The sequence below is a fragment of the Somniosus microcephalus genome, chromosome 20 (assembly GCF_052327205.1).
Source record: "Somniosus microcephalus isolate GS21.2 chromosome 20, FLI_Smic_1.0, whole genome shotgun sequence".
NCBI classification, from domain to species: Eukaryota; Metazoa; Chordata; class Chondrichthyes; order Squaliformes; family Somniosidae; genus Somniosus; species Somniosus microcephalus.
This window is the reverse complement of record NC_141006.1, coordinates 9,194,962-9,266,587: the sequence shown is the minus strand read 5'-3', so window position 1 is coordinate 9,266,587 and position 71,626 is coordinate 9,194,962. Positions and strand designations below refer to the sequence as shown.

The following is a 71,626-nucleotide window of genomic DNA, read 5'->3' as shown; positions in this document are numbered from 1 at the left end:
TGTCCTGGGTCAGTTCAAGCCTTGTCTTTTGTATTATGTTTATATTATGTGTGTGTATATATATATATGAGCTTATTGGAGCAGTATGTAGCAAAGGCCCTGTCCAAACATCTGTAAGGGGCAAATGCTGGTCACAAGTTTTGCTGTTTGTTTGAAATAGATTTTACTGCCAGTGATGATGCTTGCCAAACTATCAGCGGATCTGATTGGTCTCATTCCATGACTGGTGTCCCTGCAGTGCACAGCTTGTTTATCATTCCATGTGTAGGAAAGATTGCAGCAGGGTGGCACTCTGATCCTGCATTCTTGACACATCTCGTGGCTCTTGGGACTGTGTTCTTGTCTGATATTGGCTGTAAAACTGAAGATTTGCAATACAGCCGCCAACGTTTCTTAACCAATGCTATATTGTATATTGTTCTGTCTTAATACATATCTTTGGAGTTGCCTAATTAAATTGTCAGACAACCACCTGCTACAATGGAAACCTGTGCTGCTTTCCCAGTACTAGTTTTGGTTTTACTGGAGTCCGTATGTACAATACTTTATGTACCTACATTTGATTGAGCTGATTTCACAACACAACAGTATGAATGGCTTATGTTTGTTAAAATAAAATAAATCTTGGATATGTGAAGTTCCCCTGGCCGTGCTTTAATAGAGTATTGTTGACCTCAGTTTTTGTTTATTGGCTGATGGGAAGGATGTAGTTGTGGCTGGTAACTTTGATTTGGGGTGAAATACTATGGAATTGTTGCTAGGAAGGTGTGTTTTAAAAGGAAGATCTTCTGCATTACAAACTGCATTGGACAGAATTGGGTTATTCTGCCCTCGGTTGATTATTGCTTTGGGTAGCATTAATTTGGAAGCAGGTCAGTGACTTTACATTATGTGCAGCAGATATGGGTAACAAACTGAGATTAAAATCATTATAACTTAATATCTGATTCTATTGGACGTGCTTAGAAAACTGGGCTGTGCAGTGTCCTGTCTCTGAACCAGTGTACAGTAGCTAACAAATGCAGTAAGAATGAATTGAGACAATCACAGCATGAATAAACATTTGCAGTTTTTAAAATGATGGGTGACCTTGCATGGCATTTTCCTGAGCTTCGATGCAAGTGTGTGCCTCGAATGTTTAAAGCAAATAAATGATCAAAGCTGTAGTATCGAGTATGTAAAAGCAGATCACTGAGAGAATATCTTTTGTTCTCGGCCAAGAAAGTGCATCTTTTTACACAATGGTGAGGTAAAGATCTAGTGCAATATAAAACCCACCACACTGATACTTTTTCTCTGCTGCTTCAGGGCTTGTCATTCATTTTTAACATCACATGCAGCTTTAGTGGAGTGATGAGTTCATGCTCTATTACAGACCTGCGTAGAGAGGAATTCATTCTAACTCAGAGGCTAGTTGTAATCACCCAGCACATTTAGTAATCATAACCCATTTTAATGCTGAGCCCAGGGATCGATCTTGTGGCTGCTCTGGCGTCCATCTTGTCGAGGGCGGGAAGTCTTCTGGCTCATGCACACGAGTTGGCCCAAATCTAACTATATCTTAAACTTCCATCATCAGTGGATGGTGCGATTACATCTCCAGATATGGCGTGACCCACAAGAACCGGGATTTTACTGTAAATAAATTGAACAAAGGCTAATGGAAAAATACCTTGCGAGTGGGGGGGGGGGGGGGGGGGGGCGACTCTAAGGCCTGGTTATTTTCTGTGGTGAGCTCTGTACTGAGTCATGTGCAAAATGTTTTTCTTTTGTTGTCCCCCTAGGGCGTGGGTTATTTTTGTGCTGCTACCTGTCGTACTAAGAGTCAGTCGCTACACTAGTTTGCTGCTTTATTTAAATGTTCTGCCTGGTCGTCTCCATTTAAAGTGGTGCAGTGAATGCTTCCCTGCAAAGCCATGTCAGATTGGTGTGAAGTAATTATTTCACCATGCTTGTCTCCCAGAACTAAGAAAAGGGGCAGCAAGAGTAGCCCTGTTTTGTGATGCAGCAGGGCTGGAACTGTGCATCATTCCCCCCCCCCCCCCCCCCCCCCCCCCCCCCCTCATCCTGAGGATTTGAGTTTTTTCCCTTTTTCCAAAAGACTTTGAAAGAATCTAGCAAATTAATTTTCAAAAGTTTTATTTCAGCGAGGCGATGGAATTTATTAACATGACACCTGTGATCGGCAGCACCAGTTATTGTGGTGGTTTTGACGGGTTTTTGGGATTTTTAAATATTTAAGACTTGGAAATCGCATCAACACGGAACTTTTGAGTGTTCCATGTGGTAAAATGTGTTGGTATTTTTAAATTCAAGTTTATTAAACACATATTAAGTCAGCAAGCTCATCAGTACTGCACTAATGGGTGCATTTTCTGCCTGGGTTTGGGACATTATTGAAAGAGACTGCCTCAATTTGAATCCCACTTTCCGTGGCATTCTTCTCCCACAAGGTTGTCTGGTTCCAGTGACCCTTGATACTACCGGACTCTGGTTCCTGGCGCTATGAAGCACCTTCCCTGTTCGTGTCTCCAGCCTGCACCCTCCCGCTCCTAGATGCTGAGACCCCCATCTCTGTGCTCACATATTGCTAGAGTGCATTCTGGTCAGGTTTGGTTGAATGCAGACTAGAATAAAATGCAACTTAAACATGAAATTAGTTAGAAATTAGATTTTCAGTAGCAGTCCCATGTCCATCTGTGTTCACTTTTCAGTCAGTTATCTGTTCTGACCTAGTAGGAATGTTTCTTCCTAACTGAGTGACTATTGAGACCGCTGTACCATGTGCTTGGTAGAGGAGTTTCTAATTATTTTGCATTTTTATTTTCCAGAAATTGATAAGGTTCAGAAAGGAGAGAAGAAAGAGGATGAAAAGAGATTTCTGGATGTTCTGACGCAGAAAAACATCAAGCTTTCTGAGCGCTGTCTGATACCGATCGCACAATTCCCTAAGGTAAGGACTTGTGCTGCACTGCACGTGTCTTGGTTTAGAGTTAAGACCGTGCTTTGCAATTCTGATGCTTTGTGGACAAAGCTTTAGATCGGGGGAGGAAAATGTATTTCTTTGACTCTTCCTTTAGTTTGTACTGGTTAGTGTGACTGTCGATGCATTTGTGTTGCTTACTGCGGAGGGAAGCAGTGTTGTGCAGTGCGATTGTTCAGCATTGTTTCAGCCCCAGAGAAACAGTGCTGTTCCACAGCATTCTAGTATTGTGGCTGTGGGAACAGATTTCAGCTTCTGTGCTGACTGAGAGCACATGAATTACAGAGGGTGAGCAGTATTCTGGGGTGGGGGAAAGATGAGGTTGTAAAAGCTTTTTGTTAACCTGGGTGTCCTGCAGTTAGTGACCCATGTGGGGGTGGGAGTTGTCTCTGGTTGTCGGTTGTAACTGTACCAGTAAAGTGCTGCATACGTGGCAGCACAGTGTGTTATGTATAGGTATGCCTGTATCATGACATTATGCCATGATTTTTGTAGCACCCATCCTGTATCCATTTCATGCATCATAAGTCACTCGTGTCATGGTGCAATTACATAGCATATGCACTTTCCCTTTGGCAGTGCTCGAGCGGGATGCTGTGTAAATTAAACTTGGCTGTAAATGTGAAGAGACTGCAGGACCTATCTCTGCTCATCATTCATCCAAGAGTAGGTTGGAGACTGCATTTTAGGGGACTTGTTGCATCTGGGATGAAGCTTGGGGAATCTTTCTCCCTTTCCCCACTCCATGCAAAATGTTTCTAGTCAGTCCTTATGTTGTAAAGCAGGTGATATTAAAGTAAAGACAGACTTGGATTTGTATATTGTCTTTCAGGACGTCCCAAAACACTTTACAGCCAATGAAGTACTTTTTCAAGTGTAGTCACTGTTATAATGTAGTTCTGCATTAACTTTTAATGCTTTTGCAGTTCAACTTTGTAGGGAAACTGCTTGGACCAAGAGGAAATTCATTAAAGCGGCTACAGGAAGAAACCGGCACAAAAATGTCCATCCTTGGGAAAGGCTCGATGAGAGACAAGGCCAAGGTAAGAATACTGTGCTGGGAGGGGGCTGTGTAATCAGCAATGAATAATCTGACTGGAACAGCAGGTGGGGTGCAAAGGATGTGTCCCAGGTGAATTGTACTGATCACAGGCCATTTATGCAAGCTTCTGAAGTTCACCTCCATGTCGTCGGATGAATCCATTCCTATAGGATGGCTAATACAGTTTTGCACAAGCTTGTCAGATCTTGGAGGATTTGTATGTTCAGATGGTGTGAGCTGAGTGAGTCGGTGTTGAAATATTATAGGTATGAGAATTAGTGTAATTTATGTCTCGCTGCCTGTATCTGATTCATGGCCATTCACAGAGAATAAAGGACGTCCGGTTTGATCAGTCACTTGACTGAGTTATAATCTCAGTTGAAGTGTTGGCAGGGACATTACAATTGGCTTTTGTAATGTAAGGAAAGGAGGGGGGGGGGGGGGAAATAGACAGGGGTCCAAATACTGATTATTATCCAGTGACTGCTTCTTGAAAAATGCACGTGTTTAGTTCAGATGAGGACAGGCTTGAACTTGGTTGTGTTTCTTTCCATGAGTGAATTACATGCATAAGCTCAAGAACAGTAATCACTTTTGAGATACTGAGGTTGGCCAGCATCAGTGGACCTGTACCCTGGTACGAGCACCCACTTTGGAGGAGCAAAATCCTTGGGCGTATGAAATGGTCTAACGTACCGTTGGCAGGATCATCAACAAATCCTAGGAATTTGGCAGCTGATCGATGCCAGTGCTTGGCTTGTGCGTGGTGCTCGGTATCTGTTGTGTTAATTACTAACGGGTTTTTCTTTCCATCTCATTAGGAAGACGAGCTCCGCAAGGGAGGAGAAGCCAAGTACGCACACTTGAACAGTGATTTGCATGTTCTTGTTGAAGTCTTTGCACCCCCAACCGAGGCCTATTCACGAATGTACCACGCTATGGAGGAGCTTAAAAAATTCCTTATTCCTGTGAGTCCCATTTCTCATCTTGTAAGTGAGATTCAGGCTACAGCAATGATTCCACGTGTGAGTTTCACTTGTCTCCCCCTTTCCCCATTACACTGACGGTGAATGAAATGAGTCGGTCTTGCCTTTCAGCCGATTTGATCATTGCAGATCAAGACTACAATCAACTAAATGCAGAGTATGGTGCACTTCTCAACTGCATCTATTTGAGTTTGATTTTGCGATATAGGATGGCTTGGATTAGCTGAGAATCGGACATGTACAAGTGGGATAAATGCACATCACAAAAACGCTCGTCTGGCTTATGTTGTGCGACTGTATCACAGTCTGTGGCAGGGAGCCAGTGGGACTGTTTTATTTCCTCACTCAATTACATTATCTGTTAAATACACATTTAATAACTTTTCACACCTTGCTATAAGTTCTCATTAACTCGATTCTCACACACAGTAATTAAATTTTGCAAATGCCTATCTTGCTCCGCCGGGATCAATATGCACAGAAGTGAGACCTTTGATTGACGCAGGTCAGCTTAATTTGGATTCCTTGCCAATCGGGTTTTGTCATAATTCCTTTTGGTTGGCATGCTTCTGTGGGGAAACCTACTTTTGAGAGCCAGTTTTACATAATAGCATTTGATTCTTTTAAATTGTGCTTTGAAAGTGAGAATAATCCTATGAAATGGAGCACTTCTCCATTTTGCTCAGTGTAGGACTCCCAGCTCTAGGACAGCGTGGTTAAGGCCAGAGCGAAATTCTGCCTTGACGACTTTATTAACCCAAGAGGAGGGCCCACCCACTGAGACCCTGCAACTTCCTACATCAGCTATCCCTGACGTTGCAGTTTGGTGCACAATTATGGGCAGTACTGGGGTGCGAGCCAGTTCCACCATGGTGGAAACCCAGTTGAGTGCCCAGTCTTGTCTCCTGCATATGTCTCTGCAGCGGTGAGGAGCATTTTATCCCATTAGTCTGGGGAAAACTGCTTTATTTAGATTAAGGTTACGTAAACGGGTGCTTGAAATGGAAGTTTAATTGAAAAGCTTGTTAATCCGTTTGCAAGATTCAGTGTGGCCTGTAGTTCTTGCAGTTGCGTTGCTTTTATGACCGACAAGTCCTTTGCGATCACGAGGGTTGAGCTTTGTGTGTGTTTTCTCTCCTTTGTTTGCTTTGTCCCCACCCCAGCCTCAGACAGCAACGTATGAGAGAGACGGGGGCTTGCTTCCTAGGAGTAAGGCAGATGTCTCTGCAGGTATTGTTAAGAGTTTGTCAATGGCCCCCACCCCCAGCCAAGACCCCAAACACTTAGTGAAGGAGTTAGTGTCATTGGACTGAGCAGAGTCTCGCATTTATTCCACTAGTGCAGTGTATGCATGTTGTCAGCTTGTTGGGGTTAATTATGTTCAGAGAAACAATGTCTGGAACAAAAGCAGTCCTGTATTCTGAAGTGACTGCTCTAATGTACATCCCTGAAACTCCATCCACAGGAAGGGAAAGGTTGGAGATCAATTTACTGCTGTTATAGACAAGCCCATTATTTGTTGGGCTGCCATACTCTAGGGAGAGATTAAAAAAATACATCGAACGAATAATGGAATAGCTGTGCAAGGTACAGTGAGAATGAAAGACTGGGATGTTGTAAACAAATCGTTGCACACCATCTCCCTGCAGAATTCAAGACACCGCGTGCCATCTCCCGCTCTAACCCCCTACAAAGCTGTGTAAACTTGCCTCCCTTAGTTTCCTTTCATCTTGCAATCAGAAGCTTTTAAAACTTCAACTTGGTATCGCCTCGATCACTTCTTCCATCCCTGAAGACCCCCCCCCTTAAAACCCACCTCTTTAATCGGGCTTTTCCTTCGGACTGTTCTTGATCAGGTGTGGGACTAATTGGACAGCTCTTTCAAAAAGCTGGCACAGGCACGACGGGCCGAATGGCCGCCTGTGCTGTAAGATTCTATGATTGGTCTTGTAGTCTTTCCTACCCTATTCACTGTGGTGGTGGTGTGTACTATGTGCCTTAGCCCTTCACTGGAGTTTCTTAATTTAAAAAAAATTAGTCTTTAACTACTGCCCCCTGTCCAGTTGCTTGGTTGTGGGGTTACTGTATATACATTTACTTAGTCTCCAGAGCTACCTATTGGTAAGGTGCTTGTTGTTTACTAACTCCACCACATTGCTGTACCAAATGACCACTAATTCTGATGTACACTGCATGTGCTCTTGTGTTGGGATGGGTGATGCCAAGCTAAATACTGTGGCATAATTGCATTTGGTTAATGCTGGTGCAATTTAAGTATTTTGCCAGCTGAAGTGAGAATTCTTTTTTCTGAAGTAGATGTTAAAGCTGGAATGACAGTAATTCAATATTTTAATGTTAATTTCAGTAATTTTCCGTCAATTAACTTAGAATAAGGATTGTCAAGTGAGTAAGCCCATAGTGTCCGTTACACTGATACCCTTCTGAAACGCTAATGCCCTTGACTGAAGTGTGGGTTGAGCAAGACTATAATCCTATAGGGGAGTGCCAGTGTGGCTTTACAGTTATAATTTTCACTCTTACAGACTTATCAGACTAATTGGACACACACCAGCTGCTCATTGATCATGTTCGAATTAAGCTTGACATACACTATTCGAAGTTTCTACAGCTGATTCTTGCTATGAACCATCTGGTCTGGATGCGCTGTTTGGCCTGAGGCTCCCAGCATTCTGATGGGATGGGAATTTGGTTTCTCTGTCATGAGTTTAAGTTTTAAAATGGAAGTACTGCGTTCAGGAAGTTGTTGAGGATTATGCCAGTTTTGAGCATGTTCTGACTCGTTAAGGAGAAGGAACATGTGAACTGATATTACCAAGGACACGGTGGCATAGTGGTTAGCACTGTTGCCTCACAGCACCAGGGAACCGGGTTCAAATCCGGCCTTGGGCGACTGTCTGTGTGGAGTTTGCACATTCTCCCTGTGTTTGCGTGGGTTTCCTCCGGGTGCTCCGGTTTCCTCCCACAGTCCAAAGATGTGCGGGTTAGGTTGATTGGCTATGATAAATTGACCCTTAGTGTTAGGGGGATTAAATACGTGGGGTTACGGGGATAGGGTGGGATATGTGTTGGTGTAGGGGTTACGGGGATCGGGTGGGATACGTGTCGGTGCAGGCTCGATGGGCCGAAATGGCCTCTATCTGCACTGTGGGGTTTCTGTGATTTCTGTGATAAAGCTGCAGAATGTGCAGGAGCTGTGTCATTGAGACTTGTTGGGGGTGGGGGGGAGGGAGAAAGAGTAAACTGGCCGCCAGATCCAGCCACTGAAACGTACGCGAGAGAGCAAGTGATAAAACACTGCACTAGTTTGGTTAGTGAGAACTGAGATGCAGAAGGAAGTGGCCCAGGATCCAGAATTCTGCCATGTAGGCTGTGGTGTTGAAGGGTTGCTGTACCACTGTTAATTGTTTGTAGTTGATTTATAAATCATTCCTTTAATTGTATTAACAGGACTACAATGATGAAATAAGGCAGGAGCAGCTAACTGAGCTTGCGTACTTGAATGGTGGACAAGAGGCGTCCCGTGGGAGAGGTGTACGTGGCCGCGGAGCTCCACCTGTACCACTTGCAAGGTAAAGGTTCCAAGATGATTGGGCTGAAAGAGGGGTCAATGCTGGGGACCTGAAATACAAATCTGCAGCCCAGCAGACCTCACTGATCAGATGTAAAAATCAAGTGTGTTTTTTCCCCCTCATTCCTTAGTATAGGCATGCTGAGGTAAATTGTACCATCTCGATTGCTGGCCCAGTTCAGATCAGCTAACTCAGCGCAGAGTGGGGATCAGCCTTGGGATGATCTTGGTTTTGGTTTGTCTGCGCTAAGCATTTCAGTTACTGCATTCCCACCTCTGGAAACTCTCACTCTGCATCCTCTCAGAATACTACTTGAAAACTCTTCACTGTACTTCTTGCTTCCTTCCTGCACAGGCACACATATGCAGAGTTTGACTGAGAAAATAAAATTGTGCCTCTTCTAGATAATCAGATTTGTTCCTTTTGAATATCCCTCAACACTTTGCTGCATTGTGTGAGGTGTGTTGTCTGGAGAAGCACAGTTGCTAGTAGATGGAAGCACTATCCCAGAGTTACAGCTGTGGGAGCCAGAGGGAGCTAAGCTCTGTTCTTCTGATTTCCAAATGTTACACCCAGAGGATATTAAGTGTGAACTGAATATTGATGTGTTCAAAGATGCTGAGAGTTAATCTCCTTCATGAGGAGCTTGAGTGGAATCTCTCTTTATCGGTGCAGTATACACCATCATTAAATCTTATTTCGTATCCAGTCACTTAAGTACCTCCAGCAACATTTCTCATTGTTGCAGTAATCTAAATTTCATGAATGTTTACAGGCATTATATGTTTATGTTGCCGCCCTTCTTTGTGTCCTCCTGAGTGTGAGTCAGTTTACTTGCTGTGTCATCTATCTGGGTCTGTTGTGGGATTTGCATGCTACCACATACTAGAAATTCCACTTTTGCATGTGAGTGCTTCTGAACGGTTGGAGGCTTCATTGCCTGACAGCAGCATGAGTCACTAGTTGTATCCGATATTAAGTGTACTCTTCATGGAAATACTTTGTGCGGAGAGCAGTCACCTTTAGAGAGGGTGCAATGGCAGCACTACATGTTAACCTGTAAAGTAGATGTCATTAACTTGCAGGTGGCAGCATTCTAAAGGATTTGTTATAAGTCCCAACAGCTGTTCTCTTGGATTCTGCTGATAAAGCTTTGAAGCGTCTGCTCTGTTTATCTGGACTTGTGGTAAAAGGAGGTTTGCTTCGCACATTGCCACTAACTTGCCGTCTGTTTCTCTGTAATATGTTGCTTTCTAGGGGCCGTGGTGCGGCACCACCACCTCCTTCCCCGCAGTATGGACCACGAGGTGCAATGACACGTGGAGCAGCTGTGAGGGGAGCACCCGGAGGACGCAGGGAAGTGACAAGCGGACGTGGTGCCGCCTCAGCACAAAGGGGTGCCCCAGCGCCTCGTGCTCGGGGCGCACCTGCAGCATACAGGCAGCCGCTGCACCCTCCACCTGCTCAAGAGAGCTACGATGAATATGTAAGCACATGAATATATGCTACAATTAATTTGTGTGGCTAGGACACAGTTCTTGTATAGCGTGAGCTTTGGGGGCTGTTTAGTCCTGTCATAATACTCAAAGGTAGATTGGAGATGCAATCTGTGACGTTGAATTTAAATGCTATTAAAAGCCCTTGTGCGATGCTTTTGTTTTCAAGTGCCACTAGTAACTAGATTATATATTCACCCTGTTCCCCAGTGGTCATGCAGCAGAGTATTACCATGCCAGCGTGGGATGAGTTGCCATACTGTGTTGCATTGGATTGAGAGCCTAAGTAGTACTTAACACGAAAGGTGTAATTCTATAGAAGGGACTGATCTATCCCAGGAATTTGGGAATGCCTATAAAGTCAGATTTTAAATAAAACCAGCAGGCCAGTGTAACTGATACTATGCTTTGTGCTACTGCTCCTCTGACCTAGCACATCCTTTTGTACAAACCTGACTTACCGGGCAGAGATTTGTACCTATAATGACTGACCGCTGGGTATCTGCAAGAGCTGCAATTCTTTAGAATGAATTGAGGTTTATTCTACGGCCTGACATCGATCATATTTGTGTAAAGAATAGTTCAAGGTATTTATAAAGGCAGGAAATCTAGGGCCGGTGTATTAAAGGAATATTCAATAATGGAAATCGATGCCATGTTCCTTGGTTTATGTAGCATTTTGATAAATAGCCATTGCAGAATTTGGTAGTTTGTACTCGAGCTGGTGCTTCAGATGTCACTGGTCCGGAGTAGAACAAGATTAAGATGAATATGGGAAATTTAATTTAGCTTCGGGTATTGCATAGTTTTTAAATCGTTGTGCCTGGGTCTCACGTCCCTTGTGCAATATCGAATAGCTCTGCACAGTAGCATTGCAGATATTTAATTATGAAAGGACCTGTTCTGACCTAGAATTTCTGGCGCAAGTTATTTCTCATGATGAATGTTGTGAGTAACAGAACTTGTTTTTAAACATTGCAGGGCTATGATGATGGATATGCAGAACAGAACTATGATAGTTATGAAAACTATTATGACCAATCCCAGGGGTAAGTGGAGTTGGGGATTTTTGCAGCGGTAATGACCCTCTGCAGTGGAAGCTAAGTGTGGTATCTACAAATTTCATGATTCAGCCCATGAGTGCACTCGCACTCCTCTAATAGGAGTTGCTGCTACTTCAGTCTCAGGCTGCAGGGTTTCTGCGCATGTGCAGTGTTTCCAATGGAAAAGCCTGGGAGCGGCCTGCGCGGTACCTTGCAGATTACTGCACGTGTACAGCTTAGAGGGAGCGTTGGTGGGCTCTTTCCGTTATTGTAATTCATAGCCTGCAACAGGGCCTGTTGGCCTGTAATGGTTACCACACAAGTGAGCGTGGGGTTCATGTGATGTCACCTGGACCATGTTTGTGATGCAGGCTATCCTAAGACTGTGACTCCAGTAGGCAAATATTGCTTCAGTCTCACTCTTGCACCATTGCCTGCTCTTTGAAATACTTTCCTATAGCTCTGAAGGGCATTGAGATCTGGATGTTGCTGCATTGTTCTGAGTCAGTGACCTGGATTCTGGGATGAAGGTGTTGACTCTGCTTGTACCATGGCCCAAGTTGACATGGATCCTACGGCGCAGTTAGCATAAAATCGGAGGTGTAGATATCCCTCGTCGTTGCATTTGTAGAAGGGAGTTGAGGAATGCATCACGTGGTGGGATTGTGATTGTGATGAGATTTGCACGGTTTGCAGAATTCTGATACTCTAGTCATTGAGGAAAGAAGCTACTTAAACACAAGCTGTGAATTTTGTAACGGCGTATTACCCAATTTAATGTGGAACCAAAAACACCAGTAAAAAATAAAATCTCTCTGCATTCAGTGAAGATTCAGAGTTTTTTTTGTATTTTACTTTTTGCAGGGATGCTGAATATTTTGACTATGGACACGGAGAAGTGCAGGAAACCTATGAGGATTACGGTGAGTGAATGGGAGTTGTCTCTTTGGAGCTGGTCCAAAGCTGGATTATTGATGTGTATATGAAAGTGAGATCCATAATTGATTTTTCTGCCTCACTGTTGTAAACTAGCTGTGATTGCCAGGCAGCTGGGGTGAATTAGTACTTTGTTGGAAGAGTTTCAATGTGATCCAGTGCGGTTTTATTACAAGTTGTACCAAGTGTAGCTGCTGTCTAAAATGCAGTAAATTGAATCCTTTGCCAAGTTATCATTCACCAGCAACCCAGGAAGGTGTTGCTTTTGGCCTTTCAGCATTTCGTGCAAGCTGGTACACTGCTCAGTTTCCCTTGGTGCTTTCTTGCTGTGTTTGGCCCGTCATTGCAACTCATCTCCCCCCCCCCCCCCCCCCCCCCCCCCCGAGGAGACGTGGATATGTTCAAAAACCAAGTTTCTTAGCTGTAAATCCACTGGGTTACTGGAAAAAAGGGAGTGGGCTGATAAGATGGCGTTCTATCCTCTCGAGTGGTTGCATAGGAACAGGAGTAGGCCATTCGGCCCTTCCAGCTTGTTCTGCCATTAAAGAAGATCGTGGCTGTTCTGTACCTCAAATCCTTTATATCCAGGAAGAATCGATTGCTCTCCAACTTGAAAATTTCAACTGACTTGGCATCCATGTGTATTTGCTGTGTGGGCTCCGTGCGCTGTGTGGGCTCGGGTATAATACCTCCCTGGTTGCTCCGTTTGCTGTGTGGGGATATGCTTGTTTTCCACACATATGCTCCTCCTCCCCATTTCTGCAGTTGTGCTTGTCCGTGTGGACCTACGCTTTGTTACCTCTCCTCTGCTCTTCCTTTGTTTTAGTTATTATGAGACAGCTGACTGGATTAGCCTGAGGGGTGTGTTCACAGTTGTGATTTGGGTTCTGGTATTCACGTGATATCATTGTTTATTCAAATTTCGCTTGTATTCAGATTAGTTTTGTACTTCAGAGGGTGCTTTGGAGTCAGTGTGGTTGTATGTTGGGAGATGCGGGTCCTAGCTGTGACCATCTTTAGCTGGGTTGGAAATCCAGTGAGTTTATTGGAATGTATAACTCTTAAATTCACTGGTTCTGCATAACAAGTAAAAGTGCAGCCAAATGTCGAATCACTTGAGCACAGGGTGAGAAGAGGTGCTGCTCAATGTGTAGGGGCCTCGCTGATGTTGTCATCTCTCCCGGGGAGGGCTGTAGTAAGAGTATATATATATTGCCAAATTTAGCTACAGTTAAAATTGATTTCCGTAAAGTGTAATGTGGCAGGTTCTGTTTAGCTAATTAACTGAAATTGCTGGTGCTGTACTGTAACAAGTTTTTACTATAATCAAATCTTGAGCCTGAAGTATGTTCAAGTTACAGCAGATTGTTGCAGTGCTGAGGTTTTCTGGACCTGATGCGAGGAGCGACCAACACTGGCCCCTGATGCAGTGGGAATACTTTTATAATGGCTTTAATTTTGATGGCATCAAACCTAACGTGTGAAAATGTTTGCCATGGATTCTTAAATATATTACTCAGCAGCTGTATTGTCTGTTTCTGGTGGACTCTGATTATTTTTACTGTGGTTTTATTTGCCTTGAGGCTTTTAAGTAATTGATTTGAGCAAAGGCACTGACCTGCGAAGACCTGAGATGTAGACAGCCTGGAATCTTGTGGCTGACTCCCTTTCCTCGTGGGCACAGTGGTTTTGGCTGTGGGCACAGATTATGTGCAACTGTGCTGCACCACATTTTCACAGAATATTTACCATACATGTGTGCACCCATATACACAGGTGAGCTCATGCTCTCTCACCCTGCAACGGTTCAACTGACTCATTTAAATGCCTTATTCTTTCTGCAACAAAAAGGAGCAGAAAGCAGCCGGTTTGATTGGAGTGAGCTGGAGTTGAGTGGCTACGTTCCTGTCTTGTCAGCTCCTGCCTGGCTTCAACTTTTCACACAGCTGTTTGTCTGGAGTTTGGAAGAATGAGAGGGGATCTCATTGAAACTTACAAAATTCTAACAGGACTAGACAGACTAGATGGAGGGAGGATGTTCCCGATGGCGGGGGAGTCCAGAACCAGGGGTCACAGTCTAAGGATAAGGGGTAAGCCATTTAGGACAGAAATGAGGAGGAATTTCTTCACCCAGAGAGTGGTGAACCTGTGGAATTCTCTGCCACAGAGGGCAATTGAGGCCAATTCATTAAATATATTCAAGAAGGAGTTAGATATATTAAGGCTCAAGGGATATGGGGAGAAGGCAGGGACAGGGTACTGAGTTTGGATGATCAGCCATGAGCTCATTAAATGGCGGAACAGGCTCGAGGGGCCGAATGGCCTACTCCTGCTCCTATCTCCTATGTTTCTAACCTAACTTTCAAGTTCTGATGGAAGGTCATCGACCTGAAATGTTAACTCTAGTTTCTCTCTCCACCAATGCTGTCTGACCAGCTGAGTGTTTCCCACATTTTCTGTTTTTACTTCCCTGTGTAATCTACTATTCCCAGGACACTGACTTTGTGATGAAGTCAGATTCATTAAATTAGTGTTGATTTTTGTTTTCCCCTTCTTCCAATGTGTGGGCTCAATAGCTTTCCCAAAGTGGTTTGGGGTGCATGTCCAGTCTGTGTCCCAGCAGGATTTCTGGACAATATTGCTGTCGCACTTGTTTTAAGCTAAAGGATAATCCCATTCCAATGCCCATCAACCCAATAGGGTATCCGTGTCCTATCGAATTGTAAGGATTTCGCAATAATTTTGAAATTTCCTACAGTTCCGAAGATTGATTTTGATTAAAGAATACCTGGGTAATATACCTTTTAAAAATCCAGTGATCAAAATGGCCGTCAGACCTTGTGGCAGAAGACAAAAGACATTGAAAAGGCAGCTTGTGTATGTCTGAAAAAGGGGTAATCAAAGATGGCTGCCCAACCTCATGTCCGGACACAGACTGTGGACATATGAAAAGGGAAGATCAGAGATGGCTGAGAAAGGGCTGGGATTTTTTCTAAATCCTGAGGCAATGGAGCAGTCAAACTGCCAATCAAAGGCAGTTCAGGAAGTTCCCCTCCCTGCAGAGACAATCGACAAAAACTGCTACTATGTTTACAAAGGATTAACCACTTGAGACTGTGGTTTCAGTTTGACCACAGGACAATGACTTTTGTTTATACTAACTTTCAAAGCTGTTTACTCAGCAATTCTAGAAAGACATGCTTTTTTTTTCAAAGCAAGACCGCTCCATTCAAACTCAGTACGATGAATGGGAATACATTCACAAGCCCATCACGGTAAATGGGTAATTCATCCAAACCCATCACAGACAATGGGGACAGTTTGGATCCCTTTTGTTCAGCCCAGATGCACCTGGATTTGGGCGGGAAGGTTTCGGCCCCAAATGGGGTATAAGATAGCTTCTCAAGTCTCTCTAAGTAAGTGTTGCACTAGCAGAGAAGTGCTGTAGTGAACACTGAGTTCTGTATTGAAAGTGCAATTAAAAAGGGTGTTGCACTAAGCAGAGAAGTGCTGTAGTGAACACTAAGCTGTATTAAAAGTGCTGTATTTAAGTAAAAGTGTTGCACTAAGCAGGGAAGTGCTGTAGTGAACATTAAGTGATCTGTAAGAAGTAAAGTGCTGTATTTGAGTAACAGTGTTGCGCTAAGCAGAAAGGTGCTTCAGTGGACACTAAGTAGCTGTGTTAGATCTCTTAATTCTAGTGGACCACACTAATCTGAGGTCAACGCATTAAAATAAAAGATTGAGTCCGGTGGTAGCTTTTGAATAGTCGATTTATTGCATCACTTGACTTACATGGAGGGATCCTTTGTTCTACTAAACATGTTCTAAAAATGGCTGGTTTATATACAGCAGCACATTTCAGCAAATGCACCCGCCCCTTTACTGCTGTATTAAAGTGCTGTATTTAAGTAAAAGCCACTAAGCAGAGGTGCTGTAGTGAGCAAAGTGTACTGTATTAAAGGTGTGTTGCACTAGTTAAAGGTGCTGTATTTAAGTAAAGCCACTAAGCAAAAAGAGTGCTGCAGTAAACGATAAGTGAACTGTGTTAAGCAAAAGTGCTGTACCAGGCATAGGTGTGTTGTATCGATTATTTTTAAGTTTCTTTTTGTTTCAATAAATACTGGTCTGTTTTGCACCCAAACCACTAGTCACGTTGTCTGTCTACATCGCTACCGAATAAGTCCGGCGGTCAGAACCAGGAATAGGGGAGCGCTTCGAAACCGCACGGGGGTCCCTGGAGCAGCTCAGTCTTCTGACTGGCCAGAGACAATAACCCCAACCCTGCAGTTAATTCCTACAGAATTGAATACTGGTGGTTTATTATACACTTGTCCTTTTTCTGTGTATTAATTGGTTCATTGTAGGGATTGGCCACCTTGTTACTTTCCCTCCCCACTGTCCAGTATTAATGTGAAATGTAAGTCGCACTGTTTGTTGGCACTGGGCAGCCATTTTAAATGTAAAGTGGGCCAGTTGTGATCAAATAAAAATTGATGGGTGTGTCCATTCTGGCTTTCAGTGGATTTCACTAGATCCAAACTGCTGCAGCTAATTTTATTTTAGTTTTTAAGGGTTGGTAAATCATCAAAAGCTACATGTTAGATTTTAGTTGCATTTAAGCGTGGGTGTGTCAGTCTGTGCAGCTGCTCATGGTGTACTGTGGGACACAGACTACACCTGCATGAGTTTCATTGCATCTGGTGAGAGAAATGGTCCCTATTTTGTATCTGATTGCAGGGTTAGTGAGTTGCTGATAGTTGGGGCCCAGGATAGATGTTCTTTTGTGTAGTTAAACTTATTGTAAGTTGGTGTACAGCAATCGTAAGGAGCCCGAGATTGTTGGTGTCTGTGCATATTTACATGTGGGGCACGGAGGTGGGCGTCAGTATAGCTTAGAGCTTGTTTTTTGCAGTGTGTTTGGGTATTGGCCTGCGTCTAATGCAATCTATTTTTCTTTACAGGACAGGAGGATTGGAATGCAGGGCGAGCAAGCATGAAGGCACCACCAGCGAGGCCACTGAAGGGAATGTACAGAGAACATCCCTATGGGAGATACTAAGGCCGGCCTCTGACCACGTGTGCGTCCTTATAAATTGCTTCAATCTTCTGTGGTCACCATCTTGTTATCAACTGTGAGACAAGTAATAGTCCATTTGTTTTCTACTCTGGACATTTATTGGGCAGCCTGGTTTATGTACATGTTTAGATGATCATTAAAACCCATGGTAGTGCAACTCTGGCATGATCTGTTTCAATAAATTAGAGGGCAGCAAGTTCCAGCTCAACCCATATGATTAGAATGCTTTGGTTTTGTTTTTATACTGTTGACGCATCTGTCAATTTACATGTACGTGTGAAGATGGCTTTTATTTGCCACTTGAATTTCATTCTGCTGTGTAGGTATTTTTAGACTTGTTTACCATGACTTATTTCTGATGATTCAGTTCAGACAATGTTTAAATGATCTTTGAAGTTGCAGAATCCCATTGGATTACATGAGCTGCATTTCAAACATGTCAAATCGAATCTTCACCACATTCCATTCACCCTCTGCCTCCTTACTGAATTGTTTTTATTAACGATGCTTTGCCGGTCATTTTGCTACTACCTACACGTTTAGTGTTTGGGGCCCAGTATAAATCCAGTGTTTTTAGCCCGATCGGACAATGTTTCGGTGTCACGTGAAGTACTTCAAAACCAGGAGAGCAAATGTTTAGGATTTTTATAAAGGGATGTTGTGTACATTTGATTTTGATTGTTTTTTAAAAGACCCCTTCGAGGTTGACATGTTGGTGATTCAGTAGCAGAGTCCCTACAGGCAACGGTTTCACTTCTGATAGTGAAAAGCAGATTTGTCACCATTGCAAATGGTTCATTTTTTTTAAATCTTGTTACTGGCTTACAAAAACCACAGGCTGTAATCCTTGTGCATTGGTGTGGGTTTGTTCAGTACAAAGACTGGCTGATCATGTTCTGGGGTGGATTATGGAAAATACATAAATGTGTACTTTGTGGATTTGGACTTCTCCAAATTGCACAGCGTTCACGACAGGCAGGTTCGCTCTCACAGATCACCCGGCCCTCGCTCGCTGCTCTCAGCCACTGGACCCCACACAATCCCTTATGGTTAGTTTCATTACGTTTAGATTGCTGGCTGAGCGGCTTCAGTAACATTCTCTTCAGTCCTGCCATGGGGTGTGTGACGCCCTTTTGGTTCTGACGTCCTTACAGAAGCTGCAGCGTCAGTGACTGTTTTGGCCGATGTGTGGGGGTGAATTTATTTTCTTTCCTGGCTGATCTTCAGTGCAGTTTCACTGGGGGTTCACATGACTCCAGAAGCAGTATGCCTGCTCCCACAGAAGTATGGCCTTTCCCACCGTTCTGTTTACTCAGCAGGTGGATGGTTTGTGGTATCGCAGGCAGCGACACATTTGCTTCGGGATTCTTGTGATGAGGCAGCGATGGGGCTCTAGGAGCTTTGACTTTCCCCTCGTTTATAATTGGGGGGTTGTGTTTGATAGCAGCTTGGGCGGACTCAGTAACTGGGAGAGTGTATTCAATTGTGGCTCGTCTGCCATTTGCAGAAAAAGCTTCGTGGGGTTCACGTGCTTGGGTAGCAGGGATCCTGATATTCAAACACTGACAACTTCTGCTTTTAAGAGTTGGACTTTTACCAGAATAATTATGACCTACCAGGGTCAAAAATAATTGGAGAAGTTAGAGGTTTATTCATTTCATCCCCCCCCCCCCCCCCCAGCTTCATATTTTTCTTTGCCCCTCTTTTTTGTGTTCATGGCAATTCTCGAGAGGGTCTGTCTGCTAATGTAAAAAGGGACACTGCAGCTAAAATGAGTTCATGTATGTAGTTGGAAATTTATAACCACAATTGTCTGTTGTCCTTGAAATCTGTGCCTGGACATAAATATGCATTTACACTCCTTGTGAGCTTGCCTAAATAGGTAGCTAAACATTTGTCAAACACGTTTGCAGCAGTTTGTCAATAAAGTTCAATTCTTTTGTATAGAACTAAACTGAATTCCCTCTTTTCCTTAGAAATATAAAACTCTTCTTTTTCTGCAGTACAATAAACATTTTCACTATATAAACTTTAAAGACCTCGGTGTCTAATGATTTCATTTTACCAAAAAAATAGCTTGGATAAAGTCCTTGGGATGAGTTGAAAGTTAAAAGAAAACCTGTTAAACCTGTTGCATGGATTTTGGTAAATCTTGGTTAATATGTACAGAAACGGTGAAATAAACAAATACAGACGGTTTCATCTTGCTAAATTAAATATAATGGACTTGTTTATGCCAGCATGTTATCTGTGAACAAAACGTAAAGAAGATAGAGGTAAGACCACTGCTTCACCATAAAATTGTTAAAAGGCAAAATATTCCTTGTAGATTCTTTATTGTGACTAACACCGTTAAATCGTACGTCTGACACTACCCCACGCGGGGCCCAACCAGAGGGGTCCCGAGCACTGCAGTGTTTGGAGTCTAATAACCGATGTAACAGTTAACAACAAAAACCAAAAAAAAGACCAAGGTTAATGAATACAAAACGTTAATGTCTTTCTATACTGAGTTTTAAAATGTATTTGCAATTTTCAGTGTTAATGTGACTAAGTCTCGGCAATCCCAGTCAGTTCACAGGGCTCAATGTCTTTATGATGAAATGAAAGATGATGGCTGATTTTTTTAAAGGAATATATCGCAGGACGGATGACTAAACCTTAACCACCTCGCAAAATGCACAAGGTAACCGTAATGCTAAATCTGTAATTTTAAGGCACTGGTGTATATACAGCCTTTCTTGGTAACTATTATAGTTATAAATGGTTAAAAATGGAAACTTCCAAACATTAAAATAGGAAAATAGGCAAATAAATTTCTAATTAGTGTTAACTAGTGATAAACTTGTTCTGTTTTAACCCTGTCTTGATTAAAGAGTCTAAATTTGCCCATCATAACATGAATGTAATGCAACTCTTGCTAAACGCTGAATGCTTTAAATTAAAACTTGAAACAAAGCACACAAAAAAAAAAATAGATCAGTCCAGGTAAAGCTTTAAAAGAAAATTGGTTTTGTCCTCGAGCACTAATAAAATGTATTTTAGATTTTGCCTATTTAAGACTAATTTGTTTTTGCTGTATCTATTTTCCAAACTTTAATTCTGAAGTTTGTTTCAATTTGTAAAAGCTTGAGTTGCATGCTGCCCTTCTGTGTAATGTAAATCTAGTTTGCATGGAAGTATTCAAACTGCTTTTACCACCTTGTTATGCACTTACTCCCAAATTGAGTCCTTACCCAGTTTTTTCCCTTTGCAGGCATAGGGCAGGAACCCCTGCTGAAGTCTGCATTCTTGGAGAGCTGGGAAATCTGGCTGGGTATGTATGTTTGCACGCTGCTATTCTATAAATGTCTCAGGCTTCCAATATGATCATTGCATGGTGTCCTGTTGAACAAGGAGTGTGGATGAAGAAAGCCACTTTTGTTTGACCCAAACTGGTCCCTGAGAGAGGGGCATTTCTCATTGAAGGGGTGTCTGCTTTAGGGAGGGGAATGAAATGAGAGTTCACTCCTCACAACTGTATTGGGTCAGGGTGAACTCGGTGGATTTAATCGGATTGAATCTTTTGCCTTTGCAGATAACCAGCAAATTTTTATTGGTGGCCATTTCACCCCGGTCAAGTTAATTGATTATACCACCTCAATTAATCATAGTGTGTTTTGCACTCTTGCAAATGATCTGTCTAACGTAACGGTATTAGATTAGGAAACCCAACCCTACTGCAAATTGTGGTTTGAGGGTATAGCACACAGCCTAGCTCTGCCCCAAGCTCCCACTCAAATGAGATGTCACTGTCCAACCTGAGTAGGTTCCATTTGCAGACTGTCTTCTTCGATTCTATCCTTTGATCAGTCCCATCTTTGTGTGTCGGCTGTTGCTCTTTACCTCTGCAGTAAAACCTTTCCCATAGTGCAAAGGAAATGACTAGCCAAGGAGTTCAAATTGATTGAAATGAATGGTTGGTTGTGTTTGCACTGGAGCTTCAGTCATTGTAGCTAGAAACTGAGACGACAAACAAACCAAACTGCTTGTTGTCTGTGTCTCTGGAAATGGCAGCAACAGTAGTCTTGGTACGAGAGGGGTAGTCTACTAATCATTTGGACCAGAATGTTATCAGTGCTGAGGGCAGGATCGGAGGCGGGTCAGCTGTCAAAATAGAAAACTGACCCGACATCAAGTGGTGGGGGAGACAATTTAGATCATTAAATGAATTGTTAAGAGGCAATTAAGTCTTATTTTAAGCTTATCTTTTGATTTTTTAGAGTTTACCAACAGTTTCCCCGCTGCTCGGGATCACGTCCGGTAAGTAGGTCGGGTGTTGTGTCAGCATGGGATGATTTGACAGCTGCAAATGGTCTACAAAAGCTCCCATTTCATAGGTCTTCACTTTCCAAGGTTAGAAGCTCTTGCTTACTGCATTTGTAAGTCACATTGAGGTTTTATAGATATGTGAAGAGAAAAAGATTGGTGAAGTCAAGCGTGGGTCCCTTACAGTCAGAATCAGGGGAATTTATAATGGGAAACAAGGAAATGGCAGACCAACTAAATATATACTTTGGTTCTGTCTTCACAAAGGAGGACACAAATAACCTCCCAGAGATGCCGGGGAACATAGGGTCTGATGAAAGAGAAGAACTGAAAGAAATCAGTATTTGTAGGAAAATGGTGTTAGGAAAATTGATGGGACTGAAGGCCGATAAACCCCCAGGGCCTGATGGTCTACATCCCAGGGTACTTAAGGAAGTGGCCCTAGAGATAGTAGATGCATTACTGGTCATCTTCCACAACTCGATAGACTCTGGAATGGTACCCATGGATTGGAGGGTAGCTAATGTTACCCCAGGATCGGACAAAGTCAACATGGATTTACAACAGGTAAATCATGCTTGACTAATCTACTGGAATTTTTTGAGGATGTAACTGGTAAAATAGATAAGGGAGAACCAGTGGATGTGGTGTATTTGGACTTTCAGAAGGCTTTCGATAAGGTCCCGCATAAGAGATGAGCGTGTAAAGTTAAGGCACATGGGATTGGGGGCAAGGTACTGACTTGGATAGAGAACTGGTTGGCAGACAGGAAGCAAAGAGTTGGAATAAACGGCTCTTTCTCCGAGTGGCAGGCAGTGACTAGTGGGGTACCGCAGGGATCGGTCCTAGGACCCCAGCTGTTCACTATATATTAATGATCTGGACGAGGGAATTGGATGTAATATCTCTAAATTTGCAGACGACACAAAGCTGGGCGGGAGGGTAAGCTGCGAGGAGGATGTCGGGAAACTCCAGTACGATTTGGACAGGTTGGGTGATTGGGCAGAAACATGGCAAATGCACTATAATGTGGATAAATGTGAGGTTATCCACTTTGGTGGCAAAAACAGGAAGGCAGATTATTATTTGAATGGCAATAGATTGGGAGAAGGGGAAGTGCAGAGAGACCTGGGTGTCCTTGTGCACCAGTCGCTGAAGGTAAGCATGCAGGTGCAGCAGGCGGTTAAGAAAGCAAATGGCATGTTGGCCTTCGTAGCAAGAGGGTTTGAGTACAGGAACAAGGATGTCTTGCTACAGTTGTACAGGGCCTTGGTGAGACCGCACCTTGAGTATTGTGTGCAGTTTTGGTCACCTTACCTGAGGAAGGATGTTCTTGCCATGGAGGGAGTGCAGCGAAGATTCACCAGGCTGATACCTGGGATGGCAGGAATGACGTATGAGGAGAGATTGTGTCGATTGGGCTTATACTCACTGGAGTTTAGAAGATTGAGAGGGGATCTCATTGAAACCTATAAAATTCTGTCAGGTCTGGACAGACTAGATGCAGGAAGGATGTTTCTGATGGCCGGGGAGTCCAGAACCAGGGGTCATAGTCTAAGGTTAAGGGGTAAGCCATTTAGGACTGAGATGAGGAGGAATTTCTTCACCGAGTTTGGTGAACCTGTGGAATTCTCTGCCACAGAGGGCGGTGGAGGCTAGTTCATTAAATATATTCAAGAAATAGTTGGATATATTTCTTGAGGCTAAAGGAATCAAGGGATATGGGGAAAAGGCAGGGACAGGGTACCGAATTTGGATGATCAGCCATGATCTCATTGAATGGCGGAGCAGGCTCGAAGGGCCGAATGGCCTACTCCTCCTATCTTCTATGTTATGCAGGTGTTTGGAGCAAACTCTCTATCCAGTGTCACCTCATTGGAGCAACCTCTCTCCACTGACAAATTGCTTCTGTCATCTCAACCTCACCTGCTGTCTATTCCATCGGCATCGATGCCCTTGGAAAAAATCTCACCTTGGTCCTCCGAATCCCACCACTATCAGCCCCAGCACCTGGCACACCAGCAGCACCAACAACACCACCAACCTTCTCCACAATCAATTGACGCTGCAAAGGGCATCAGCACCCAACCTGGGAGGCCAGCGGTGGCTTCTCCATAGCCAGATTTACTTCACTTGACGCTGCACACCCTGGCTGCCCCATGATACGCCAGGTTGGCACCACACCAACACCATAAAACATCCCTACAATGCCCAAGCCATTCCTTTCACACCCATCACCATTGTGAGGTGTACAGTTATGTCTCACCATTCACTGCAACTCACTAAGCCACTTCCAAAGGTGCACACAAATCTGTCCAAGAATGCAAAGTGTTGAAAATAACGATTTCAATGTTTGACAGCACATTACCAGAAGCTTCACATGAACATTGGCTAAACCACCCAAATGCCTAACCTTGTGTGTCGGTTGATATGCTTGCAGTAGGGTTAGAGATGGGGAAGTGAGAATGTAGAGGGGGAATGGGTGGAGGTGCAAAGTAAGTTGGTGTGAGTAAGGATGTGCAGGAGTAGGGTAGGGAAGGCAGTGATGGGGATGTGATGAGTGGCACAGCAGGATGAGGCCGAGTGTGGCTTTGCAGTAACATTTTGTGATCTGAGATCATTGAAAGGTTTGCGCCACTGCAGCCATGGACCTCTGACGACATCCCTGCTTGTGCCCTCCTGTGCAATGTGCAACCAGGCTGCATTGGTGTCCTAGGGAGATCTCGTCTGCCTGTTGGAAGGGAAGAGAACCTCCCTGCATGCTGTGATTCCATAAGCATATGGAGACAGTCATGGGAGAGCCTGGGTGCAGCCATGCACCTCTCTGCAGTGTTTGCAGCACCTCAGTGCGGTAGAACACTGACAGCACAACTGTCAATCAATTTGGACATCAAATGATGTCATCAGACTCACTTCCTTTTAATTGGCCGGGAACCTCTCAGGTCGGGCTTAACCAGCCCAATCAATGTAAAATCACTTGGAGAGAGTGGGCTGGGGCCGCGCTACCGATCCCGGACCTGCCTCGCTCGGCAAAATCACAGCCTTGGGGGGTTTTTTGCACTTAAAATTAAATTCTCAATCATTTGAACCCAGCAACCTAAATAACAGCAAAGTGAGAAGTTGATGCTTAAAACTGAACATCAGATCCTTTGAGTTAATTACAGTGCAGTAACCTAGTGGTTATGTTACTGGACTAGCAACTTGAGAGGCTTTGAGTTTACATTCTACTGTGGTAAATTGTGAAATTGAGTTCAATAAATCTGGTGATTTGTGGGCTGGCTGCAGAAAATTACCATGATTGTTGTAAAACCCCAACCGGTTCACTGATGATAGACCTACGTGTGATTCCAGTCCCACACGACCCAATTAACCTGAGCAACTTGAGATGGGCAAACACTGGGAGCAGGGTGCTGCTGAGGGGCACTTGGCACTTGGCACTGCCCCTCAGCAGAGTCCTGGCGATGACAGCAGCTGCACCTGTGTACACAGGAACTCTTATTCCAGTAAGCAGAACACTGCTTAAAGCACAGGAGACTTGACAGTTGGTCCAGTATCTGGTGAATTGTATTATTTTTATTCTGTTATGTGCTCTGCTTACTAATGAGCCCATTCCACCATAGGACAGTGCAAGAAGTAACTGCCTTTATTGTAAGGCACATGCTTTTCTTTAAAATCTGTCCTCCTATGGGGTTACAAATTCTGTGGGAAATGATATTCTGCTGTATAGATTGCAGGCTGCTCTTGGGAGTAGAATGTTGCAACATTTGGTTCGACTGATTAATCTGTCCTCTTCTGCAAGTGGGAGATAAGGAGACTCCTGTGGGCTCGGACTTTTGTTAAAGCCAGTAGAAAAGTGGAAGAAGCTGTTGCGTCTGGGTCATGTTGGGTTCTGTGTGCTGCTGTATTTACATGGTTTAGAGGTATTGTCTCCAATGTGCAATGAAATTCAGTTCTGATTAAAATAATGCAATGAGATGCCAGAAGGCTGTTACTGTTGGGAGAAAATTTGTGGTTTTCATTGAAATAAAAATAAAATGGAATATTTTTCCGCCTTGCTGTCTTTCTCCGATGTCTGCAATGATTGATACTCTTAATGCAAACTGGCCAGGAATTTGAGATGTAGGGTGAGGACGTCCTTCCCAGTCAGATTAGGATTGTTGCTCTGAAAGCTGATCATTCAAAGCGAGGTTAAATTAAAACTCAAAAATTATGATATCTGTACAGCGCTTGGCTGTTCCTTTCCTGCATTAGAAATCTCTGCATGAATTTAAAACCAGCTCCTTAAGTATTGTACAGCTCCACACTGTCTAGCCCACAGTCGCTGTCAAGTTTTGAAAAGTTCACCTGCACTCAGTCTGCAACCCTTTCACAATTACATTTTCTATTGCATTCCCCCTCCAAATCTGCCAACAGATCTGGGCCTGTACATCTTTTTAATTGGGTGTTGGTTTCAATCCTTGATGTGCAGTGTTCTGACTGAACAGCGGGACAGTGAGTGCTGAGAAATTAAAGCAGGCTGCTGAGATCCACTGGAGTTACATATTTCTGGACAGCCTCCAGTATCAACAAAGTGGGTTGTGAGGCTATAAATTTTTTATTCTGTTTTATTACAGTATTGTGTTCTGAGAGTCATCCATTTGAAATCTGTTGCATCTCAGTAAACCTGTTTGTAATTAAGTCTGATATGAAGTTTTAAAGCTATTGGCCATGTCAACCTGGTCTTTTGGACTGGGCATATTCCCTTTATCTGGATGGATGCAAATGCCATAATGTAAATAGTCTTCAGATAGTAGTGGGGTGTATTCAGCAGCACCATATTGGCCCCAGCAGTTTAAATAGTCTCTTGCTGTAACTGTGTCCCTTTTGGTTATATCATTTCAGGTCTTAAGATAAGAAAATGGCTTTAATAAACTGACATCCAGTGAACCTGGGCACCGCCAATTCTCAGAAGGTTCCAGGCTGAGAACTACACTTCTGGAACCCTGGGAAATGCTAGCCCAAGGCTTAACATAGAAGATAGGAGCAGGCCATTCGGCCCCTCGAGCCTGCTCTGCCATTCAATGAGATCATGGCTGATCATCCAAATTCAGTACCCTGTCCCTGCTTTCTCCCCATATCCCCTTAGCCTTATCTGAGGAAGGATGTTCTTGCCATGGAAGGAGTGCAGCAAAGATTCACCAGGCTGATACCTGGGATGGCAGGAATGACGTACGAGGAGAGATTGGGTCGATTGGGCTTGTACTTGCTGGAGTTTAGAAGAATGAGAGGGGATCTCATCGAAACTTATAAAATTCTAACAGGTCTAGACAGACTAGATGCTGGAAGGATGTTCCCGATGGTCGGGGAGTCCAGAACCAGGGGTCACAGTCTAAGGATAATCGGTAAGCCATTTAGGACAGATGAGGGGGAATTTCTTCACCCAGAGAGTGGTGAACCTGTGGAATTCTCTACCAAAGAAGGCAGTAGAGGCCAATTCATTAAATATATTCAAGAAGGAGTTGGATGTATTGCTTAAGGGGTCAAGGGATATGGCAAGAAGGCAGGAACAGGGTACTGAATTTGGATGATCAGCCATGATCTCATTGAATGGTGGAGCAGGCTTGAGGGGCCGAATGGCCTACTCCTGCTCCTATCTTCTATGTTTCTATCTATCTATGTAAATAAAACTCCTTGTTGAATATTATTTAATGAATTGGCCCCAACTGCCTTCTGTGGTAGAGAATTCCACAGGTTCACCACTCTCTGGGTGAAGAAATTCCCCCTCATCTCTGTCCTAAATGGCTTACCTCTTATCCTTAGACTGTGACCCCTGGTTCTGGACTCCTCCGCCACCGGGAACAGCCTTCCTGCATCTAGTTTGTCTAGTCCTGTTAGAATTTTATAAATTTCAATGAGAACCCTTCTCATTCTTCTAAACTCTAGTGAATATAAGCCTAATTGACCCAATCTCTCCTCATATGTCATTCCTGCCATCCCAGGTATCAGTCTGGTGAATCTTCGCTGCACTCCCTCCATCGCAAGAACATTCTTCCTCAGATAAGGTGACCAAAACTGCACACAATACTCAAGGTGTGGTCTCACCAAGGCCCTGTACAACTGCAGCAAGACATCCTTGCTCCTGTACTCTAATCTTCTCGCTATGAAGGCCAGCATACCATTTGCCGCCTTAACTGCCTGCTGCACCTGCATGCTTACCTTCAGTGACTAGTGCACAAGGACACCCAGGTCTCGGTGCACTTCTCCTTTTCCCAATCTATTGCTGTTCAGATAATCTGCCTTCCTGTTTTTGCCACCAAAGTGGATAACCTCTCATTTATCCACATTATACTGCATCTGCCCAATCACCCAACCTGTCCAAATCATCCTGGAGTTTCTCGGCATCCTCCTCAACACACACGCCCTCCCAGCTTTGTGTCGTCTGCAGACTTGGAGATATTACATCTAGTTCCCTCGTCTAGATTATTAATATATATTGTGAATAACTGGGGTCCTAGCACTGATCCCTGCGGTACCCCACTAGTCACTGCCTGCCACTCGGCGGGGGGGGGGGGGGGGGATTTAAATATGGTGCTGGATAGAAAATTGACTAAAAAGCGGGAAATTGAAGGTAGCCGTACGTGGGAACTTTTGCAGCTGGGAGGAGGCCAAGAACGAAGCACCTCATGGGATGGGTATTGGGAGAATTATTGATAATACATGCATCCTGTGTCACATTTTCCCAGTCACACTGGCAGCTAAATAATTTCTCAATAACTGAAATTTGTAATGTCCAAATAAGATTTTAATCAAAAACACATAAAATGCATATTTTGCAATAACCAAATGAAATTAATCCATTGAATTGTCTTGGGCCTTTGTTGAAGTTTTTACTTAAAGGCCTGAGCCTCTCTGAAAAGCTTGGACTTGGATCTATTTGTCCAGAACTGTGACTCTTAAGCTGATGGCACATCCTGCATTCTGAGCATGTGCAGTGTGCACAAATCCCCAGAATGCTTAAGGAGCATTTAGTCAGCCCCAGTGCCAGCAGCAAACTCTTGTTTATATACAATGTATCATGTAATGTATAATTTCAGGTAAGATTTCTATTTTTTAAACATTGAGAATGAAAAGACTACTGATTGTTGTAGCTTTTGAATGTTTGAGTTATTACCATTATTTGTCAATGGAAAATTTAACTTGTGTTTTCAAAGCATTTAAAAGATAACTGAGTAAGTTTTAAATAAAAGCTATTCATTTGTACTTTGTCTTGCTCAGTGACTGTCTTTCTTGATTCTAACTTGTGTTTTTTTTTCTTTTGAGCAAATGCATTGAATTTTGAAAATTTCTCATGGGAGGGGGGGGGGTGTACAGTAGTGTCATGGTTGTTACTGGACTAGTAATTGAGGCCAGGGCTAATGATCTGGAACTTCAGTTCAGGTGCAGTGGTGCAGGATCCCAATCTGCTTCCAGATCTCCAGGAAGTTGGGCACAAGAGAGCAATAATTCCTTTAACGGTGCTCCGAGGGAGTTGGATTGCTCATTGGCATACAACTTGGTGAAGTCCATGAAGGCTATCGATATGGGTAAATTTTGTGCAACAATGTTTTTCAGCTGTTCAGAGTGGCATCTTGGGCTGAACTAGCTTCACGTTTCATGTCTCGAGTTGCAACCAGCCATTCCTGTATTTGAGCAGTGCGTCCATTCAATGTAATTAGGGTTTCACTGGAAAAACGAGTTTGTAATGGGGCTTAGACAGGTGGTGCACAGATCCAGCTCTGATGCAAAAGTCTATGTAATGCTCCTAGATGAAGTGAGCTTGGGGGTTTAAATCTAATGGAGCAGCCACAAGTCCTGCCAGGAGCCTGCACTAAATTGACAGGCTTCCAAGAACATCTGTTGAGGGAACTGGAAATACTCAATCTTGTGCACTTCTGAGCTTGGTTACAGCCTGTTCTTAAGACAATATAGAGCTTCACCCTGTGTCTCGCCTCTGATGGGAATGCTTGACACTGTCATTCAACTGTAGAAATTCACCTTTTTCTTTCCCCAACCCCTTTGTGACATGGCAGTGCTGTAACATCCAAACCAGAAATGTCATCTTCTATTTAGAAATCCTACCACTACTTCAATCATCTATTGGTAGGGATTTACACAAGAGATTTCAATCTGCAGTATTTCCTAATCACCTTCCGCTCCATTGAATCACTGGACTAAATCATCAGCTCAGTCAGCATAGCTCTGCAAACTCAACAAGCTCAAAACCACAAAGGATAAATGACTGGCAGGTAAGCAGAATGTAAAACCTTCACCCAATTAAATAATGCCTGTTGGATTTGCTGCTGTCTGCAGTGAGGAACAAGTTGGATAGGCTTTGGTGAGGTGAGCATTGAACAGTAATTCTTAATTAGCTAATGCAATTGACCAAAATGTGGACTTGCAATTCATTCAGGTTAAGGGTCACTATCCTAGAACACCAGAACGGGTGGTACAGTACTGCAGTGTATTCAGCGCCATTCACAACTCCGATAATGAAGCAGTCCATGCCTGCGTGCAACAAGACCTGGATGACGTTCAGCCTTGGGCTGTTAAGTGGCAGGTAACATTCGCCCCACAGAAGTGCCAGGCAATGACTATCTTCAACAAGCGAGAGTCTAACCACCTCCCCTTGACATTCAACGGTATTACCATTGTCAAATCCCCCCACCATCAACATCATGGGGGTCACCATTGACCAGAACCTTACCTGGACCAGCCACACACTGTGGCAACAAGAGCAGGTCAGGCTGGGTATTCTGTGGCGAGTGTCTTACCTCCTAACTTCCCCAAAACCTTTCCACCAACTACAAGGCACAAGTAAGGAGTGTGATGCAATACACTCCACTTGCCTGGATGAGTGCAGCTTAAACCACACTCAAGAAGCTTAACTCCATCCAGGACAAAGCAGCCTGCTTGATTGGCACCCCATCCACCACCATAAACATTCACTCCCTCCACCACTGGCGTACCGTGGTTGTAGTGTGTACCATCTACAAGATGCCCTGCAGCACCTCCCAAACCCGCGACCTCTTCCGCATGAGCCTCCTCCCACCCTACCTTCATCTAACCTATCAGCCTACCCTTCTATTCCTTTCTCCCGAGCTTCCCCCTTGTATGTATCTGCTATTCGCCTCAACTGTTTCATGTGGTGGAGTTCCACATTCTAACCACCAACGTTCCCTATAAGATGCGTGGCTGCACACCTCTGCTGGTCTGTGCCGCCCGGGAACGGCTTTTTCAATGTAAAGTTTTGTGCATGTGTGAAACAGTGAATGGGCCGTGCACCCAAAAAACAGGGACATTACTAACTACTCTCTGGGTAAAGAAGTTTCTGAATTCACTATTGGATTTGTTAGTGGCTATCTTGTATTTATGACACCTGGTTTAGGTCTTTTGCAAGTGGAAACATCATCTCTACATCTACCCTATCAAACCCCTCCATAAAGACCGCTATAGACGATCATTCCTCATAACTAAGCCTTCTGATAAGTTCTGGAATCAGTGTTGTAGCATTCCTCCTAATAATTCTACATTTTCCCTGTAAAATGGAGACAGACCAAAGCTGAACATCCCCAATGTGATCTCAATGAGGTTTGTCACAACTTTGTCACCTCCCCAGATATCCACCAAAACCCCCAGTTCTCTGCTGCTCAAATGTTTTGCCACTGAATATGTAATTTATGTTCTCACTTCTACATTCAGATTTATACTTCACTGTGAATTCCATTTGCCACCTGTCTGCCATTGACCGAGTCTGTCCAGATCCCTTTGGATCATTGCACTTTGGTTAGCATCATTGGCTGTTAGTCAAATATGTATGCCAAAGAGGCCCAATATACTCATCTGCCTCCACCCTTGAATCTGCAACTGTTGGCGTTGTCTGACATCAAATTGTGGGTGAGTTAAAGTTCCATCAACTCAACGTCGTCTAGGCCAAAGACTTTCTATTCAGCTCTGCCAGAACCATCATACGCTCAGGTTCTGATTCCATTTCCCTCCTTGCTGCTCTGTCAACTAAGCCTGCAGGTCAGATACTGTGAATTGACCGGTTGCTGGCGATCCTGTGGATTGTCCATTACTCATTACAAAAGGTAGACAATGCCAATCCATCAAACGAATGCTCACAGGTTAAAGTTAATGATTTAACTATATTTTATTAAATACAGAAGCAATGAGATGCAGTAAGTAACAAATTACAACACTACAAGATGGAAGAAGTCCTAGGGGTTAAAATGCCCATTATTGAAGATTTTTAGACAGCTTTTTAAGTGCCTTAATTCTTTTGTAGTCCTTCATAATGATTTGCATTTTGAGGACCTGAATTGTTTTTTAAAAAAGTGAGTAAACTAGCAAGAGACAAACATATTGTAAAAGCTTCTATAGATATGTAAAAAGAAAGGCTAGTGAAATTAAACATGGGTCCCTTAGAGGCAAAGACAGGAGAAATTATAATGGGAAATAAGAATGGCAGAGACATTAAATGACTACTTTTTATCTGTCTTCACAGTAGAAAAGACACACATTCCAAAAATAATAGGGAACCAAGGGTCTAGTGAGAGTGAGTTTTTTTTAATTCATTCATGGGATGTGGGTGTCGCTGGCCCATCCCTAGTTGCCCTTGAGAAGGTGGAACGTGAAGAAATTAGTATTAGTAAAGAAATAGTACTGGAGAAGTTAATGGGATGAAAAGCCGACAAATCCCCATGACCTGATGCCCTACATCCTAGGGTTATAAAAGAAATAGTGGATGTATTGGTTTTGATATTCTAGATTCTAGAACGATCCCAGTGGATGTGCAGGTAGCAAATGTAACCCTGCTCTTCAAGAAAGGAGGGAAGAGAGAAAACGGGGAACTGCAGACCAGTTAGCCTGACATCAGTAGTAGGGAGAATGCTAGAATCTATTATTTGGGACATGGTAATGGGGTACTTAGAAAATCATATGATGATTGGGCAGAGTTGACACGGATTTATGAAAGGGAAATACTGTTTGGTTACAACCTCAAAACTAACAGATTTGTCAATGTTCCCTTTTTTGGGTGCACAGCCCCTTTAAGGGGTTGTGCAGCCCATTCGATCTTTCGTGCATACGTGGTTTTTCCATTGAGAAACTGGCAAGCGCCTTGTGTAGGAGCTTCAGACAGCTGCGCAGCCAAACGGGGACATTAGTTGTGACGAGCAGGGTAGATAAGGGAGAACCAGTGGATGTAACGTATTTGGATTTTCAAAAAGCATTTGATAAGGTGCCACGCAAGAGGTTATTACCCCAAATCCCATAAGCTGTAATTTTAATGTAATATAGTGTGGAGTTATCCACTTTGGTAGGAAAAATAGAAAAGCAGAATATTTTTAAATGGTGAGAGATTGGGAAATGTTGGTATTCGGAGGGACCTGGGTGTCCTTGTACACGAATCACAAAGTTAACACGCAGGTACAGCAAGCAATTAGGAAAGCAAATGGTATGTTAGCCTTAATTAAAGAGGGATTGGCGTATAAGAGTAAAGAAGCCTTAAATTATATAGGGTCTTGGTGAGACCACACCTGGAGTACTGTGTACAGTTTTGGTCTCCTTACCTAAGGAAGGATATACTTGCCTTAGAGGGAGTGCAACAAACGTTCACTAGACTGATTCCTGGGACAAGGGGATTGTCCTATGGGGAGAGATTGAGTAGACTAGGCCTATATTCCCTGGAGTTTAGAAGAATGAGAGATGATTTCATTGAAACATAAAATTATTAAAGGACTTGACAGGGTAGATGCAGGGAGGAGGTTTCCCCTGGCTAGGGAGTCTAGAACTAGGGGTCTCAGAATAAGGGGTCAGCCATTTAGGACTTGGATAAGGAGAAATTGTGAATCTTTGGACTGCTCTACCCCAGAGAGCTGTGGATGCTCAGTCATTGAGTATATTCAAGACAGAGATCGGTAAGTGTTTTGGATATTAAGGGAATCGAGGGATATTGGGGATAGTGCAGGAAAGTGAAGATGAGGTAGAAGACCAGCCATGATCACATTCCATTTGCCATGTTTGTGCCCACTCACTTAGCCTCTTTGCACCCTCCTCACAACTTGCATTCCCACCCAGCTTTGTATAATGGTACTAATGTGAAAGTAGTTGACCTGGACTATTTCCCTGCTCTTGTTAATCTACATGTTATTCAGTCAGTCCTCTCTACCAAGGAACTTTGGGCTTAATTTTTGGGCAGACATGTTCACTCAATAAGAATCTCTTGTTTTTGTGCACAAGTGTTTGTCGAGTATCTCGGTCGCTTGGGGATAAATACTACTGTTGCCATGGCCATGAAGTCAGTTACATGTGTATATATAAACAATAAGCTTCCCTTGAGATACAAGTACGATAGCAAAATACTGCAGATGTTGGAAATCCGAAATAACAACAGAAAATGCTGGAAAAACTCAGCAGGTCAGGCAACATCCGTGGAGAGAAATTTGAGTTGACGTTTCGGGTTTGACCCTTCTTCAAAACTGGAGAGAAAAGGAACTAGATCGAAGGCAGGGCTGCGATCGGACAAAAGAATAAAAGAACCAAAAGAAGTAAGAGAGATTAGAAGCTAGACGAGATGGTAATAGGCTGGGATTAGGTGTAAAGTGTACTGGCAGGGCAAAAGATAGCTGTCTCCTCTACATTGGGGAGACCAAACGCAGATTGGGTGACCGCTTTGCGGAACACCTCCGTTCAGTCCGTAAGGGTGACCCCGAGCTTCCGGTCGCCTGTCATTTCAATTCACCGCTCCATTCCCACTCGGACCTCACCGTCCTTGGCCTCTTGTACTGTTCCACGGAAGCTCAACGTAAACTCGAGGAACAGCACCTCATCTTCCGATTAGGCACTCTGCAGCCTTCCGGTCTCAATATCGAGTTCAACAATTTCAGATCATAACCTCGGCCCCTATTTCATTTTTACTTATATTTTTCCACTCCTTTCCTCCCCCCCCCCCCCCCCCCCCCCTTTTGTTTCTCTCTCACACCTGGCAGCTATCTTTTGCCCTGCCAGTACACTTTACACCTAATCCCAGCCTATTACCATCTCGTCTAGCTTCTAATCTCTTTTACTTCTTTTGGTTCTTTTATTCTTTTGTCCGATCGCAGCCCTGCCTTCGATCTAGTTCCTTTTCTCTCCAGTTTTGAAGAAGGGTCAAACCCGAAACGTCAACTCAAATTTCTCTCCACGGATGTTGCCTGACCACTTGAGTTTTTCCAGCATTTTCTGTTGTTATTTCCCTTGAGATACAGTTGGCTGTTCTTGGTTTTTTAATTGTATTTACCTGAACACACATTCCATTTTGTTTCAACCACCTATTTCCACCTTTGGAGCATCATTTACTAATTCCCCTACCTCTTCAACCTTTTCCAGCCTATATCCCACCAATGTACCCTCGTCGTCCAGCCTGTACCTCAACATTGCACCTTTTACTCTTCAGCTGTTACTTCAGCAATGGAACTTCACTCTTTAGCCTAAAACCCAGTAATGTTCCTTTGCTCTCCAAGCCACACCCCAGCACAACAACTTGCATTTATATAGCATTTCCAACGTGGAAAAAGCAACGTAATCAGAAAAAATGGATGCGGAGCCACGGGAGGAGATATTGGGAGTGGTGACCAAAAGCTTGACCGAAGAGGTGAGTCTTGAAGGTGGAGCGGTTTAGGAAAGGAATTTGGACTGTGGGGACGAGGCAGCGAAAGGCGTAGCTGCTGGTGGTGATAGTCCAGAGCTTTAATTAGTTGATGAGTTCTACACAAGTGACTATATACAGGCAGAAAAACTCCTTTTGTTCATTTATAGGGAGGGAGGCCTTTGAAGATGCGCACCTGTCAGAGAGAAAGCTGTACCAATGGTCTATAGAAAAAGTACTTGTTAAAACTATTGATGAGGGACAAGGCCGTTAAAATTGTGGAGTTGTACTGGGTAATGTAGAAACGTGTGGTTTGTCACATAGAAAGGGTGAAAACAATATATATAAAGTAGGTGTTTGAATAGATACCATAGAATTCGATTTAAGATCTGATCAACCTGTGTATACTGTTTGGAACTGGTGTTTGCATTCTCTGACTAAAACTCGCAAGGTTCTGTGGTAAGTGCTGTTAAGTGTGTGTTTCAATTGTTGCATACTTATAAATTTGTGAACATCTGACATTTAATGCTGTGAGCCCTATTATTTTGAAGAGTAAACTATGTCAGGGCAATATTTGAAACTGAGGAAGGTAAGAGAATATGGACAGAAGGCCAGTGGGATTAGTTTTGGATCGTTCCAGCAGAGCTGGGATGAATGGCAGCCACCTGTGATGCAAACTTCTATGGTAATGCATTCCTGACACCACATTGTCATGTCTGAGTTGTGTAATCTCTCGCGTGTGGCACATTCTGCATCAGAGCGGAGATATGTGAAGAACCACCGTTTGGAAGCTCCGTTCATACCACCTGGCACACTGATTGGAGCTGGTCAGGGCTTGTAACCCCAGGGTAAGACTCAATGGTATCTGGGATCCACTGGGCTGTGGGCAGAATGCAGATTCTGCTCCATCTTTCTCCACTTGAATTGCCTGACACTGCATGTAAAACAGCTCCCCATAAAAGGAGGATGGCAGCAGTAAAACTTTCTGTATATATTACACATGCTTTCTCCTGCAGGGATTTTATCTTCATGGTGCCGCCTTCAGCTGGGAGAACAGGTGAGTGTGTCGTGCTCAGTCTGGTGATCTGTGCTCGTCTGCACGATACAAATTGTACTCCGTCCCTTGGTGGGGGGGGGGGGGGTCTCAGCTGTTGCAAAGTGTCCTGTCCAATAGCTGAGCACTAGTATTTGCAGCAGTCGAGCCTTGTCCGAGATTCCTGAGTAATGGTTTGCGTGACTGTCCTGTGTCTCTGCAATGCTGTATTAGGGCTGAAGTTCCTAACCAAAAAATTCAGTGATGAGTAGACATCAGTAAAAAATTATATTTATTTAATGAATCAAATTTGGCTCTGACATTGCTCAGATAAAATTTAAAGCAAACATTATCTGTCCATTTCCCTCTTCTGCCTACTTTCGATTCCTTCTGCATGTGCCTCTCTGATTACCATTTTATCTGTCTCCAGCTCTCTTTCTCACTTGTGTTCCCTCTGCCGTTGTGCAAGTCCTCTAGCATTTTGAAATTTATTAGGGTTGAGACAAATACACTTGTAGCAGTCTGCACCTTGAATGTAAGAGTGGCTGTCATTCAGCGGGAGTGGGGTGAGCTTAGATAAACAGATAATGTAGTTACCCTTGCTGCCACAGCAAGGAAGAGAGTCTCTTATTCAAAGCATCTTTGGTCAATCTTTGATGCATAGCTGAGGGAGGGGTCAGAGGTCAGTCTCTAGCTCTGGAGAGGTCAGTGAAGTATATGCTGAAACAGTGGGAAGCTGAGACTCGAGGCTGAGCAATGAATGAATACAGCGTGTAAGAATGAGTTGGTGCCAGTTAATTCGAGGGATGCTACTTGTATAGTGAGTTGAACCTGTAACAGGGCAAAGTTGCACTTCATGTAAAATAAACCAGTCTTGGTTCACAATCCGCCTCATCTCAAGTGATTTTCAGCCCTTCTGAAATGAGGGAATGCAGGTGGTGGTGTGTGTGAGATCATATTCACCAGCACACACTACAACAGGTTGCATTTATATAGCACCTTTAATGTAGTAAACTTCAGAGCTGAAGCTCCGATAGCTGCAGAGATTACCTTCAGAATGAGTAGGTGGGGTATGTGTCTATGGCCATGTTTTAAGCTTCCTTGCCAGGAGGGGGAGAGAGAGACAAAGTGCCTGGGGTAGATCTGTGCTGCCGGAGGGGCAGAGTCTGGTCAGGTGGGGGAGGGGGGGTTTGCAGTTGTGGGGTGGATCTGTACTGAGGGAGGGGCAGAATCTGGCGGGGGAGGTGGGGGGGGGTTCCTGGGGTAGATCTGTACTGAGGGAGGGGCAGAATCTGGTGGGGGGGGGTTCCTGGGGTAGATCTGTACTGAGGGAGGGGCAGAGTCTGGCTGGGAGGGGGGGGGGTAGTTCCTGGGGTAGATCTGGACTGAGGGAGGGGCAGAGCCTGATCTGTGAGGAGGGGGGGGGGGGTCCTAGGGTAGCTTTGTGCTGCTGGAGGGGCAGAGTCTGGCGGGGGTGGGGTTGCAGTTCTCGGGTGGATCTGTACTGAGGGCGAAGCAGAGTCTATGGGGGGAATGGGTCCTGGGGTAGATTTGTGCTGTGTGTCTGGGGGCAGGGTCCTGGGTTAGATTTGTGCTGAGTGTGTCTGGGGGCAGGGGCCTGGGTTAGACTTGTGCTGAGTGTGTCTGGGGGCAGGGGCCTGGGTTAGATTTGTGCTGAGTGTGTCTGGGGGCAGGGGCCTGGGTTAGATTTGTGCTGAGTGTGTCTGGGGGCAGGGGCCTGGGTTAGATTTGTGCTGCGGGAGAGTCTCCAGTCCAGGACCTTGTTGCAGACTTGGGCATTGCGGTAATTGCTCCTGGATGAGTATATGGCATCAATGGTCATGTGGCTCCCATGGATTAAACGTATTTCTGGACAGTAGACTGGCTATATTCACTCTAAATTTCACTGGCTCCTGATCAGGAGTTCATATGTGTTCAAAGATGGGTGTTTTGGTAAGAGTTAAATGTAATGTGGCTTTTAAGGTTACGGTGCTTGGTGCAATGGAGAAGGTTGAAAGAGACTCCTAATACGCTCCGCTACTATTAAGAGCTTTTCCTAATGTGCAGACGATTGTAACCTGCTCGGTTAATGATTCGGCCACACTGTTGCAGCCGCAGTCCTTTGTGTGACAATAGGGTGCACATGGCTTAGTTATTGGACAGATGTTCCAGTGATGGGACTGAACCGCATGGGACTGAAAGCATGCAGTCTCTGTGTGCTGCCTTGTCAAACCAGGCTTTTTAGAGTTTGAAATCTCCATTTTTCTGCTGGAGCCTCGAGCTGTCCCTTTGATACAGCATTGTATAGTCAGGTACACTCAACACATGGGTTTATTGCAGCTGTAAGCCGGTCTCCCCTGGATTGCAAGGCTGCAGACTTGCATCAAGGTGGGTTCAGCAATTGCCAATCCCTGCCCATTTCCGTAAGAAGGGAAGGGGCCGTTCTGGGTGCTGAACTGAATGTGGTCAGTCTGAGCTGAAATCCCTTTCAGAAGTCCTGCTGACTGAGCTCCTTCTGCAGCCCGTGTACTGTTTACCCTTGGGTGAGCTCCTTCTGCAGCCCGTGTACTGTTTACCCTTGGGTGAGCTCCTTCTGCAGCCCGTGTACTGTTTACCCTTGGGCGAGCTCCTTCTGCAGCCCGTGTACTGTTTACCCTTGGGTGAGCTCCACCCTGAAAGAAAGACAGACTTGCATTTCTATAGTGCCTTTCACGACCACCAGACGTCTGAGCTTTACAACCAATGAAGTACTTTTTGAAGTGTAGTCACTGTTGTAGGAAACGTGGCAGCCAATTTGCGCACAGCAAGCTCCTACACACAGCAATGTGATAATGACCAGATAATCTGTTTTAGGTGTTGATTGATAAATCTTTGAATATTGACCAGGACACTGGGGATAACTGCCCTGCTCTTCTAAATAGTGCTATGGGATCTTTTACGCCCACCTGAGCGCGGCAGGGCCTCGTTTTAACGTCTCCTCCAAAAGACGGCACCTCTGACAGTGCAGCACCTCCTCAGCACTGCACTGGAGTGTCAGCCTAGATTTTTGGTGCTCAAGTGAACCCACAACCTTCTGACTGAGGCAAGAGTGCTACCCACTGAGCCACAGCTGACCCTGGCACCGACTTTAATCCTCTTCCGCAGTCCAATGTACCCTATCATGGACTCTACTCTCTGTTTAATCCTGTTCCACAGCCCATGTAAAATCTACCGTCATGAACTCTACTCACTCCATTCAATCCCCTTCTGCAGCCCATGTACAATATATCCTATTGCGGAGTCTGCCCTCTGCATTATCATGAGGCAAAGTTCTGCATGAATACTGGATTCCAGCTCCAGAACATTTGTCCCGCTCCACATTTCCAACATATGACTTGGGGAACACCCTCTTTCCAGCAGTGGAAGGTGCACCGTGTCCCACCGAGTGTTTAATCATGGCCTGTAGCTGCTGTTTGGGCAAATTAAAGAGACAATCAATCCAGTACTTAAATAAATGTATCAGTACAGCGATAGCTCCATGTAAGAGGCTGCTCCACCTGCTCTGTACTGAGGGGGAGGGAGGAAAGCTTCTGATCTCTAGTCTTGTTAATTTAATTGTTTTAAGTTAATTTTAGCCTGTCTCCTTCAGTTTGATGTTTCCAGTCCAAGCCAAATAACTTGCTCCCATTTATCCTCCTCCTCACCATTTTCCGGATTATTTCTCCAGTGATTTCACTTTCATCAAGGCTTGTCTGGACCATTAGGCCCAGTGCTACCTGCTATTTGAATACATCTGTATGTGTTCCTCCAGTCTCTGGTGCATTGAGTGAAGAGGAGTCTATGCCTGGATGTCACAGCCACGCAAAGCAGTTCTGTCGATGTCTGTCTGGTTGTCCACATATTGCCAGTTTTGAACTGTAGCAACCGGGAGTCCGCTTCCTCATCAGGATGCAGCCTCTGCACCTCTCCCTGCTCATTGTTAGCAGTGTACAAGCTCTTGTGCACTTGTAGCTATTGTCTGTTTAGCAGGTCCTTATCCTGCAGTTTTATTGCAAAATGGTAAAGTGACCCTCACCCGCCATGTTCCAACCCCAGCTCCCCCATCCCCCGTGTTTTGGGTGGAGTATGGATAATACTGGCGTATGTTTTGGGGGAATATGTAATATTGCTGTAACGATGACTGACACACTAAGCCTGTAATATTGCTGTAACGATGGATGCATTTGTCACTTTGTTACCCCAAGCCTATGTAACTTGAGTTTTTCCCTGTGTCCTTTGGCTTGGGTCTGGAGCAGCAGCCAAATCACTTATTTCCACTTTTTTTTTTCTCCCCCTTTTCCTTTTCTCTCTATTCCTCCCTGACGCCACTCTCCTGTCGTCATGCCTCCTTTCAACTCTTCTCTCTCGGATTTTCTGCCGCCCCTAATCCCTACCCCAACCCTTCACTTCTCTTCGACCATCTTATTTTCCTGCTACTGTCCTAGGCTTGACTCCCTCTTAGATGAGCCTACAGCTGGCCTCTGCCACTCATCACTGCCTCCTCACAAGCAGCAACCTCAACTCTCCCATCCTACTCTCGCCGACCTTCCCATCCAAATGGCATCCTTTGTGACTGTGACAAAGATAAACCAGTCCTCCTTGACCTGTCTGCAGCCTTTGACATGGTTGACCACTCCATCCTTCTCCAACGCTTCTCCACCATCGTCCAGATGGGTGAGACTGCACTCGCCTGGTTCCATTCTTATCTATCAATTTGTAGCCAGAGAATCACCTGCAATGGCTTCTCTTCCCGCTCCCGCATCGTTACCTCTGGTGGCCCCCAAGGATTTATCCTTGCCCGCCTCCTATTTCTCATCTACATGTTGCTCCTTGGCGACATCATCCGAAAACACAGCATCAGTTTCCACATGTACGCTGACAACACCCAGTCTACCTCACCACCACCTCTCTTGACCCCCTCCAACATCGCTAAATTGTCAGACTGCTTGTCCGACATCCAGTACCGGATGAGCAGAAATTTTGTCCAATTAAATATTGGGAAGACCGAAGCCATTGTTTCCATTCCCTAGCTACTGACTCTATCCCTCTCCCTAGCATCTGCCTGAGGCTGAACCAGATTGTTCACAACCTTGGTGTCATATTTGATCCTGAAATGAGCTTCCGACTACATATCTGCGGCATAAGACGTAGGAGCAGGAGGAGGTCATTCGGCCCCTCGAGCCTGCTCTGCTATTCAATAAGATCATGGCTGATCTGATCTTGGCCTCAACTCCACTTCCCTGCCTGCTCCCCATAACCCTCGACTCCCTTACCTTTCAAAATTCTGTCGCTCTCCACCTTAAATATATTCAATGACCCAGCCTCCACAGCTCTCTGGGAAGAGAATTCCAAAGATTCACGACCCTCAGAGAAGAAATTCCTCATTTCTGATTTAAATGGGTGCCCCCTTATTCTGAAATGCCCCTAGTTCTAGATTCCTCCACGAGGGGAAACATCCTCTCTGCATCTACCCTGTCCAGCCCCCTCAGAATCTTATGTTTCAATAAGATCCCTCTCATTCTTCTAAACTCCAATGAGTGTAGGCTCAACCTTTCTTCATAAGACAACCCCTTCATCTCTGGAATCAACCTCGTGAACCTTCTCTGAACCCTCCCCATCTCCGTAATCTCCTTCAGCCCCATCAACTCTCCCGAGATACTGCGCTCCTCCTAATTCTGCCCTCTTGAGCATCCCTGATTATAATCGCTCCACCATTGGTGGCCGTGCCTTCAGCTGCCTGGGCCCCAAGCTCTGGAATTCCCTCCCTAAACCTCTCCGCTCCTTAAAACCTACCTCCTTGACCAAGCTTTTGGTCACCTGCCCTAATTTCTCTCTCTCTTGGTGTCAAATTATTGTCTTATAACACACCTGTGAAGCACCTTGGGATGTTTTACTCCGTTAAAAACAATATAAATACAAGTTGTTGTGATTTGTTGGATTTTGAAGCTGTTTGGGGACAACTTACAGTCGATGCTCATGGTCACTTGGGCCTTCCCAGAGTCTCAGTGCAAGAGTCAGTCAGCATGCTGCCCGTCACTAAATGCTCCATTCAGCCTTTTTATGCACCAAGCAATGTTGGAGAATATTCTTGCTTCAATGCACAAAGTCGAACGGCAGTCTCGGATTCATCATGTTTAGACCTGGAGGCTGAAAATGACAGCTGTGTTGGGGGAGGGGGATATCAAGTGGCAGCCTGCACAGCCATACTCTGACTGAGCTGAAAGCTACAGCAAGTCCTGGCACATTCCTTGATGGGCAACAGCTGAGTTTGAAGAGATAAGTTAATGCTTTTGGTGTACAGGCTCAAAACTGAAGTATTAGATTGAGCACATCTGAGGAGGAGTAGGGAGAGTGAGCGGTCCAATGTCTGTTGTGCTATTTCCCATTGCAAATGATCTCCATCATTGAAAAGCAGTTAGACCACAGGAGGCCCAGGACAGGTTCTTGGGATGATGCTCAGCTGGGCCTGTCCATTCAATTTAATCTGCTTCATTGGCAGCAACCCTCAGTTGCCCATCAATTAGCCCTTTACAGCATCTTCCCATATTGCTTCCACTGTCATGTCTGGGGTGAGTGTACTTACCAGATACCTCGGGAAGATGTGTTCAATCTGCACCTTGTCTTCATCTATCGGTTTGGGGGAGGCACTGAGCGGAGTTTGGGGAGAGGGAGAGTGGGGGGAGAGGCACTGAGCGGAGTTTGGGTGGGGGGAGAGGCACTGAGCGGAGTTTGGGGAGGGGGAGAGTGGGGGGAGAGGCGCTGAGCGGAGTTCGGGGAGAGGCACTGAGCGGAGTTTGGGCAGGGGGAGTGGGGAGAGGCACTGAGCGGAGTTTGGGCAGGGGGAGTGGGGAGAGGCACTGAGCGGAGTTTGGGGAGGGGGAGAGTGGGGGGAGAGGCGCTGAGCGGAGTTCGGGGAGAGTGGGGGGGGAGAGGCACTGAGCGGAGTTTGGGGAGGGGGAGTGGGGAGAGGCACTGAGCGGAGTTTGGGGAGGGGGAGTGGGGAGAGGCACTGAGCGGAGTTTGGGGAGGGGGAGAGGCACTGAGCGGAGTTTGGGGAGTGGGAGAGGCACTGAGCGGAGTTTGGGGAGGGGGAGTGTTTGGGGAGAGGCACTGAGCGGAGTTTGGGGAGGGGGAGTGGGGAGAGGCACTGAGCGGAGTTTGGGGAGGGGGAGAGGCACTGAGCGGAGTTTGGGGAGAGGGGGAGTTTGGGGAGAGGCACTGAGCGGAGTTTGGGGAGGGGGAGTGGGGAGAGGCACTGAGCGGAGTTTGGGGAGTGGGAGTGGGGAGAGGCACTGAGCGGAGTTTGGGGAGTGGGAGAGGCACTGAGCGGAGTTTGGGGAGAGGGAGAGTTTGGGGAGAGGCACTGAGCGGAGTTTGGGGAGGGGGAGTGTTTGGGGAGAGGCACTGAGCGGAGTTGGGGGAGTGGGGAGAGGCACTGAGCGGAGTTTGGGGAGGGGGAGAGTGGGGGGGAGAGGCACTGAGCGGAGTTTGGGGAGGGGGAGTGGGGAGAGGCACTGAGCGGAGTTTGGGGAGGGGGAGAGGCACTGAGCGGAGTTTGGGGAGGGGGAGTGGGGAGAGGCACTGAGCGGAGTTTGGGGAGGGGGAGAGTGGCGGGAGAGACACTGAGCGGAGTTTGGGGAGAGGGAGTGGGGGGAGAGGCACTGAGCGGAGTTTGGGGATGTCCGTGCTGAGCAGCAAACACGTGTAAATGTGATCATTGCTGCTCTAGTCTGGGCTGTGGGGTTTCTACGCTCTCCGCCCTCCCAGGTACAACAGTCTGTAATCATCCGGCTGTTTAATTCCTCTTGTTCTAACTCCACAGTGTGTTGGAGGTCAGTTTCAAACTGTAGGCAGCCTGAGTTGAATTCCTGGTGTGTACTGGCGGGTGATGATCTCTGTAAAGCACCTCCTTGCTGTGACCCCAGCGAGTGGAGCTGGAGCCTGTAAACCGAGCACCCCTGTGCTCACTGACCTACATTGGCTCCCGGTCCGGCAATGCCTTAATTTAAAAGTTCTCATCCTTGTTTTCAAATCCCTCCATGGCCTCACCCCTCCCTATCTCTGCAATCTCCTCCAGTCCCCCAATCCTATATCTCTGCATTCCTCTAATTCCTGGCCTCTTGCACATCCTCGATTTCAATTAGCGGTCGTGCCTTCTGTTGCCTAGGCCCTAAGCTCTGGAATTCCCTGCCTAAACCTCTCCGCCTCGCTACCTCTCTCCTTTTTAAGACACTCCTTAAAACCTACCTCCTTGACCAAGCCTTTAGTCACCTGTCCTTAAAATCTCCTTGTGTGGCTTGATGTCAAATTTTGTTCAATAACACTCCTGTGAAGCGCCTTGGGACATTTTACTACGTTCAAGGCGCTATATAAATACAAGCTGTTGTGTGTGTGCTTGTCTATCCCGCTCTCTCTCTCGCACACTGTGTATGTCTCTTTCTCTTGCTCATTTTCATTCTGTGCCAAACTCTCTCACCTGCTGAGAGTCTTGCACATAAGCATACTGTCCTCTAGTTCTCCCCCTGAGCTGGTGACAGGTGCTGTAGAAACACAACTGATTCTTTCTAATAACCCAGAAATGCCATTGTCCCAGCAAAGGTCACACACCCAAACTAACTAATCTCTGAGCAACCAGGGACACTGCTTTCAAAAGGTGAGTGTGTAACCGGAGCAATCGAACCTGAACAGGTTCATCCCATGCCTGATATCATAGGCCACTCACTGCTGATCATTTTCACTGGGACAGTAAACTTTAGTACAAAAAGAAAATACTGCAGATGCTGGAAATCTGAAATAAAAACAGAAAATGCTGGAGATATTCAGCAGCTCAGGCAGAATCTGTGAAGCGAGAAACAGAGTTAACATTTCAGGTCGATGACCTTTCGTCAGAACTGGAAAAAGCAGGAAATGGAACAGATTTTTAAGCAAGTGTGGGAGCTGGGAAAGGGGGAGGGGATGAAAGAACAAAGGGGAAGGTCTGTGATAGGATAGAGGGCAGAAGAGGTTAAGAGACATTGAGATATTCAAGGCAAAAGGAGATGGTAATGAGACAGGTTAAGAAACAAAAGATGGCTCTAGATGAAGTGTAAATTGCACTGGCAGAATGAAAGAGCTGCCATGTGGGAGAAAAAATATATATATGATAGGGGCCGAGGTTATGATCTGAAATTGTTGAACTCGATGTTGAGTCCAGAGGGCTGTAAAGTGCCTAATCGAAAGGTGAGGTGCTGCTCCTCGAGCTTACGTTGAGCTTCAGTGGAACAGTGTAAGAGGCCGAGGACAGTGAGGTCTGAGTGGGAGTGGAGCAGAGAATTAAAGTGACATCGACCGGAAGCTTGGGATCCACCTTATGGACTGAACGGAGGTGTTCCCCAAAGCGGTCACCCAATCTGCATTTGGTTTCCCCAATGTAGAGGAGACTGCATCATGAGCAGCGAATACAGTATACTAAATTGCAAGAAGTACAAGTAAATCGCTGTTTCACCTGGAAGGGGTGTTTGGGGCCCTGGACAGTGGGAAGGGGGGAGGTGTAAGAGCATATGTTGCATCTCCTGCGCTTGCACGGGAAGGTGCTAGGTGAAGGGGTGTTGGGGGTGATAGAGGCGTGGACCAGGGTGTCGCGGAGGGAGCGGTCCCTTCGGAATTCTGAAAGGGGAGGTGAGGAGGAAGATGTGTTTGGTGGTGGGATCACACTGGAGGTGGCGGAAATGGCGGAGGATGATCTGTTGAATGTGGAGACTGGTAGTGAAAGGTGAGGACAAGGGGAACCTTGGCGTGGTTCCGGGAGGGAGGGGCAGGGGTGAGGACAGAAGTGCGGGAGATAGAACGGACACGGTCGAGGGCCATGTCAACCATAGTAGAGGGGAATCCTCGGTTGAGGAAAAAGGAAGACATGTCGGAAGCACTGGTGTGGAAGGTGGCATCGTCAGAGCAGATGTGGCGGAGACGGATAAACTGGGAGAATGGAAGAGTCCTTGCAGGAAGCGGGGTGGGAGGAAGTGTAGTCCAGGTAGCTGTGGGAGTCAGTGGGCTTGTAGTGAATGTTTGTCAATAACCTATCCCCAGAGATGGAGAAATCGAGGAAGGGAAGAGTCAGAGATGGACCATGCGAAGGTGAGGGAAGGGTGGAAATTGGAAGCAAAGTGAATGAAATTTTCTAGTTCAGGGCAAGAGCAGAAAACGGCCGATAGTCATCAATGTACTGGAAAACGGGAGAGGACCCGAGTAGGACTGGAACAAAAAATGTTCCACATCCCACGAAACGGCAGGCATAGCTAGGACCCTATCTCGACTCTCTTTTTCTCCCCTTGTCCAGTCTCTCTCCACCTACATCCGCCACATTAACAGTTTCCTGGCCCCAACCGCCTCCTTTTCACCATGGACGTCCAATCCCTTTACACCTCCATCCCCCACCAGGATGGCCTGAGGGCGCTCCACTTCTTCCTTGCACAGAGGCTCAACCAGTCCCCATCCACCACCACCACCCTCCTCCGCCTGGCTGAACTTGTTCTCACATTGAGCAACTTCTCCTTTGACTCCACTCACTTCCTCCAAATTAAAGGTGTTGCTATGGGAACCTGCATGGGTCCTAGCTATGCCTGCCTTTTTGTGGGATATGTGGAATATTCTTTGTTCCAGTCCTACTCCGGTCCCCTCGCTCACCTCTCTTTCCGATACATTAATGACAGTATTGGTGCCGTTTCCTGCTCTTGCCCTGAACTAGATAATTTAATTCACTTTGCTTCCAAATTCCACCCTTCCCTCACCTTCACATGGCCCATCTCTGACTCTTCCCTTCCCTTCCTCGACTTCTCCATTTTTCCCCACCAGCCTCCACATTCAACAAATCATCTTCCGCCACTTCCAGCATGATCCCATCACCAAACACATCTTCCCCTCACCTCCCCTTTCAGCATTCCAAAGGGACCGCTCCCTCCGCGACACCCTGGTCCACTCTATCACCCCCAACATCCCTTCCCCTTCGTCCAGCACCTTCCTGTGCAAGCGCAGGAGATGCAACATATGCCTTTATACCTCCCCCCCCCCCCTTTCCCACTGTCCAGGGCCCCAAACACCTTCCAGGTGAAACAGCGATTTACTTGTACTTCTTGCAATTTAATATACTGCATTTGCTGCTCACGATGCGGTCCCCTCTACATTGGGGAGACCAAACGCAGATTGGGTGACAGCTTTGCAGAACACCTCCGTTCAGTTAGTAAGGGTGACCCCGAGCTTCAGGTCGCCTGTCACTTTAATTCTCCGCTCCATTCCCACTCGGACCTCACCATCCTTGGCCTCTTGCATTGTTCCACTGAAGCTCAACGTAAGCTCGAGGAACAGCACCTCATCTTTCGATTAGGCACTTTACAGCCCTCTGGACTCAACATAGAGTTCAACAATTTCAGGTCATAACCTCGGCCCCTATCGTGTATATTTTCTTCTCTCCCACATGGCAGCTGTCTTTCATTCTGCCAGTGCAATTTACACTTCATCTAGAGCCATCTTTTATTTCTTAACCTGTCCCATTACCATCTCTTTTTGCCTTGAATGTCTCTTAATCTCTCCTGCCTTCTATCCTAGCTCAGACCTTCCCCTTTGTTCTTTCTTCCCCTGCCCCCATTTCCCAGCCCCTGCACTTGCTTAAAAATCTGTTCCATTTCCTGCTTTTTCCAGTTCTGACGAAAGGTCATCAACCTGAAACGTTAACTCTCTTTCTCTCTTCACAGATGCTGCCTGACCTGCTGAGTATCTCCAGCATTTTCTGTTAGTAAACTTTAGTAATTGTTTCCCCGACACTGGGTGCGAGTGGCAGTCGGCTAAAGCTGGTGTATAATGGGAGCTGGAATTTCAGTGCTGTGTCTGGACTGAGCACCGTGGGACGGTGATGTCCCAGGGCTGTATTGTAAAGACATCCTACTACAGCCTAGGGCTCGGCATCTGTCCACAGGAAAGGCTGGGAATCACTCTCTTCCAATTGTCTCTGCTTCCCTTCCCTCCTGTGTGAATCTTTGGGCCTTTTTTTGTATTGACTGCGCTGCTGCTCATTGTTATTGAGAGTTTAGTCGTTTATCTGCTAACTGAAGTTGTTCAGGCAATAGTTGTGATTGTGCTCTGTGCCCATGGGAGGGAAGGATTGTATGAGCTGCCTGTTGGGCCTCATTGTATTGGCGTATCGAGCCTTTCACTCGTGTGGATCAGTCATTGTTGGCCGTGTGTGGATCAGACGTCCTCCTCCTGCTCTGTCCTTGTTGCTGTGTGTGACCGGCCGGGATGGGCAGTGCTGACTGCTTCTGACGGTGCAGAGCTGAAGCTGTTTGTTTCTGTAGGATTCCTGCTGTCGAAGGCAGGGCAAAACCCGGGTCCAGCTGGGAAGGGTGTTCTACAGCTGCCGCTCATTATCCTGAAACTCTTGGAAAAGGTTTACGTCAACAGCAGATCCTCTCCAAACACAACAGACCTGTGTCAGCGGCCACTCACCCCAAGGTCAATGGAAGGGAAGTGGAGTGGACAGGGCACCGACTGAACTGTGGAGAGGGCAAAGTGTGGGCAGGAGAGGGTGATGTCATAAACCAGATATCCAGCAGTTTATCAGAACTACAAGATACACCTTTGGCCATACTTAATGCCAGAATTGCTCAGGGCAGCCATGTTATTACACTGGAAGATAGGAACAGGAGGAGGCCATTCAGACCCTCGAGCCTGTACCTCAACTCCATTTTTACCACCCTTTGATCTGTGGTAAACCACTGTATTGTATATTGCCACCTCTGGGTGGCGCTGTGTATGGAGGCATGCCTCAGCTGACTCCACCCACCACTGTGTGGGTTTCGTTCAGACTTGTTCAGTCACTCACGAAGAAGCATGGTCTCTTCTTAGCTAATAAAAGCCTTATTCATCTCTTCTTTCGACTCATCATCTCTTCTTCGACTCATCACCTTTTATGAAGTAATTGATAAGCGTATCAATTTTATTAGCTAAAAGTTAAATGGCGACACCTGAGGAGCAACAACAGCAACGGATACAGCAGACATTGCTGAGAGCCCTCAGACCACCACGCCTGGACCTCGACCCTCAAGATGTGGGTGCATCAGCCAAGTTTGAACACTGGCTGAGCTGCTTTGAATCCTTCCTCGCAATCTCACAGGTTACAGAGGAGGATCACAAACTGAAAATTTTGACCGCCCAGGTGAGCCATCAAGTATATATGCTAATCCGGGACTCTAATACGTACGTGGCGGCCCTCGAGCTACTAAAAGGGCAATATACGCGCCCAGTGAACACAATTTACGCCCGACACCTCTTGGGATCCCGCAGGCAGCAACCGGGAGAATCGGTAGGGGCATTTGCACGGGCGCTACTGGCACTCTGCAGAGACTGCGATTGTAAAGCGGTAACGGCTGTGGAGCACGCGCAGGGACTCGCCTGTGATGCCTTCGTCAGGGGCCTCCAGTCAGACCACACCCGGCAGAGACTGCTAGAAAGCAAGGAACCCGACCTGAAGACGGCCATTGCCCTTGCGCTCTCGTTAGAGGAGGCCCACCGAAACCTCGAGGCATACCCCCGTAACGGCGCCGAGACATGGCAATCGAAACCGTGGGACACGGGACTGCCGCCCCCGGCACCAACCGCTGCAGCGACCCAACCGAGACAGCAGCCTCCGGTAAGAACTGCTTCGATGCCCAGTAACCAGGCCCAAAAATGCTATTTCTGTGGCCAGTTAAAACATCCCAGAGCGCACTGCCCAGCTAAGACAGCTACCTGCTCGGGCTGCGGGAAGAAAGGCCATTACGCTAACGCCTGCAAGGGGAAGCCAGCCAGCAGCGCAGCGTGCGGGCCGTGGGAGCAGCCATCTTATCCGCCATTTTGTGTACCCCCGGCCGCATGGCATCCGCCGCCATTTCGTCACCGGAACCGACCACCGTCTCGGCGGATGACTATAGTGACTCACTAAGCCACATACTGGCCTTCGTGACGCTGGATCAAGGCCACCCTCACCATCTATCCAGCTCCATGATGGATATCGCGGTAAACGGCCGCGCCACCAGTTGCCTGATCGACAGCGGGAGCACAGAGAGTTTCGTCCACCCCGACACGGTACGTAGCCACTCCCTCACGATTCTGCCAACGCACCATCGCATTTCTATGGCGTCCAAGTCCCAGTCAATGGACATCAGCGGCTACTGTGTGGTGACCCTGTCAGTAGGGGGCACTGAATATCAAAAATTTAAACTGCTAGTCCTGCCCCGTCTTTGTGCTGCCGTCCTGCTAGGGTTGGATTTTCAGTGCCACCTTAAGAGTGTCACACTAGCATACGGTGGACCCCTCCCCCCACTCACAGTCTGCAACCAACAACTTTTAAATCGCCCGCTGCAAACCACCTGCAGCCTTTCCACATTAAAAGTCCCCCCCCCTCCCCTGTTCGCTAACCTCACCCGCGACTGTAAACCCATCGCTACCAAAAGCAGGCGGTACAGTGCCGGGGACAGAGCTTTTATCAGCTCTGAGGTGGAGCGGCTCTTGAAGGAGGGCATTATCGAAGGTAGCACTAGCCCCTGGCGAGCCCAGGTTGTAGTCGTTAAAACCACTGCAAAACGCCGCATGGTAATCGACTACAGCCAAACCATAAACCGGTACACCCAGCTGGACGCGTACCCCCTCCCTCGCATATCTGATATGGTCAATCAGATTGCGCAATACAAAGTATTCTCCACCATCGACCTTAAGTCAGCGTACCACCAGCTGCCCATCCGCCATGAGGACCGCCAGTATACTGCCTTCGAGGCAAACGGCCGCCTCTACCACTTCCTTAGGGTCCCCTTCGGCGTCACCAACGGGGTTTCGGTCTTCCAAAGGGAGATGGACCGAATGGTTGACCAGAACGCGCTGCGGGCAACCTTCCCCTATTTGGATAACGTCACCATCTGCGGCCACGACCAGCAGGACCACGACGTTAATCTAGCAAATTTCCTCCGTACGGCCCAACGGCTGAACCTAACGTACAATAAGGAAAAATGTATGTTTCACACCAAGCGCCTGGCCATCCTCGGCTGCGTGGTGGAGAACGGAGTCATCGGGCCCGACCCCGACAGAATGCGCCCCCTAATGGAGCTACCCCTTCCCCACTGCCAAAAAGCACTGAAGAGATGCCTGGGGTTTTTCTCCTACGCCCAGTGGGTGCCCCTCTATGCAGACAAAGCCAGGCCCCTCATCAAAGCCACCTCCTTCCCCCTGACACCAGAGGTGTGTGCAGCCTTCACTCTTATCAAGAACGATATCGCGAAGGCCGCAATGCACGCGGTGGATGAGTCCATCCCCTTCCAAGTGGAGAGCGATGCCTCCGACTTCGCCCTAGCCGCGACCCTTAACCAGGCGGGCAGACCCGTGGCCTTTTTCTCAAGGACCCTCCAGGGCCCCGAGACGAGACACTCCTCCGTCGAAAAGGAGGCCCAGGCTATTGTAGAAGCGGTGCGTCACTGGAGGCATTACCTGGCCGGGAAACGATTTACCCTGCTCACTGACCAGCGTTCAGTAGCTTTTATGTTTAATAATAAGCAGAGGGGTAAAATCAAGAACGACAAGATCTTGAGGTGGAGAATCGAACTCTCCACCTACAATTATGATATCTTGTATCGGCCAGGGAAACTCAATGAGCCCCCAGATGCCCTATCACGTGGTACATGCGCCAACGCGCAGAGTGATAGGCTGCAGTCCCTCCACAATGACCTCTGCCACCCGGGGGTCACCAGGTTTTTCCATTTTATCAAATCCCGTAACCTGCCCTACTCCATCGAGGAGGTCAGGACCATGACCAAGAGCTGCCAAATCTGCGCCGAGTGCAAACCGCACTTCTATAGGCCGGACAGAGCAAGCCTGATCAAGGCCACCCGCCCCTTCGAACGCCTGAGCGTCGATTTTAAAGGGCACCTCCCCTCCGCTGACCGCAATGTGTACTTCCTCAACATAGTTGATGAGTACTCCCGTTTCCCCTTTGCCATCCCTTGCCCAGACATGACCAGTACCACGGTCATCAAGTGTCTGAATGACATCTTCGCTCTGTTCGGGTTCCCCAGCTATATACATAGCGACAGGGGCTCATCGTTCATGAGCGACGAACTTCGGCAGTACCTGCTAACAAGAGGTATCGCCACGAGCAGGACCACCAGTTACAACCCCCGGGGGAACGGCCAGGTGGAAAGGGAGAACGCGACGGTTTGGAAGGCAGTCCTCTTAGCACTAAAATCTAAGGGCCTTCCGACCTCCCGCTGGCAGGAGGTCCTCCCTGCAGCGCTTCACTCCATTCGGTCACTGCTTTGTACTGCCACTAATGCGACCCCTCATGAGAAAATGTTCGTTTTCCCCCGGAAGTCTACATCGGGAACCTCGCTACCGGCATGGTTGACTTCTCCTGGGCCCGTCCTACTGCGGAGGCACGCGAGGACGCATAAAACGGACCCCCTGGTCGAGCGGGTGCACCTCCTACACGCCAACCCCCAGTATGCCTGGGTGACATGCCCAGACGGGCGGGAGGACACGGTCTCCATACGAGATCTCGCACCCTCGGGTACCCCTGAATTACCACCGTTATCCCCCTTACCACCGTTATCCCCCTTACCACTGTTATCCCCCACCACCCCTCCCAACCCAACCCCTGCAGACGGCATGCCAAAGCCCCAGGAATCTTCGCCAACCACCTAGACACCAGACCCGACGTCGGATGCTGCAACACCACCGCCGCCACCACGACGATCAGGACGTCAGACAAGGCCTCCTGATAGACTTAACTTGTAGTACCCTTCACCCCGCCGGACTTCACATTAAACAAGGGGTGAATGTGGTAAACCACTGTATTGTATATTGCCACCTCTGGGTGGCGCTGTGTATGGAGGCATGCCTCAGCTGACTCCACCCACCACTGTGTGGGTTTCGTTCAGACTTGTTCAGTCACTCACGAAGAAGCATGGTCTCTTAGCTAATAAAAGCCTTATTCATCTCTTTCGACTCATCATCTCTTCTTCGACTCATCACCTTTTATGAAGTAATTGATAAGCGTATCATGATCCATATCCTTACCTAATGATCTGCCAATATCTGTCTCGCAAATTTAAAATTGTTGTACTCTGTATAATGACTCTCTGGTCTGTGGCTGTTTACACGAGCCAGCACCGGTTGCATTTACACTTTGTTGGTGCACAGTTCCATTCAAATAGTGTGCAGACGAGGTGGGAAAGTTTTACTGTGCTCCAAGCAGTAATGTGTGGACTCTGCTTTCACAGCTGGTCTGAGGCAGTGTGTCTGGTCCTAGGACTGCTGATCACTGCCGGCTGGTGTTGGGACTCGATCTCTGGTGAGTGACACTACGTCACGCTGATTACAGGCGAATCACACGTTACACCGTGAGATTCATGGGGAATTTAGCTTGTGACATTTTATATGTCTGCTTGTGGACACTCCGACAATTAATGCAATGTCCAGTCCGTGCCGACTTTAATGAAACCCCTCCTGACCCATCACCTTCTGTTTGAAGCAGCGGGCCGTCTTAAAGCGCTTCACAGCCAGAGAGTTATTTTGTTGGCGCGCAGTCATGTAATGCAGGGAAACGCGGGAGTCAATATACACAGCAAGATGCCACAGACAGCAATGAGATAAACGCAGATTGTTGGTAGGTGAGCGATTGCGGGTATGGTCGTGCATTGAGCAATGTGTGAGGCTAGTAATGCAGTTGATAGACAGCTTTTGAAGATACACTCACTGATCCTGACCAGTGGTCTGAGGTCATGAAGCTTTTTTGGGCACTGGAGTGAGGTGGTGGGGGGAACACTGCTGGCAGTAACGGCCTCAGTGTTGTAGTCCCATATCGTTCTTTCTGGAGAGCCTCCTGGCCCCTGTAGGTAGAGGGCCTGTCTTGCAGTGTTGACCCCCTGCACAAAGCTGGATTACTGCGTGTGAGGCCCTGGGTGCCCTTTCCCTGGCTTGCTGAGGCAGTTTTCCCATTTTTTGAGGTTAGGAAGGGAATTCAGCTTTAAGAGCTGAATATTCACATTTGGGACTTTTTAATGTTAAATATTTTTTAAAAGGCAGAAAGGGCTGTAAACTGCATTGTTTCACCATTTTAATTTGTATTGCTTCAGAGTGCATGGCCCCTTTAATTCTCAGACCTCTTTGTCCACAATTCCTTGTGAACTCCACAGCCTCGATTCCAGAGGCTGTGGGAAGCTGCAACGCCGCTCCTGGACAGGAACTTCTCCTCAGATGCCTCCAGCAATGCCACCAGGACGGCGTTGCATGGAAGGTAAGCGCTGCGGCAACAATCTCCATTTCCCCCAGACGAATTTTTCCCTGTTAGCATTTGGCCATTTTCAGCGGCCGTTAACGTCCAGTGACACCGGTAAATTTACTGGCTAAAACAAATTTCTCCCCCTAAATGCTGAGCAGCTCCATAACCGGGGGCTCGCCTTCAGTTTCATAACGTAGGAGTTTCTGCCAAATTTTGAGTGGAATTTAAACGGGATGTTTGTGCTGACACTCCAGTGCAGTGCTGAGGGAGAGCTGCACTGTCGGAGGGGCCGTCTTTCAGATCAGACATTAAACCGAGGCCCCGTCTGCCCCCTTGGGTGGACGTAAAATATCCCATGGCACTATTTTGAAGAAGAGCAGGGGAGATCTCACTGGTCTCCTGGATGTTGATTTATCCCTCAACCAACATCACTAAAACAGATTATCTGGTCATTATCACATTGCTGTTTGCAGGAGCTTGCTGTGTGTGAATTTGCTGCTACGTTTCGTACATTACAACAGTGACTACACTTCAAAAAGTACTTCATTGACTGTAAAGTGCTTTGAGACGTCCTGAGGTGGTGAAAGGTGCTATAAAAATGTGAACTCTGGCCTGCCCCTGTGAACTCTGGCCTGCCGTGCTCTGTGACATCATCGAGTCTACAGCTCGGCCATTTGGCCCGGTGCCGGTGTTTATGCTCTACACGAGCCTCCTCCCACCCTTCATCTAACCTTATCAGCATAACCTTCTATTCCTTTATCCCTTGTGTTTATCCAGCTTCTTCTTTAATGTATCTATGCTTTTTGCCTCAACCACTTCCCGTAGCATAAAAACATAGAAGATAGGAGCAGGAGAAGGCCATTCGGCCCCTCGAGCCTGCTCCGCCATTCAATGAGATCATGGCTGATCATCCAAATTCAGTACCCTGTCACTGCCTTCTCCCCATATCCCTTGATCCCTTTAGCCTTAAGAAATATATCTTAACTCCTTGAATATATTTAATGAATTAGCCTCAACTGCATTCTGTGGTAAAGAATTCCACAGGTTCACCACTCTTTGGGTGAAGAAATTCCTCCTCATCTCAGCCCTAAATGGCTTACCCCTTATCCTTAGACTGTGACCCCTGGTTCTGGACTCCCTGGCCATCGGGAACATCCTTCCTGCATCAAGTCTGTCTAGTCCTGTTAGAATTTTATAAGTTTCAATGAGATCCACTCTCATTCTTCTAAACTCCAGCGAGTATAAGCCCAATCGACCCAATCTCTCCTCATACGTCATTCCTGCCATCCCAGGTATCAGTCTGGTGAATCTTCGCTGCACTTCCTCCATGGCAAGAACATCCTTCCTCAGATAATACGACCAAAACTGCACACAATACCCAAGCTGTGGTCTCACCGAGACCTTGTACAACTGCAGCAAGACATTCTTGCTCCTGTACTCGAACCCTCTCGCTATGAAGGCCAACATACCATTTGCCGCCTTAACCGCCTGCTGCACCTGCATGCTTACCTTCAGCGATTTGGTGCACAAGGACACCCAGGTCTCGTTGCACTTCCCCTTCTCCCAATCTATTGCCGTTCAGATAATCTGCCTTCCTGTTTTTGCCACCAAAGTGGATAACCTCGCATTTATCCACATTATACTGCATCTGCCCAATCACCCAACCTGTCCAAATCATCCTGGAGTTTCTCGGCATCCTCCTCACAGCACACACGCCCACCCAGCTTTGTGTCATCTGCAAACTTGGAGATATTACATCTAGTTCCCTCGTCCAGATCATTAATATATATTGCGAATAGCTGGGGTCCTAGGACCAATCCCTGCGGTACCCCTCTAGTCACTGCCTGCCACTCGGAAAAAGACCCGTTTATTCCAACTCTTTGCTTCCTGTCTGCCAACCAGTTCTCTATCCAGGTCAATACCTTGCCCCCAATCCCATGTGCCTTAACTTTACACGCTAATCTCTTATGCGGGACCTTATCGAAAGCCTTCTGAAAGTCCAAATACACCACATCCACTGGTTCTCCCTTATCTATTTTACCAGTTACATCCTCACAAAATTCCAGTAGATTAGTCAAGCACGATTTACCTTTTGTAAATCCATGTTGACTTTCACAGAATCACAGAAACCCCACAGTGCAGATAGAGGCCATTTCGGCCCATCGAGCCTGCACCGACACATATCCCACCCGATCCCTGTAACCCCTACACCAACACATGTCCCACCCTATCCCCGTAACCCCATGTATTTAATCCCCCTAACACTAAGGGTCAATTTATCATAACCAATCAACCTAACCCGCACATCTTTGGACTGTGGGAGGAAACCGGAGCACCCGGAGAAAACCCACGCAAACACGGGGAGAATGTGCAAACTCCACACAGACAGTCACCCGAGGCCGGATTCGAACCCGGGTCTCTGGCGCTGTGAGGCAACAGTGCTAACCACTATGCTTTGTCCGATCTTGTCACTGTTTTCCAAGTGCTGTGCTATTACATCTTTTATAATGGACTCTAGCATTTTCCCCACTACCGATGTCAGGCTTACCGGTCTGTAATTCCCCGTTTTCTCTCTATCACCTTTTTTGAATAGTGGGGTTACATTAGCTACCCTCCAATCCATGGGAACTGTTCCAGAGTCTATAGAATTTTGGAAGATGACCAGCAATGCATCTACTATTTCTAGGGCCACTTCCTTAAGTACCCTAGGATGTAGATTATCAGGCCCTGGGGATTTATCGGCCTTCAATCCCGTCAATTTCCCTAACACAATTTCCCTACAAATACTGGCAGCAAGTTCCACATTCTAACCACTCTGGATAAAGAAGTTTCTCCTGAATTCCCTATGGAATTTATTAGTGACTATCTTATATTTATGACGTCTAGTTATGGTCTCCATCTCCAAACATATTCTCCACTTCTACCCTATCGAGCCCTTTCATTATCTTGAAAGGCCTTGAAGAGCATAAAGACCCCTATCTGGAGAAAAGAGCCCCAGCCTGTTCAGCCTTTATGATGGGTATAACCTCTCGGCTCTGGTATCATCCTTGTGAATCGTTTTGCACCTTCTCCAGTGCCTCTATATCCTTTTAATAATATGGAGACCAGAACAGTTCACAGTACTCAAGTGTGGTCTAACCAAGGCTCTATATAAGTTTGACATAACTACTGCTTTTCAATTCTATCCCAGAGAAATGAACCCCAGTGCTTTGTTTTTTTTATAGCCTTGTTAACCTGTGTCACTCCTTTTAGTGATTTGTGTATCTGTGCCCCGATCCCTTTGCTCCTCTACCCCATTCAGACTCTTATTTTCCAAGGCGTATGTGGCCTCCTGATTCTTCCTACCAAAATGCATTATATCACACTTACCTATATTGAAATTCATTTGCCAATTGCATGCCTATTCTGCAAGTTTATTAATGTTGTCTTGTATTTTGTCACAGTCCTCCTCAGTATTAACGATACCCCTCTGTGGTAAACCACTGTTTGTATTCCACTGTGGACATGCCTCGGCTGACTCCTCCCACAAGTCCTAGTATAAAGGTGACTGCTCCCCAGCCCCTTTGTATTCTGGACCGGTCGACCACTCGAGGCAGACCTTCATTCCTTTGTTAATAAAAGCCTTTAGTTACTCTCTCAACTCTCAGTCTTTTATGAGTAATTGATAGCACATCAATTTTATTAACAAAGTTTTTATAATGGAGAAGATCCTCACACCAGCATGCCTGGACTTAGATCATCGGGAGGCGGACTCATCCACCAAGTTTACTCACTGTCTTAAGTGTTTCGAAAAATTCCTGACCGCCTCCGCAGCAATCAAATCGGACGAGGACAAACTGGATGTCCTGACCTCCAAAGTGAACCACCGAGTGTACTCGGTCATCCAAGACACGACCTCGTACGCGGACGCTATCAAGCTCCTCAAGGACCAGTACATGTGCCCAGTGAACGAAGTGTACGCCAGGCACCTTCTGGGGAGTCGTAAACAACAACCTGGGGAATCGACCGTGGAATACCTTCAGGCACTGTCTGTGCTTGGCCGGGCCTGTGGTTGTAAGGATGTAAAGGCCGCCGTGTACACAGAGGAACTTATCCGGGACGCTTTTGTAGCGGGCCACAGATCCAATTACACCCGACAGCAACTGCTGGAGCAGAGTGACCGTGACCTCAACAAGGCCTCTGAACTCGCACTATCATTGGATGCAGCCTACCGGGGCATGGATGCCTACTCCTCTGCACCGTGGACGCCACGGGGAATGACAGCCTGGGACACGGTAGGACCGCCTCATAGCGCCGTGCCACCCCAGCAACGGCCCAACTACCGCAGCAGTGTCCCAAGGCCAGACAGCAGTGCCCCAAGGCCAGAAATGCTACTTCTGTGGCCAGGCAAAACACCCCAGAGCGCGCTGCCCAGCGAAAAACGTGATCTGCTCGGGCTGCGGGAAGAAGGGACACTACGCTAACGTCTGCAGGGCCAAAGCCACCCCGAACCCCAGCAGCGCCGCGTGTGGGCCATGCGGGCCGCCATCTTGGGCCTCCCCGGCCATGTGCGAACCACCGGTACAGCAGCCATTTTGGACGCCTCCAGCCACATGGGGATCATGGACACCGCCATCTTGGACGACAGCCGGAACGCAGCAGGCCCCCAACACCGCCTCATCGGATACCCGCAGTGACACACCGACCCCTACGCTGGCATCCGTTACACTGGACCAAGCGAGACCGCACCAGCTGGCCAGTTCCACAATGGACATTAAGGTAAATGGCCACGATACAATCTGCCTTTTTGACTCTGGGAGCACGGAGAGCTTCATCCACCCCGACACGGTGCGGCGTTGCTCTCTCTCCCAGTCCTGCCTGCGCACCAGCGGATTTCTATGGCCTCCGAGTCCCAGTCGGCGGACATCGGCGGCTACTGCGTAGTGACACTCGTAGTAGACGGGACCGTGTACGATCATTTTAAACTTCTGGTCCTGCCCGACCTCTGCGCTGCCGTCCTGCTGGGGTTAGATTTTCAGTGCCACCTTAAAAGTGTTACGATGGCGTACGGTGGACCCTTACCCCCACTCACAGTCCGCAGCCAGCAGCTCCCAAATTGCCCGCCGCGCACCAGGTGCAACCTCTCCGCACTCAGTCACACCGCCCCCCCCCCCCCACTGTTTGCTAACCTCACCCCCGACTAAGCCCGTCTCCACAAAGAGCAGGCGATACAGTGCCGGGGACAGGGTTTTCATTAAAACCGAAGTGGAGCGGCTCCTGAAGGAAGGGATTATTGAGGGCAGCACCAGCCCCTGGCGAGCCCAGGTTGTGGTCGTTAAGACCGGCGAGAAGCAGCGCCTGGTCATCGACTACAGCCAGACAATAAATCGCTACACCCTGCTGGACGCCTACCCACTCCCCCCGCATAGCTGATATGGTCAACCAGATTGCGCAGTACCACGTCTTCTCGACCATTGACCTGAAATCAGCGTACCACCAGCTCCCCATCCGCCCTGAGGACCGCCAGTACACTGCCTTTGAGGCAAACGGCCGCCTCTATCACTTCCTTAGGGTTCCCTTTGGCGTCACCAACGGGGTCTCCGTCTTCCAAAGGGAGATGGACCGGATGGTAGATCAAAATGCGTTGCAGGCCACTTTCCCATATCTGGACAATGTGACCATCTGCGGCCGTGACTTGCAGGACCATGATGCAAACCTCGAAATTCCTCCGCACCGCCCAACTCCTGAACCTGACATAACAAGGAGAAGTGCATATTCCGCACAAACCGCCTCGCCATCCTTGGCTGTGTTGTGGAACACAGGGTCATTGGCCCCGACCCCGACCGGATGCGTCCCCTTATGGAACTCCCACTGCCTCAAGGCCCTGAAGAGGTGCCTAGGGTTTTTCTCCTATTATGCCCAGTGGGTCCCCTACTATGCGGACAAGGCCCATCCACTGATCAAGTCCACCTCTTTTCCCTTGACGGCAGAGGCCCGCTTAGCCTTCCACCGTATCAAGGAAGACATTGCCAAAGCCACCATGCACGCAGTGGACGAATCCATCCCCTTCCAGGTGGAAAGCGACGCGTCCGACTTTGCCCTGGCCGCTACCCTCAATCAGGCGGGGAGACCCGTGGCCGCCTTTCCACGAACCCTCCAAGGCCCGGAGACCAGACACTCCGCTGTTGAGAAGGAGGCCCAGGCGATTGTGGAGGCTGTGCGTCATTGGAGGCACTACCTGGCCGGAAAACGATTTACCCTGCTCACTGACCAACGTTCAGTTGCTTTCATGTTTAACAACAAGCAGAGGGGCAAAATCAAAAATGACAAGGTCTTGAGGTGGAGAATCGAACTTTCCACCTACAATTACGAGCCCGGGAAGCTCAATGAACCCCCGGATGCGCTATCGCGTGGCACCTGCGCCAGCGCGCAGATCGATAGACTGCGGGCCCTCCACAATGACCTCTGCCACCCGGGGGTCACCAGGTTCTTCCACTTCATCAAGGCCTGCAACCTGCCTTACTCTATTGAGGAGGTCAGGACCATGACCAGGAACTGCCAAGTCTGTGCTGAGTGCAAACCGCACTTTTATAGACCAGACAGAGCCCACCTGATAAAAGCCACTCACCCCTTCGAGCGCCTGAGCATTGATTTTAAAGGGCCTCTCCCCTCCTCCGACCGCAATGTGTACTTCCTCAATATTATTGATGAGTACTCCCGTTTCCCGTTCGCCATCCCCTGCCCGGACATGACCAGTGCCACGGTCATTAAATGTCTGAACGACCTCTTCACCCTGTTCGGTTTCCCCAGCTATATCCATAGCGACCGGGGCTCATCGTTTATGAGCGACGAACTCCGTCAGTACCTGCTAACTAGGGGTATTGCCACAAGCAGGACCACCAGTTACAACCCCCGGGGGAACGGACAGGTGGAAAGAGAAAATGCGACAGTTTGGAAGGCCGCCCTGCTAGCCTTAAAGTCCAGGGGCCTTCCAACCTCCCGCTGGCAGGATGTGCTCCCCGATGCGCTCCACTCTATTCGGTCACTGCTCTGCACTGCCACTAACGCCAACCCTCATGAGAAAATGTTTGTCTTCCCAAGGAAGTCCACATCGGGGACATCGCTACCACCATGGCTGACGTCCCCAGGGCCGGTCCTACTGAGAAGGCACGTGAGGACCCATAAAACGGACCCCCTGGTCGAGAGGGTCGACCTCCTCCACGCCAACCCCAGTATGCTTACATTGCATACCCGGACGGGCGGGAGGACACAGTCTCCATAAGAGACCTTGCACCCTCGGGGGCCGCAGTAACCCACTACTCACTACCACCCCACCCCCCTCCCCCACGATCCGATATCCAGCCCCAGCAGACGGCAGGCCTGGGCCCAGCGACCCGCTCGACATCTACGAGGACGACACGCCTGTGCCACAGCCTACGCGGGACTCGACGCCGGAAGCTCCACTACCCCTGCCGTCGCCACGCCGATCACAGCGGCAGACAAGACCTCCGGAGAGACTCCAATACACTAACTTTTAATACACTTCACCCCGCCGGACTCAATTTTAAACAAGGGGTGAATGTGGTAAACCACTGTTTGTATTCCACTGCGTACATGCCTGGACGTGCCTCGGCTGACTCCTCCCACAAGTCATAGAAACATAGAAACATAGAGATAGGAACAGGAGTAGGCCATTCGGCCCTTCGAGCCTGCTCCGCCATTCAATGAGATCATGGCTGATCTTCGTCTGAGATCATAGCTGATCTTACCAGTTCAGTACCCCGTCCCCGCCTTTTCTCCGTAACCCTTAATCCCCTTAGCCTTCAGAAATATATCCAATTCTCTCTTGAAAATATTTATTGAATTAGCCTTCACAGCCCTCTGTGGCAGGGAATTCCACAGGCTCACCACTCTTTGAGTGAAGAAATTCTTCCTCATCTCTGTTTTAAATGATTTGCCCGCTATTTTTAGACTGTGGCCCCTGGTTCTGTGCTCCCCGGCCATTGGAAACATTCTCTCTGAATTCAGCCTGTCCAGGCCTGCCATAATTTTATATGTTTCGATGAGATCCCCTCTCAATCTTCTAAACTCCAGTGAGTACAAGCCCAAACTATTTAATCTCTCTTCGTAGGTCATTCCCGCCATTCCAGGTATCAGCCTGGTGAATCGCCGTTGCACTCTTTCCATGGCAAGAACATCCTTCCGCAGATGGGGCGACCAAAACTGTACACAATACTCCAGATGCGGTCTCACCAGCACCTTGTACAGCTGTAGTAAGGTATCCCTATTCCTATACTCGAACCCCCTTGATATGAAGGCCAACATACCATTTGCCTTCTTAATCGCCTGTTGCACCTGCATGCTCTCCTTCAGTGACTGGTGCACAAGAACACCCAGGTCCCTCTGCACTTCCCCATCTCCCAATCTATTGCCATTTAGATAATCTACCCTCCTGTTTTTACCCCCAAAGTGGATAACCTCGCATTTATCCACATTATAGTGCATCTGCCACGTATCCGCCCATTCCCCCAACCTGTCCAAATCGCACTGTAGCCTCCTGACATCCTCATCAGAGCCCACCCCTCCTCCTAGTTTAGTGTCGTCAGCGAATTTGGAAATATTGCATCCAATTCCCTGATCCAGATCATTTATATATATTGTGAACAGCTGGGGTCCCAGGACAGATCCTTGCGGCACCCCGCTGGTCACTGCCTGCCACTCCGAAAACGAGCCGTTTATTCCAACTCTCGGTTTTCTATCCGCCAGCCAGTTCTCTATCCACGTTAATACTTTGCCCCCAATCCCATGAGCCTTAATTTTGCATGATAATCTTGTGTGGAACCTTATCGAAGGCTTTCTGGAAGTCAAGGTACACCACATCCACTGGCTCTCCCCCATCTATTTTACCAGTTACTTCCTCAAAAAATTCCAGCAGATTAGTCAAACACGATTTACCCTTTGTAAATCCATGTTGACTCTGTCCGATCCTTTCCCCATTTGTCAAGTGCTCCGCTATTTTATCCTTAATAATGGACTCTAGCATTTTGCCCACAACCGATGTAAGGCTTACTGGTCTATAATTCCCTGCTTTCTCTCTACCCCCCTTTTTAAATATTGGGGTAACATTAGCTACCCTCCAATCCACGGGTACTGTTCCCGAGTCAATGGAGTTCCGGAAGATGATCCTTAGAGCATCTGCTATCTCCAGGGCCACCTCCTTAAGTACCCTAGGATGTAGTTTATCAGGCCCTGGGGATTTGTCGGCCTTCAGTCCCCTCAACTTACCCAACACCATATCCCTAGAGATACTAATTTCTGTCAGCTCCTCCCTCTCATTAGTCCCTATGTTTGCCGATATTCCTGGGAGGTTATTTGTGTCCTCCTTTGTGAATACAGAACCAAAGTATGAGTTTAATTGGTCTGCCATTTCCTTATTCTCCATTATATATTCTCCCGAATCGGACTGCAAGGGACCGACTTGGGATTTTACCAGTCTTTTCCTCCTGATATACCGATAAAAGCTTTTGCAGTCTGTCTTTATGTTTGCTGCAAGTTTACTTTCGTATTCTATTTTCCCCTTCCTGATTAATCCCTTTGTCCTCTTTTGCTGTATCCTGTACTGCCCCCAATCTTCCGGTCTGGTGCTTTTTTTTGCCAGTTGATATGCCCTTTTTTGATTTTATGCTGTCCCTAATTTCCCTCGTTATCCACGGTTGAGTCACCTTTTTAGGTTTATTTTTATGCCAAACCGGTATAAACATGTTCTGGAATTCTTCCATTCTATCTTTGAATGCTTGCCATTGTCTATCCACTGTCAATCCCCCCAGAAACACCACCCAATCAATCTTACCCAATTCCCGTCTCATACCCTCGTAACTCCCTTTATTTAAGTTCTGGACCTTAGTCTCTGATTCAATTTCCTCACTCTCCATCTCGACTGAGAGCTCGATCATATTATGATCGCTCTGACCCAAGGGGCCTCGTACAAGAAGATTGCTGATAAGTCCCTTCTCATTGCACAATACCCAGTCTAAAATGGCCTGATCTCGAGTCGGCTCCTCGACATATTGGTCCAGATAACCGTCCCGAAAACATTCCAGGAATTCCTCCTCCTCAGAATTTTTACTAATTTGGGTAGTCCAATCAATATGTAAATTAAAGTCACCCATGATGACAGCTGTGCTCTTATCGCACGCTTCTCTAATTTCCCTTTTTATGCCTTCCCTCACCTCCATATTACTATTTGGAGGCCTATATATCACACCCACTAACGTTTTCCTCCCCTTGCTATTTCTCATTTCTACCCATACAGATTCCGTTTCATCCGAGTTAATATCCTTCCTTTCCATTGCATTAATCCCCTCCTTTACCAGCAATGCTACCCCACCTCCCCTACCTTTTTGCCGATCCTTCCTAAATATTGTACATCCCTGGATGTTAAGTTCCCAGCCTTGCCCACCCTGCAGCCACGTTTCTGTAATCCCAATCAAATCATACTTGTTTACCTCTATTTCCACAACTAATTCATCCACCTTGTTCCTAATGCTTCTAGCATTAAGATACAAAGCCTTCAGGCTTGCTTTTTTCACACTCTCATTATGAATTAGTTTGGCCCTTTGTGTTTCTCTCCTTTGCTTATTGCTTCTCACCTTTCTACCATCTATTTCTGACTTCATATGACTTCCCTCTTTTCCACTACCTAGGTTCCCATCCCCCTGCCAAATTAGTTTAAATCCTCCCGAACCGCCCTAGAAAATATTACCCCGAGGACATCGGCTCCCTCACAGTTCAGGTGTAGACCGTCCCCTTGGTACAGGTCACTCCTCCCCAAGAACTGGTTCCAATGCCTCAAGAATTTAAATCCCTCTCCCTTGCACCACTGCTCAAGCCACGTATTTAGCTTATCTATCTTACTCTCTCTAAACTTATTAGCTCGTGGCACTGGTAGCAATCCAGAGATTACTACCTTTGAGGTCCTACTTTTCAATTTAGCTCCTAACTCCCTAAATTCAGCTTGTAGGACCTCCTCCCTCTTTTTACCTACATCGTTGGTACCTACATGTACCACGACAACTGGCTGATCCCCCTCCCCCTTCAGAATGCTCTGCACCCGCTCCGAGACATCCTTGACCCTTGCACCAGGGAGGCAACATACCATCTTGGAGTCTCGGTCTCGGCCACAGAAACTCCTATCTATCCCCCTTACAATTGAATCCCCTATCACTATAGCCCTATCCCTCTTTTTCCCACCCTTCTGTGCAGCAGAGCCAGTCATGGTGCCCTGAACCTGGCTGCTGGTGCCTTCCCCTGATAAGTCATCTCCCCCAACAGTACCCAAAACGGTAAACCTGTTTTGGAGGGAGATGACCGCAGGTGACTCCTGCACTACCTTCCTGCCTTTACCCTGCCTTTTGGTCACCCATTTACTGTCTGAGCTAGCCTTTACCTGCGGTGTGACCAACTCATTGAATGTGCTATCCACAACATCCTCAGCATCGCGTATGCTCCAGAGTGAGTCCATTCGCAGCTCCAGCGCCGCCATGCGGTCCGCTAGGGGCTGCAGCTGGACACACTTCCTGCACACATAGTTGTCGGGGACAGTGTCCCTGATTTCCCACATGGCACAGGAGGAGCATGACACGGGTCCGAGCTGCCCTTCCATGACTTAACCCTTACAATACCCTTTTATTTACTACGATTTAGCTTAATTATTGAATTCTACTTAGAATAAGTTTGTGAAAGTACTCACCAACCAGTCACCTACCTGTTTTCTGGTGTTGTATTTTCACTGCCGCCTCCTGTCCTGGAACCTTTTCCACCTAGGTTAGGCTCCTGAAATAAAATAAATTGAACCTACCTTTTCAACTTCCCCTAACCCCTAAAAGGTTAGAGGAGGTGGAAGGGTGGGAGACACTACACTGTAGTGTTTCGGGTTTAGCAACAGCTCCACCTATATAAGAGTTACTGGCCTCCTGCTCTCCCGACTGCACCAGCTGTGAAAGAAAAAGCCCGCGAAAGGTGAGCTTTTAAACTCGCCAGTTACTGGCCTCCTGCTCTCCCGACTGCCCCAGCTGTGAAAGAAAAAGCCCGCGAAAGGTGAGCTTTTAAACTCACCAGTTACTGGCCTCCTGCTCTCCCGACTGCACCAGCTGTGAAAGAAAAAGCCTGCGAAAGGTGAGCTTTTAAACTCACCAGTTACTGGCCTCCTGCTCTCCCGACTGCCCCAGCTGTGAAAGAAAAAGCCCGCGAAAGGTGAGCTTTTAAACTCACCAGTTACTGGCCTCCTGCTCTCCCGACTGCACCAGTCCTAGTATAAAGGTGACTGCTCCCCAGCCCCTTTGTATTCTGGACCGGTCGACCACTTGAGGCAGACCTTCATTCCTTTGTTAATAAAAGCCTTTAGTTACTCTTAACTCTCAGTCTTTTTTGAGTAATTGATAGCGCATCACCCTCCAATTTGGTGTCATCTGCAAATCTTGAAATCCTGCGTCCGGGTCGTTAATGTAATTTTTCAGCAACAGTGACCTCGCCCTTTTGAACTCTGACCAGCTGTGCTCTGTGACCTCTCCCTTTTGAACTCTGACCTGTGTAGTGAGTGTTCAGACACTGAATTCTGGAAAGGGATTAATGCAGGGATTGGAGCTGGGATCACTTCAATTCCAGCTCACCACACAGCTTATTTTCTGTTCAAAAATGTTCCCACGCTCACGAGGCGGTTAATGTGAGGTTGGGCTGTTTGATGATGTACTGTAACTGCTTGATTTGTCTTTCAGGTTATGTGAACAGAACCGGAAGATCAAACTGAGCTGTAGAAATCCCGTGTCAGGACAAGCTGCTGCTCGTCTCCTGTCTGTTTCTAAACCTGCATCAACCGATCGTTGGTCTGAAGACAGGTCCTGAACTCCAGCAGTGCACCGCTTCAAAGCACGAAGAACACTTGCTTCAGAATTATCCCTCGCTCTGCATCTCTGGCTCTGAATCACTGAAAACCTCATACTATATGATGCATTTTGATAGGAAGAATGAGGAGAAGCAATATAAACTAAATGGTACAATTTTACTGGTGGTGCAGGAATAGAGACACCAGGGGTTTATGTACGCAAGTCTTTGAAGGTGGCAGGACAAGTTGATGAGGCTGTTGATGAAGTATATGTGATCTGGGGCTTTATAAATAGAGGCATAGAGTACAAAAGCAAGAAAGTTATACTAAACCTGCAGTAATAGGGGACTTCAATTCTAATCTAGACGGGGAAAACAGAGTAAAGGGCAAGGAGAGTGAAGCATTCCTTTAAATATGTACAGGAGAACTTCCTTAATCATGTTTCTAGCCCAATGAGGGAAGAAGCAGTGCTGGATCTAGTTCTGGGGAATGAAGTTGGGCAAGTGGAGTATGTTTCAGTGGGAGAACATCTGGGTAATAGTGATCATAATATAATTAGGTTTAAAGTAGTTATGGAAAGGGATAAAAAAATATCAACGGTGAAAATACCCAACTGGAAGAGAGCTAATTTCAGTGATTTGAAAAGGGACTGAAAACACAGATTGGCCAGGAAAACAGATAACCAGGAATGGCAGGCCTTCAGGGCAGAGATTAGTTTGTACCCAAACTATCATATTCCCAAAAGGAGCAAAGATGGGGCATCGAATGCTCGAGCTCCCTGGATGACAAAGGAAATAGGAATTAAAATAAAACGGGAAAAGGGGGTTGATGATGACCTGCCAGATACAGAATACAATCCATAACCAGGCAGAATACAGAGTGTGCAGGGGGATTGAAACCGGATACAAGCAGGGCAAAGAGAGAGTATGAGAAAAGATTATAAAAAGATTTTTGGGTTCCTTTTTTTTCCTAAACATATAAAAAGTAAAAGTTAAATGAATTAAGGGCCGATGAGGGACCATAAAGGAAATATTCTTGTGGAGGGCGAGGGCCTGTCTGAGGTACTGAGTGAGTACTTTGCATCTGTCTTCAACATTAACTTCATCCTTTTGTGAAGTAGAGGAGGGGGCAGTAGAGATATTGGATAGGATGACAATAGATAGAAAGGAGGTGCCAAATAGGTTGGCATCACCCAGTCCAGATTGTGGGTTCAAGTTCCTTTCCAGAGACTGGAGCACAAAAATCAATGCTTCCGCTCCCGTGCAGTGCTGCACTGTCGGAGGTGCCGTCTTTCGGATGAGACGTTCAACTGAGGCCCCGACTGCTCTTTCAAGTGGACGAAAAAATCCCATGGCACTATTTTGAAGATGAGCAGGGGAGTTAACCCTGAGTCTTGGCCAATATTTATCCCTTAATCAGCATAACAAAAACAGATTATCTGGTCATTATCACATTGCTGTTTGTGGGAGCTTGCTGTGTGCAAATTAGCTGCTGCGTTTCTTACATTACAGCAGTGACTACACTTCAAAAAGTACTTCAACTGTAAAGTGCTTTGGGACATCCAGTGGTCGTGAAAGGCGCTATATAAATGCAAGTCTTCTTTCAGATGGGATGCATCCTAGATTGCCAAGAGAAATTAGGATGGCGATAGGAGAAACTCTGACCACAATCTTTCAATCCTTGGATACGGGAGGACTGGAGGATTGCAAATGTTACACCCCTGTTCAAAAAAGGGAAAAGGGATAAACCTGGTAACTACAAGTCAATCAGTCCGTCAGTGGTGAGAAAGCTACTAGAGACCGGGGACAAAATTAATTCTCACTTGGAGAAGCATGGGTTAATAAGAGACAGCCAGCACTGATTTATTAAAGACTAACCTGATAAAGTTCTTTGATAAAGTAACAAAGAGGGTTGATGAAGGTAGTGCTGTAGCTGTTGTATATATGGACTTTCAAAAGGCATTTGATAAAGTATTGCATAACAGACTTATTTGGAAAATAGAAGCAAATCGTATTAAAGGAATGGTGGTAACTTGGGTACATAATTGGCTAGGGGATAGGAGGCAGAAAGTAGTGGTGAATGGATGTCTTTCTGACTAGAGAGAAGTATGCAGTGCGGTCCCCCAGGGGGCAGTATTAGGACCATTGCTTTTCTTACATATAAATGACCTGGACTTGGGTAGAGGGAGTACAATTTCGAAGTTTGCGGATGATACAAAACTTGTCAAAGCAGTAAATAGTGAGCAGGTTAGTAGCAGATTTCAGGAGGACATAGACAAACTGGTGAAATGGGCAGACACATGGCAGATGCAATTTAATGCCGATAAGGGTGAAGTGATGCACTTTGGGAGAAACAACATGGAGAGGCAGTATAGTCTAAATGGTCCTATATTGAGGGGGTGCAAGAGCAGAGTGACCAGGGGGTGCATATTCACAAATCTTTGAAGGTGGCAGGGCAAGTTAATAAGGTGGTTAAGAAAGCGTATGGGATCCTTGGCTTTATAAATAGGGGCATTTAATACAAAAACAAGGAAGGTATGCTAAATCTTTACAAATCTCTGGTTAGGTCTTAGCTGGAGTATTGTGCACAATTCTGGGCCCCACACTTTTTAGGAAGGATGTCAAGACCTTGGAAAGGGTGCAGAGGAGGTTTATCAGAATGGTTCCAGGGATGACGGACTTCAGTTATGTGGAGAGACTGGAGAAGCTGTGATTGTTCTCCTTAGAGCAGTGAAGGTTAAGGGGAGATTGGATAGAGGTGTTTTGATAGAGCAAGTAGGGAGAAACTGTTTTCTCTGGCAAGTGGGTCGGTAACCAGAGGTCACAGATGTAAAATACTTGGCAAAAGAACGAGGGGGTAAATGAGGAGAAATGATTCCACGCAGAGGGTTATGATGAGCTGGAATGCAATATTTGCAAGGGTGGTGGAATCCGATTCCATCGGAACTTTCAAAATGCAATTGGACATGTGCTTGAAGAGAACTAATTTGCAGAGTTATGAGGCGAAGGCTGGGAGTGGGACTGATTTGCAGAGTTATGAGGCGAAGGCTGGGGGTGGGACTGATTTGCAGAGTTATGAGGCGAAGGCTGGGGGTGGGACTGATTTGCAGAGTTATGAGGCGAAGGCGGGGGAGTGGGACTGATTTGCAGAGTTATGAGGTGAAGGCGGGGGGTGGGACTGATTTGCAGAGTTATGAGGTGAAGGCGGGGGGTGGGACTGATTTGCAGAGTTATGAGGTGAAGGCGGGGGAGTGGGACTGATTTGCAGAGTTATGAGGCGAAGGCGGGGAGTGGGATTGATTTGCAGAGTTATGAGGTGAAGGCTGGGGAGTGGGACTGATTTGCAGAGTTATGAGGTGAAGGCGGGGGGTGGGACTGATTGGACGGCTCTTTCAAAGAGCCAGCACAGGCACGACGGGCCGAATGGCCTCCTGTGCTGTAAGATTCTATGAAACCTTTATAAATCACTGGTTAGGCCTCATGCACGCTCACTGTCCCCCTCACTCCCACACACTCACTATTAATCATACATTCTGTTAATAAAAGTTTTGTGGTACTGATGTGAAGTTCTATAAAAGCTGTCTGGCTTCTGCTGTTTTATTAGTTGCACTGTGCAGTGCCGAGGGTTGTTGGGCTTTGAGAGTACTGTGCATTCTGTTGTGTGATGTCATGTCGATATTTTAAACTGGATTTATTTATTAAAACATTTTTATCAAGGGCTGCGGAATGAGAAATGTTTTTGACTGCAGTATTTGGTGTTTTATCCTGTTTTTCCAGCTGCCAAGGACCTAAGCCCTGGAATTCCCTCCCTCTGCCTCTCCTCCTTTAAGACGCTCCTTAAAACCTACCTCTTTGACCAAGCTTTTGGTCACCTGCCCTAATATCTCTGGTACGGTGTCAAAGTTTGTCTTTGAAGTGCCTTGGGACATTTTACTATGTTAAAGGCGCTGTATAAATGCAGGTTGTTGTTGAGGGGTCCTGTGTTTGGAGATGTTGGCTGCAGGGAATGCCCAGGTGGAGTGTGGCAGGGACAGAATCCTAATCAGAAATAGCAGCATCCTGCGATGGACCAGCTACAAGCTGCTTCTCACCTTCTGCCTGCTTCCTCCCACACGTGCAGGCAGTTGAGGGGTTTGGTAGAAGGGAATGCATGAACTGCCAGTGAGAATGCAGACTGAATGTTACCGGTAAGATCAGTGAAGTCTTGATGCTTGGTCGATTCCCAGTGCCAACAGCGCGAAAGCTATGAGAGAGAGGGAGCGTCCTCTCCAATCCCTTATCCAAGACCTCAGTGAAAGCAGTTTGTGCATTCACTGAGGGAGCAGTACCAGCTC

At 46.8% G+C, this 71,626-nt stretch overlaps 2 protein-coding genes across 5 annotated transcripts in view; both read left to right on the top strand.

Annotated features, from left to right (window-relative positions):
- Positions 1-19,192, top strand: part of LOC147103047 (KH domain-containing, RNA-binding, signal transduction-associated protein 1-like) — a 22,177-nt gene extending 2,985 nt beyond the window's left edge. Inside the window, exons 2-9 of one of the 2 annotated variants that reach the window (XM_085962321.1) lie at positions 2,832-2,953; positions 3,910-4,026; positions 4,847-5,014; positions 8,480-8,601; positions 9,859-10,087; positions 11,079-11,146; positions 12,005-12,063; positions 17,041-19,192. In XM_085962321.1, coding sequence (XP_085818447.1) covers positions 2,832-2,953; positions 3,910-4,026; positions 4,847-5,014; positions 8,480-8,601; positions 9,859-10,087; positions 11,079-11,146; positions 12,005-12,063; positions 17,041-17,138 — 983 coding nt within the window. In that variant the 3' untranslated portion in view covers positions 17,139-19,192. The remainder of the gene's footprint in view (positions 1-2,831; positions 2,954-3,909; positions 4,027-4,846; positions 5,015-8,479; positions 8,602-9,858; positions 10,088-11,078; positions 11,147-12,004; positions 12,064-17,040) is intronic. The other variant, XM_085962322.1, reaches the window with a different exon arrangement.
- A 15,258-nt stretch (positions 19,193-34,450) lies between these two features.
- Positions 34,451-71,010, top strand: LOC147103046 (uncharacterized). 3 transcript variants are annotated; one of them, XR_015072888.1, is made up of 2 exons: positions 34,451-35,115; positions 67,187-71,010. XR_015072888.1 is itself a non-coding variant. In XM_085962319.1 (2 exons), the coding sequence occupies exon 1, from the start codon at positions 58,133-58,135 to the stop codon at positions 58,895-58,897; it is 765 nt and encodes a 254-aa protein (XP_085818445.1). In that variant the 5' UTR covers positions 51,779-58,132; the 3' UTR covers positions 58,898-59,192; positions 67,187-71,010. The 3 variants fall into 3 exon arrangements, 1 of the variants encoding a protein (XP_085818445.1); XM_085962319.1 differs by lacking the exon at positions 34,451-35,115 and adding an exon at positions 51,779-59,192; XR_015072887.1 differs by lacking the exon at positions 34,451-35,115 and adding an exon at positions 62,527-62,691.
- Positions 71,011-71,626: the final 616 nt, after the last annotated feature.

Coding starts and splice junctions, on each gene's coding strand:
- LOC147103046 (XM_085962319.1), top strand. CDS start 58,133: ATGGAGAAGATCCTCACACCAGCATGCCTGGACTTAGATCATCGGGAG.